The 71,887-nt window shown below is 41.1% G+C and overlaps 3 protein-coding genes across 3 annotated transcripts; 2 read left to right on the plus strand and 1 right to left on the minus strand.

Annotated features, from left to right (window-relative positions):
• Positions 1-976: 976 nt before the first annotated feature.
• arih1 (ariadne ubiquitin-conjugating enzyme E2 binding protein homolog 1 (Drosophila)) lies at positions 977-16,256 on the minus strand. Its single transcript, XM_042495903.2, has 14 exons — positions 15,796-16,256; positions 11,744-11,811; positions 11,481-11,628; positions 8,698-8,790; positions 8,542-8,597; positions 7,618-7,684; positions 7,336-7,442; positions 7,179-7,221; positions 6,986-7,057; positions 6,659-6,789; positions 6,261-6,318; positions 4,683-4,943; positions 2,976-3,088; positions 977-2,887 (listed from the first exon to the last, which is right to left on the minus strand). Exons 1-14 carry the CDS (start codon positions 16,081-16,083, stop codon positions 2,803-2,805), a joined length of 1,590 nt encoding a protein of 529 aa, XP_042351837.1. The 5' UTR covers positions 16,084-16,256; the 3' UTR covers positions 977-2,802.
• A 696-nt stretch (positions 16,257-16,952) lies between these two features.
• hexa (hexosaminidase A (alpha polypeptide)) lies at positions 16,953-23,547 on the plus strand. Its single transcript, XM_042496823.2, has 14 exons — positions 16,953-17,280; positions 17,847-17,951; positions 18,047-18,112; positions 18,326-18,372; positions 18,509-18,619; positions 18,712-18,813; positions 19,115-19,247; positions 20,041-20,221; positions 20,487-20,573; positions 20,653-20,725; positions 22,253-22,433; positions 22,649-22,739; positions 22,855-22,962; positions 23,078-23,547. Exons 1-14 carry the CDS (start codon positions 17,010-17,012, stop codon positions 23,139-23,141), a joined length of 1,620 nt encoding a protein of 539 aa, XP_042352757.1. The 5' UTR covers positions 16,953-17,009; the 3' UTR covers positions 23,142-23,547.
• Positions 23,548-63,192: 39,645 nt separating this feature from the next.
• LOC148189237 (general transcription factor II-I repeat domain-containing protein 2-like) lies at positions 63,193-65,094 on the plus strand. Its single transcript, XM_088079465.1, has 2 exons — positions 63,193-64,312; positions 64,478-65,094. Exons 1-2 carry the CDS (start codon positions 63,193-63,195, stop codon positions 65,092-65,094), a joined length of 1,737 nt encoding a protein of 578 aa, XP_087935591.1.
• The last annotated feature ends 6,793 nt before the right edge of the window (positions 65,095-71,887 follow it).

A 71,887-nucleotide genomic window follows, 5' to 3' on the forward strand; every position in this document is an offset into this window, starting at 1 on the left:
AAAACACAAGTGTACACCCTCAAACTGTCTTTGAAGAAATGAGGACCAGTCAAAATGTCCTCACTCTGCTGCAAAAATATTTTGGTCCTCACTATGTAGCATGTACAAGCGAACGCGCACACACACACACGCACACACACACGCACACACACGCACACACACGCACCTTGCCTTTATAGATAGATGGGTTTAGCTTGTACAAGTGATGACCACAATACACAGTGGCACTCTTGTTGAGGACACAGTTTAAAAAAAAAATTGATTGTGGCGAAAACTTTTTTTGGCCGCTGCCACAACAAAAACATTGTGTCCATTATCAAACAACCACCCGTGCCAGAACGATGTTTGCAACATTTTGCACTTTAATATTTTCTCCAAAACAGACAACTAATTTTCCCCACATTTTTACACTAAGAGGAAATAAAACACCTTTGATAGCATAAAGAAAAGATATGTAGAAAAGTATTAAAAGTTTTTTGGATGTCTCAATTTAATGTAAGTAGCTGCTTCTGTTACTTCAAACGTTATGTCGACATGTTCATGAACTACTAGCAGACACAATGAAAACAGAGTCCTGGAGAGCACATTAGCCTAATGATCACAGCTAGAACTGGTGTGTTACTGCAAGACAGCTTAGAGAAAGTAGCCCATCTTTTGTTACTATCCATTCAACTTGTTCCATCATTGATTTGTGACTTAGGAGACAAAATTAATTTAAAAGTGACATCATACAACCAACCACCACACATTCGCAAGTATAAGTGGTGCAAAAAAAGCTAACATGTTAGCCTAAAACAGAAATTCAAATAAAGTTACCAAATAAACTCCACGCAATTCTGGAAGACACAGCTCTGCCAAGGTCTGTCATACACTACATCGCAAAATACACAGCGCAGAAATGCATCATGGGTGTTTGGATAGTTCATATGATTGAGACCAAAACCTACTCTAATGACTCACACAGTACTCCCAAAAATGAGATTTCTCATGACATTTATTCAAATAAACAATACAGTTTATAATTTTGCTAGGATAAAATAATAAGTTTGAACACATAAGAAGCATTTGGGAGAGAATTCCCCAAAGATCTGAAACTGGGTTAAAGGATGTGTTTTAATGAAAGCTGACACTTTGGTGTCATCTTCTGACTTGCATCGGTGCCTGTTTATTCACGTCCCCTCCAGTCAATCTTGTGAAGACTGCCATATTGCAGAGACATGAACGAGCATTTACAAGCAGAGAGCCTGACAACCAGAGTAACCACCACATAGAACAATGCAAAACCTGGGGGGGCACTGACATTTCAATGTCGAATCCTCAACCCATGTGCGAAAAATACAGTCTTTAATGCAAAAGCATAACAGCGTTATAAAACAGTCCTACAACCTTTAGAAGTTTGCCCTATATTCCTCATCTGCCTAAGGATCACACAAGTCCATCTGGGTAGCTTGGTTTTAAGCTGCGTTTTGTCTCACTGCGAGGCAAGAGATATCTTCGAGGAAGCACGACCACTACCGGGCCCATACCACCCGAGTATTCCCTGCAAGAGTGATGCAAATGCCTGACCCTGTTTGACAGTGATCCAGCTCAATTAGCAGCACGCCAAAGCTGTGCTGTCAGTACATTCTATTACCCTCATTCAATCCCCAAGGTGCAAGCTGAGCTTTAAGAGGGCCATCTCAAGCCACGTCAGGAAAGAGAGAAAAAAAGAAAAAGAGTGAATGTCACTCAGTTTGGCTCTTGCAAATAATCAGTAATGTTCTTAAATGTTAAACACCTCTACAAACAACTAAGAGGGTACGGCAAAAGGTTAGAACAGGAGGACACAGGGCCGGTACGTTCTACCTTACCTTTGAACTGTAAAACCTTTTCTGCTCTTGGTTTTTCTAACTCAGCTGTGCACTTTCACTGAGTCCTTTATCTGATCACTTGGCAACTAAGAGAAATTCTTTCTATCAGTCCCCACTTAGAGTTACTGATAAGGTGCAACTTCTGCACTGATCTGAAGAGACTGAGGATGAAAGGACAAATGTCTTATTGCCAAAGACATCCAAGCTCCCACACACTATGGAGGGAGTAGACAGACTCAACCTACATGGCAAAAGTACACCTGTCTCAATATTGGTAAAGAATAAATATTTCAAAATTTCAAAATTATGCAAACACGTGCCACTCTTGCTCTTAAACTCCCATGCATATGGACTATTTACAAATTGAAAAATACAGACTTGCTATTTTGTTCATTTGATGATATTTTTTTCTTCTTTTCCCCCCTGAAATGTCTTTGCCCCTTTGCAATCAACCTATCAACATTCAGCCACTCAGACAAAGATCTCACCACATATTGCAGACATGGCCAGGACAATTAAAGCTGTGTTGAAAACATTTTCACACTAATGGGAAAACAAAAGTCAAAAATCAAAACAGAAAAGATTCACAAGCAAAAAAAAAAAACAAAAAAAAAAACAAAAACAGAAAAAAAACAAAGGAAAAAAAGATAGTTCAGGGGAGGTGTTACAATACAAGCCAAAAGGATGTATTTGTTTAAGATGGATTTTCTGCTTTCTCAAGACTCCACTCTGTTGCTAACAATACTGTAGTACACTTTCTTTTTATTACTCTACCTTTTATTTAAATAGAATTTACTTTGAAGATTTTGTTAAACAAATCCAGGAAAAAATGATGCAAAAGTGGTTGGTTTGCCAAAGGAGAGGCGGCAGAAGGCCCGTGCTGCCCTGTTAAATTGCATCAGCGCTCTAGTTTGTCAAGATACTCAAGAGTCCGTTGCATTGGGACGTGTCCTCAATCCTCAATGTACTCCCACAGGTCCTTCTCATAGCCTTCATGCACGTGCTGTAGCAGCACTCTTCGCCTGCTCTCACAGTATCTAAAGAGAAACAAAACATTATTTAGTGTCCCAAAACAAACTACTGAGGCTAGTTGTAAGCAGTGATTATGATTCTTCCTTCACTGACCTGTACTTATCTTGTACTTTCTGCTTGATGTCCTGCAAGGAATCCTGGGAGATATCCCGCTCTAGGTAGCCAGACAGCACCTCAGTGGCATTTTCCAGGTCTGCCTGGTTGTTCTGATTAATCAAAAAACTGATTAACAGAATTGTTCTGACAGAAATGTCAGTTATCCATGATTAAGTATCGAATGTACTCAAGGATACGCTTGTTCCAAGTGACACATATAAAATGACTACAGTGCATACATTAGCCACCGACGTTTGGCTTCTCTCGCTCTCCTCTATGGCTCCCCGCCTTTCATAGACACACACACAGAGCAGGGCTCTAACTTCATGAGTGGCAGCGGTGGTAGTGTGAGCAGGTGAGGCAGCGAGTTTGTGTCTGCAGAGCTCAGATCGAGTCTACTTAGTCACATTTTGCGATCACGGAGCACCAGTGTAACTTGCAAATACTAATAACGTATGAACTAGGAAGTTGTTTATTGCCTGTTCACAAAATCCTCACGGTTTAAGGTTCCGCGCTATCTGTAGAATTATCTGCTAATGCCAACATGCAACTGTTGACTAGAAGCTTCAAGTCCACAACGAAAACATCGACACTTCCAGTCTGAGACGAGCTAGGTCCTTTAAAATAAAGGCACCATGTTTCCTGCTTTGATTTATTTAATTATAACAATATTTTTTTAAAATCTAATAATAAAAGTACTTCATTATAACGATATATCTATATCTATATCTATATCTATATCGATATATCTATATATATTTATTTATTTTTTGTTTGTTTGTTTTTTAGTTTTGTTTTTGATTTCTTTCTTTTTTTTATAGGAAAGCTTGAGATAGACAGAAAAGATGGCAGCAAGAAGGGGGGATGACATACAGCAAAGGGCCACAGGCCAAACTCGAACTCCTGCTGCTGCAAAGCCTTCATCATACGTGTCGCACACTCTACCATGTGAGCTAGAGGCGGCCCCCTTACAACTGTATTTTGTTTAATGTCATTATAACAGTAGTGTATTCAACTTTATTATTTGACAGTAGCTACTTCATTTAACTTTACTGTAACTATGGTTCATTAATAATTTTGTATTTCAGTATTTAACATTAGTTTAAAAGACATTTAAAAATATTGATATATATACTGGGTATTGCAATATAGCCTTAAAATATCACAATACTATTTTAAAGCCATATCACCCAGCACTACTTTGAAGCATCCTGCCTAAGACCCAGCTCAGACTACAGGAAGTCTGAGCTGATTTCCTCCTATATCACTCCTCCCAAAAATCGCGTGACTAATTCAGTCTGGACGAGTTCTGCTGCCAGAGAGAGGAACGAAGAATGGAAATGTGGCCAGGATTTCATATCTGTTTGTCTGCAAGCCAGGTATAACAATCACTTGTAGGGACAAATTTCAACCACAGGATCAGGCATCGTCTTCAAGGATGGTGAGGATCTAGTTAATCTAGATGTAGTTAGTTCAGAATTGCAGTGCTGCCTTTATGAAGCACTAAAAACACTGTTAATGAACAATTCAATTGGAATTTTTTGATTGCTCTTTTCATGGTGGTGATTACTGACAAAATTATCAATCATCACAAACTGCTTTGCAAATGGTATTTGTAAATATAATATAAATACTGAAATGACCAAAGATATTTATGTCTTGTACCATCTACTCGGTTATGCCAACAATTACTTTTTAACATACCTCAAAAATAATGGACTGGTTGTTCTTCTTGAGGTAGAAGGCAAAGACGTAAGTGAACATGAGTGTGGAGCGGCACTGGCACAGCACATCCACAGCCTTCTTCAGAAACTGCACCTCAATCCAGGACATGTTGTGCTGCTGCATCTCCTCCATCTTCTGCTTGACCTGAGCATAGAGCTTGTGCTCAAAGCGCAGGCTCTGCATGTGGTTCATGTAGCGGTTGCAGTAGAACAGGTACCTCTGCAGGGCTGCCCTGGAGCGCTGCACACACATCATGGCACCGGCTTTAACTCAAGCATGCTCAACGTGATTTGGACTAGACTGTTGATCTTCAAACTCACTGGGTACTGGATAATTAGCAATATATAATGAAATGTCTTGATTGTATTCTGCAGTTGTTTCAGACAAGACACCATTTTCTGTTCATCTATCTGACAATTGCTGTAAAGCATACAATGAATTTCCAAAAAGACAAATAAATATCTATGTATCTATCTGTCTTTCCAAGACACCATTCTTCAATATGCAACAATCATAAATGATGTTCATCAGAGGTGTAATAGACATTTATATTTAACACAGAAGCATTCCCTCTTGATCTAGCCCACTGTTTTGGGATTAACGTCTTCAAACTGTACAGCAGGGTTACATGAGGGACTGTCACTTGTTTGATCAGCTGGAATGGATTACATTCTTTTATTTTTTCTTAAGTATTTTCAAGCGAGGTAATAAAATTGTTGCAAGATATATATATATCTTTTTTTTCAGAAATTTTTTTGTCTGAATTTTGTTTCATCCAATGCAGCGGGATGGAAATAATAATTGGGATGCTGCTGCCTCTGTGTAATTAGAAATCACAGTTATTCTGTGATGTAACAGTGCATGTATTTGTCCTCAGTAACTCAGTATGGCACATTCGGTTCAGTGTGGGACATCTTCGGTTTGGTACTCCCTGTGGCTCCAAAAAATTGCTGTCAAAATAGTCTACTTATGCCTGCTTCCTACATGTCTGAAACAGAAATACAAGAGTTCTATTTTTACCCGGGAAGTTTTGGCAGTGCACTAGTTGCTGTTAATCAGCTGTAGTGTGCTAGTCATCTTAGTGCGGTTAGCCATGTTAGTCAAGCTCACCTACACTGATTTGTGTCAGCGTATGTTGACATTGTTCAACTGTATTCGGGTGTATCTGTAGTTCCACTTCAAACATTTTATTAACAACGGCATCGCAAAAATGAGTCCATTAAGAGTACAAGACAAAATCAGATTAGAGGGCAAAACCTTCTCCGCACAGCGTTCAGACAGCCTCCCACTGCAGATTTAAACTGTGACTGCACCCATACATTCTGTAAGTTGTAAAGAATACCAAATTAAGGCATATGGTTAAAATAATTGAGGCCTCATTGAGGCACCGTTAGATCTTTACCAGTTAAACCTGTGGCAATATGGCTGAATGAAGCACACTGAAGAAGGGCATCTTGACCAAAAATTAGACAAAGACAAACATTGTGCCATTATGTGTCATATCTGCATATCTGCCAAAATAACACGGCATGCAAGGGTCTGAGTGTAATACAGTACCTCTTGAGCATCTCTGGCTGCCTTCGCATCATCTTCATTGTAGCGATTGCAGTTGTACCTAAAACACAATAGCTGGGTTAGACTCATCAATGCTTTCCAGAATACCAAACACATATCATTTCTATATGACAATACTTTATGTTGTCATGCTTTCTCTAATATCATTGCAGATGTCCGATGTGTATTCAAACATAAAATAGCATGACATGCCAATCTGCACCACATATTCGGCATGTGTAAAAGATACACGTTTTTAATTTTAACACACACACACACACACACACACACACACACACACACATATGTCAACACTCAAAACAGACCTATTTTAAATATATTCTATTACAGCACTAGAAGTAATACCATCGCCTTTTTTTAAATAAGCCATTAGCTCTTACCAGGCTGAGCCGTGGGGTTCCCATGGACCCAGGCAGACCCAGCAGAACTCAGCTTTGCAGTTCTGGTTCCGACAAACCATATGATTGCAGCCACCATCTTTCTCAATGGTCACGTGGCATTTTGGACACTCCTGTCATGAGTGAAATATGTTTTGTAAGTATGTACAGAAATCAAACTTTTAAGAGGAAGTCCTATAAGAAAAAGAAAAACATGCTTAAAGTCTATAGGTATTTAGATTTGAGAAACAAAGTTTTTTTGGCAGGTCTGTCATTAGTCTAGAGTTGTGTCCAAATCAATAATGAAGGCCTGATGGCTTAGGACCATACCTTAGTATTTGCCGCAATCCAGTTTGAAGTTTCACTGTCATCGTCACATTTCTTAATCCATTTTCTCAACCACTGCAAAAGAATTTGTGCAAGAATAAGAAATTGAATTCTAATCTAATAGATTTTCACTCAAGATGCTGGAGGAATAGGTTAACATTTCTGTAAAGTGGCTTAATATTTCCACTTGGCTTACCTTACACTTGACAGGATCATGCCAGTTCTCTCCACAGTTGAAGCTGCATCACAAGTCAAATTAACATGTTTTTTAAAAATGACCATTTAAAGCACCTAGTCTACACTTAAGTACTGTCACTGCCGGTTCAGGGTAATCTTGTACACTTTTGTCTTACCAGAACTGACGTCCACACTTGCACCTCACTGGCTTGGCATCTGGGTACTGGACTTTGACAACATGATGGCAGTCTGGTGCAGGGCACCACTTTAACAGTCGATTGCACTTGAAGGAGTAATGAAAGGTAGAATATCATCTCAAAGTTTCATGGACACTTAAGTACAGAGAAGGTTCCTGCTTTTCCAAATGGTAATACAGGATAACCTGACATAAATCAATCATAAATCAGGGCTTCCATTTTAACAAACTATTAAGATGAAAAAAAAATCTCAAAGCTTACCTCTACAAAACTATTCGTAATTAAATGCTGGTACTTCAACTTCACTTTTGAATCTGTTATGAGGCGCCTATAGGAGAGGTCAAATCATTTATTAGCCTTCTTTATATAAAATGGGTGACTTTGGTTGAAGCTTCCTTGCTTCATATTCAGTGCATAACTTCCAAGAGACAAATCAGGGAACAAAAAGATGTCACACAATTTGAAGTTCAATGAAGTACAACTGTAAACATTATAGAGAAAAGATTCATTTGTCTGCATTAACTGTGAACCTATAATTACTACAAATTGAATTGCTACAAAACTAAGAGTTTAAGTGCAGACTACTGATCTTTAAATCAGTAGTAGATAGTACATAATTCTTACATGAAATATTATACTGACCCTAAACTAGTCAGTGAAAACACTGTTAGGTCTCTTGCTAGCTGGTCAGATCTGAATGTAGGTTAAGTCAATTACTGTCAGCTTAAGAGCTGGTACAAGAGATTAGTGTCCATGCTTTCAATGCGGAGGTATATGTCATAGCACTACAGGCTGAACATCAACACTGTAAAGTAGTTAAGTAGAGGTGTAAATTAGAGAGCCCTGTACTAAGAACGTTCTTTTAAAAGGCATAATTTCAGGTAAAAATTCTTCCTGTTCTTTCTTCTCAAAAATGTTGTTCCTTTTCCTGTTAAATGCACGACAGACCTATACTATAAATAAAGAAAACATATCTGATTTCAACATTACAGATGTCACAGTGCTACTTCTCAAGAACTGCATCTGTCTCTGTTCACTGATAATGTCAAAATGAGACATATACAAAAACGAGAGAAGTCATTTTGGTATTCTGCTCTATTCATTACCAGAATGGGCCATTCATATCTACATATTCTGACCAATATGCAATGAAACATGAAGAGAAATATAAGCAAAGATACTCACATGACTGTGTTGTCATCAACCAAAATGTCACAACTATGAGCGGGACAAGAAATGGTCTGAAGAGACAACACAGAAGGAAAATCATTAGTAAGACAGCTGTTACAAGACTTACAGTGATCAGTGACTTGTAAGCATAGTTAAAATCTTAGTGAGTACCTGTCCCATTCCTTCCTCTATGATTTTGGTGGTCAGGTAATCTCCCCAGCACTGCATGCAGAACTTGTGTCCACACTCCAGGCCTGTAAAATACTGTAAGAGAGAAGTATCTCGTAAATCATGTGATTATGCACTTCTGGTAAGCAGGCAAGGCAAAGCCTTTGGAGACAGGCCTTTAAAAGGAATCTATTGGTGGAAAAAACAATATTGTTTTAAGAGGTGCATCATTTTCCTTAAAAATCAATCAATCAAACAATCAAACAAACAAACAGACAAACAGACAAACAAACAAACAAAAACAATGGATAGACTCATACAAACGTATCTGCAGGGACTCTGGCCTCTGCCTGTGCCTTTCTTTTATTTTTCTGTGTTTGGGATATTCCTGGGCGCAGAGTGCACATGAGGTCAAAAATTTAAGAAAAGGTACTGAGTGCCAGACCGTAAGCAGAACGCATCCAAGAGGTAGCGATGAAAATCTCTGATACGGCCAAAAAAACCAAACAAACAAAAACAAAAAACACGCAAATATAGCAAGGCGAAACTCCAAGCAGATAAAGCTAGAGTTGTCTGTAACATTTGCTGGTGATACTATAAACAGTATCAGACAATACCTGAAGAAGACACCTTTTACAGATGGATTAAGACAACCAATTGATTGGTGTACTATAACCTCCAACACACAAATACTGCACATTAAAATAATCTGAATTATGCAGCTTTTGTTCTGATTTTGGGAAAACATATTGATATCAAAGCTGAAACAGTAAACCATCTGACTGTGATGGTATTCATTATTCTTTGTTGAGAGAATATATTCCATTACAAGAACAGAGCTATAAACTGCAGTGTGCCTTTAATTTATATCAACCTGTGATCATGGAAATTTAAATTCTTTCTGTTGATAAAAAGTATGCCATGTCCTTCAATACATGATGGCCATGAATGAATCAGCCTTGTCTATCATGTTATGTTATGTTCTGGCTTCAAGGCATCTGCCTGATATTAATGGAAAAGAGCTTGCCAACAGAGTGGCCCTAAAACAATTACACTTCCTCTATCAGTCTGTACAGACAGCACAGAACTGTATGTAACCATGTATGATTGTGACACACCCACAAAGATCAAGCCCCTACCAAGTTTGAAGCAGTGAGTGGCACTTGATAGAGAAGAGCTGGGTCAATAAGGGATACAAATTACACCATCTTTGGGACACTCATTTCCCATTTCTAACTGAAAGGTTACAGCATTGCTACTAATTACAGCATTTGCTGTGTTTGACTTCAGATGTGTGAGGAGGACACAGGAGCATTATGCTTTTCATCAGAGTTATGTAACACTTTTAAAATAGTTTTCCCTTTGGTTCTTTGTAATAATAATCCTTTCTTAAAATTGGAACAGTTTTCAATATCCTAACCCCAACTGGCAAATCCACCAGCTGGTATAGGGGGTGTCTGCTTACAGGGTGCAAAGTCTCAACTAAAATTTTACTACAGTATGACTAGTAGGTGACTAAAACAATCTTTGGATTTTATCATTTATCCCTTTTACATGTAAAATAAAATTAGTCTGCTGTATTGATAAATAATTGAAACAACAGTAAATACTCTGAATAAACTGACTGAATGACACTACGCCACATTCATAGATTTACATCTGTGGCTATAGAAAGTATGTAAAAATATTAATCATAGTACTTTATCACAAATAATGGGATTGCATTAGCTGAAGACAAGTTATCCATCTTTCCTTTTGCTTTAGCTTGTCTGCAGTCACAGACGATGATGCGCAAACATCAGATGGGGGCAGGAAGTGAGGAACACCTGTTGAAAATCGTTGGTAACGGAAGAAAGAGAATACGCTAAAGCCTTGGGTGGACCTGCACGCAGCAGGTATCATCAGAAAATTTCTAGACGCATTGGGTATGATCCCTACACTTAATGAAAAAGTGATTTTCCCCACAGGTTGACTGATTTGCCTGGTGCGGAGGCGATAGATATCACAAATGACTTAGTCCTGACGACCACATACTACATAGAGAGCAAAATGAAGGCGCACAAGAGGTGAATATATTTGCTTGAGAATTGCTATCTATTTATATTGCTGTTTCAGCTCTAAAGTAACTTTACATGGATAGATGCAGCACAAGCATCAGGCTGCTGCTAGCTGGCCAACTGTAGTTCTTCTACATTGTTTATTGAGGTCAATTATTCTCAGAGGTGTTCAGAAACACAGCTGAAAACATGACATACAAAACATAACAGAGTGTTGTGTGACTGAACTTCTCCAAACTTTAGATTGAAGTTTTTAATCAATCTCTGCTGCCGTTTCTTTTTGAGTTTTAACCTTCTCGCCTTTATGTGTCACTAGTTTTGGGACCTGAAAGTAGCTTGCTTGCCCCCCCCCCCAATTTGAGCAGTTGGCACAGCACAAAACTTTGGCTTTTTTGTAAATGCTTCACCATGCAGAAATCACTTTCTGCCCCCATCTGCAGTTCTTTGGGGTGAAATGACATCATGTGCAAGCAACCTATTGTGTTTAACTGGGTCTGAAAAAAATTAGAAAGGGATTAAAATGTCACTCACTCTGAGATGATGCCTCAGTTAGAGGTCCTTTTGTGTAAGGCAAGTTACTATGTCCCTTAAATATCCATTGTGGTATAAAGCCAAAACACTGCTTTGTCTGAATAGCTTTCTACAAAATCTTCATCATAACACCACAGCTTTGACCTGACCACACATTCAGCTAGTGTAACACAATGCCAGTGTCATTATGGGACTCACAGAGTTGGGGAAGTTCAGGTAGCAGATCTGACACGGCATGTCCTGTGCCGATGATCTGGTGTTGATTGGAGGACGGATCCGAGGCTTCTTACTGGGGTTAATGACATGACACTCAGAGAAAAGCTTGTCCAGGTTACCATCAAAATACCTGGAAAAATTGAGACAAAAAAAGTGAAAGAAATCATGGTGTTAAAATGGCATTAAGAAATGTATGATGACAAGGTAAAGGTAACGTATAAAGAATAACCTTTAGAGATTCTTACCTTTCCATAAGCTTTTCCTTATCCCAGTTGAAGTGACTGAGAAGGATGCGTGTTATTGTTGCAGGATTCTGAAAGAATGAGAAATTGTTTGTCAGAAATAAACCTAAAGTGGACATTTAACTACTGCTAATTTTCAATTATCACTGTAACAACTTAAAATTGGGGTTAAGATTGACATGAATGCCACTTCCACAAATATACTTCTATTGCAAGTTAACTTTTCTTTTGTGGGATGACAGATAGCTTTAAGGTGGGGGGGACAAGCAGCAAAGGACAACAGGCCGGGATCGAACTAGAGCCACTGCAAAGGCCTCAGCATATGGAGTGCACACTACCAGGTGAGCTTAAGGTCGCCCCAAAAATTACAAATTTTAAATCTCTGGAAGTAGTTGTACATTTGATAGTTTTTACGCACATAAACATTTACTGTCCAGTGATGTATGTTAGTATACAAAAACATCTGAAACACTTCTAATTACATTATGATCCACAAAATACCACCACAGACTACAGCCATAAAAGTGACCACAAAGCCAAGTCAACTCCTCCCTAACACAAAGGTAGTATTAACTGCATTATTAACGGCTCTTTTCTACTGGATTGCAAGACACTGATGACGAGTTTAACTATTTTTTTTCACAATAGGCTAGTTGCTTAACAGAAGGCAACCATAGCCAGCAGCTCATTCTAAATGAAATAGGCCAGCAACAAGTTTTATTTTTGCTGTGTCTGTAGACTTTTCACTGGCACAATGACAACCTGCAAGAATATCTCCAGCGCACCTTTGCAGAAATTCTAGAAGACTACATGTCCATATAGTAACATGCAGTAATATCAGTCAGGTGTTGCTCTCACCAGTTTTGTGCTCAAGAACAAAATGAATACTGCATTCTATCTTAAATTCCTGACTTATTTGCACTGTGTGAGCGTGTGAGCATGTGAGCAGAGTGAGTAGTATGTGAGCAGAGTGGAACTGCTGCATTCAATGATGACTTTGATCTGCTCCACATTTTTTATTTGCTGCCTCCCATTTTGTTATCTGCTCATGCTAACAAAAAACCCTGCGCTAGTTCACAATTTGATGCTGCTCTGCAGTTAAGTTATACAATGCAAAGTGAAATTTAGAGGTGGAGTGAAAAGTTAAAATGTTTCATACATTGAAAAACATTTGCGGTTAACACAAATGGAATTACATGATTGCAGTTTCTTACTATACAGAGTTCAAACAGGAATGGGGGAAAAGGAGGAAAAAACACCTGGAATTTAAGTTACATTTTAGAACCAGTCTAAGTTAGCGCTGTAATACACACATATGTTTACAACCCCCCCACACATCTGTGTATTGTTGCAAAATCTGACTAGCCATCAGTCAGGGAAAACATCGATTGGTTGTTTGTTGACAATATAATCAAGGCTACACTCCATCAGTGCAATTCCTTTGAACAACATAAAAAAAAAAGTTTTGCATTGTTTTGAATGCAGTTTGCTTGTGGGAATTGTACAGCAGAATACAAGAGAACACTGCTGCTCTAACTTTTTGATCAAAAAAATCTACTCCCCTCTACATTCAACACTGCTAAAATAATTAATCCTAGAAATAAAAGCACCAAACATTCCTGTTGGTTTGTCATATAAATAATAATAATAATAATAATAATAATAATAATAATAATAATAATAATAATAAATGATACAAATAATTTTGACTAGTTACCAAAGTCACCACACTGATGTGTACCAAGTGTCACTATGGTTACAGGCATTAAGGGGTTTCCCACTGTTACTTGGGTATGGTAGTGATGCATGTAAACATCAGAGAAGTGAAGTATAAACACATTTTGTATATTTCAGGATAAAACTGCATGAAAAAAAGCTATTTACATCACGTTTTGAAATTGTGAAATCATGATGGTGCAACAGCAGAGTACAATACCTATGTCACAGTGCCGTGGTTCAACTGTTTAAAGCACAGCACGAGGGATTGATCTCAGCAATCGCAAGATAAGATAAGGGAGTTGTCCCAGTGTATATGTTTATACAATCATTTTTTTTTACGTTACTACACCATGATTAAATTAATGGTCAGATTCACAGAGTAATGTTTGACACAATACTATTACAATAGATGTATTTGATAATAATGTATCATGATGCAAGAGAATCAGTTATGTTATGATATTTGTATAATTGAATAGGAATATGTATCTGAAAATTCTAGTTGTTCACTGAAAACAGTTAGCAATCATATCATAATGTTTTGAATATATTTCAGTATGTTTTGAGGCCTGGGTTCAAGTCTAGCCAAAAGGCCCTTCACTGCAGTTCCTCCCTTTTCATATCTGTCTTCTTGCTATCATTAACACAAAAATGTGCAAAAATCTTAATTATTGTATGTTACTATATGCAACTGAAGAGGAAAATACCCCAAGAAAACCTATGACAATGATACCAATATGTTGATAACATAACAGAATTAAGTATGTAAATGGTATTTGGTTGCTAGTTTATTTGGTATGCCTAGCTAAAAGTTATTCAGTCTGACACAACAGCGCTGCAATTCCTCTACCTTCGTGATGGTTAAAATTATGCTGAGAGGCATTTATTCAATTTGAGTCTCATTTTAGAGTCTGTAGTCTGTCCTCTGCATGGTCTACCCTCACTGATGTAAATAATTTGGGAAATATCCGCTATAACTCACAGTATAGTCATGGACAACTGCCATACAAGTTTTGCCTTTTATTTCTATCTGAAGTGGGCAGTGGAATCTTTGACAGTGAATGAGGTCTCTGCAGATGAAATACATCCTTCAGCCACTTGTAACTTTACACCTATTGCTTCTTCAGAGGCCAGGCAAAACCAGTCACTCTTGACATGAGAAGGCAAAGTCACTTGAGACATTTACAAGAAAAGCAAATTCCAATAACGCTAGCTCTCCTACTGCCACACTCTCCACGTTGAATACTTTTATTTAGATACAAAATATGTAGCTATTCATCTTTAAAAAGGTTACTTGTTTGGGCTGCAGATTTTTTTAATCTTATTTTTTTTAAGTAGGTAGCTCTAAATACTATATTTAGAAGAATCACCATGTCAATTGTTTCTGCTGTTATCAACTGCCATGCGGTTGTACGTATCTACTGTACTGATATTTTACACATTTTAGGTTTTGGGTTTGCTTAGAGTAAAATAATAATACTCAAACAACATTTCATGTACAAAAACAACACAGTTTCTCAAAAAAACGTTATATTGACAGGTCTATCAAGACCACTTTCCATTTTATTCTGTACTCAAGTGTAGCTAGGTGAAAGGAAATGGAGGCCCAAGATAACGCTAAGCCGAAGGGCTCCTCTGAGTTCCCCCTTACGTTAAATTTAAAATATAGTTGTGGCCAAATTACAACGTCCATTCGTGTGATCCACCCAAACTTTTTGGACGTCACGATAAGACAGCTTGTTAACGTTTACGTTAATAACCTATAATATAACTTGCTAACCAACTCGATGACCAAGCCTTTCGTCAATCATAAAAATAACGCCAATGAATAGGTTATTTTACAAATTTTGTACAGATAACTTTAAAATGTTTGGTTAACGTACTCCATCCGCCGTCTTGTGCGAGCTGGCAGTTTGTTAACAGTAAAAACGTTATGCTTTTCCAGTTAGATGCTAGGTTAACGGTTACAGTTGGCTAGTTAGCAAGCTAGCTAACTTGCAAGCTAACGTTAGCTTAGCAAACGTTGCTGCCAACTTCTCAGTGGGATTAGACTACTTCCTGGTACAAAATTCATATGGAAATAGTTACTTCAGTGTACACATTTAATGTTGCCCATGTCTTCATTTTAAACGCTACCCATGCAAACGAGAGCCACATTGAGAGAAAAACTAATTTTGGTATTGAGTAAATCGTAGCACTGCTGTCAAACTGCCAACTTCCAGCAAGTAAACTACTCCTTACAAGGCTAACGGCTAAGCTAACGTCCATGGCCTGTTTATGCTTCACCCAAGCCTGGACCCCGGTCTTTCCTGACGCCGACATACCAGAATACCTACCTGGATGACCTCGTTGACCTCCCTGATACACTCCACCATATGCTGGAGGATCTGCTCGGCGGTCAAAACCTCGAAGCGGTAGTCCTCCTCTTCCTCCTCGCCGGGACCGTGGCCACCTCCACCAGTCTCGCCGCACTCATCTCGCTCCCCACCGGCCACCACGGGATCGACCAACTCCACCTCTCCGAGCTCCAGGGTGTCGTCCTCCGGCTCCTCTTCGGCGCTATCCTCGCTACATTCCTCCTCTTCGTCGTCGTATTCATAGTTATAACCCTCGTCTGAGTCCATTCCTAGGGTGGTTATCAACTTGTGACAAGCACACCTAAGTCTACAGTGTGTGAAATGTTGGTTGCGGAACAATACGAAAACCAAAATTATCCGAGCCTGTTTTTCAGCTGCAGCGAAAATAACAACAAAACGTCGCCGCTGCTAAGCCAACAAAGAGATACAGCGTCACCAACTGACGACGGCCTTACGTCAGATGGACTGTACAGGAAAATGTAAAAAGAATAATAATTGTATTTATATTGAGCACTTTTATTTTCGCAACATGTTTAAAACGCTTTTTAAATACACAGAATAATTAATATACGCCAGATTTATGTACGTGCAGCTAAACTTATTAGTAAGCTTACAAAACAACTTCCCCCCAATAAAATATAGACAAGGCCAACTGTTGGAAATTTAAAAAATAAACATTATTTAAAAAAAAAACAAAACAAAACAAAAAAAAAACAAATAGGCGAACTAGCCTATACAATTCTGACCTCGCCTTGTGCTTAGGATGTGTTTTTGAAATGGCAAAACTCATATTTTATCAGCCAAAACCAGACTTACGTTTGTAACCAACCTCATGGTAATCTGTGTTTTGTCTCCCACAATTTTAGTTTACATTTTCTTCAATCTTCACATTACTCCAGCTGCAGTAACGTTAATTTACACGCAGAATAAACAGAATTTCTGTAGTGAATTATGTGACCTAGAAGTATGAACGATTTTTTAAAGCATATAAAACAAAACAAAAAAAAACTGTATTAATCATTTCCATTTTCACCTTTTAATTCTAAACAAATAAAAAAATATATATATATATATAAAAAAAAAACCACCCACACCTTGTGGCCCCAGTCATGTGACTGCATACTCTTGAGCACCTGACTGCCGCAGCTTGACAGTGCAGTTTGCCTTTGAATGGAGTAGTATCACAGACTGTTATGGAAGTCCAGTGTGTGTTTGGTTTCGGACGATACGCTCGTCCAAATTTTAATATGCTAATACTAGTTATCCTCCAGCTCGGCCTACAAACAGTGGACGGAGTGTGGCCGTTACCGCAGACGTTCACCTCCTCTGCCGAGCGGTACCCTCTGAGCCCGCAGGCTTTCTACTTTGGGTATGGAAGTCAATCAGCCGCACAGCAGGGCTGTTCTGTTCTGGATGCTGCATTCAAGAGATACTTTCCTCTCATTTTTCCAGACTACACTTCTGGTAGGTGATAAAGTGAGGTGGAATTAAAAGTTTGGTAAAACGAAAGTAAGGTTTTACTACATGCTGGAGTTTAAAGGTCCAGTCATACTATCAACAATGGCACATAAAGTGTTTATTACAATATCCATAATACCACAATCTGCTGTGCTATTTGTATGTCATTTAGTATGCTAAAAATTCTATAAATATTGTCTTAATAAACTCTACTGTTGGCAGTCTGTTGATTCTCACGTGTAAGTTTATGAATGCACAAAAATGTGGAGCAAAGTGCTCACTGGTTTTGTTTTGAATGTTCTGTTTGTCATGTTGGCTTTTAAAGTAGATCAATGGGGCTTTGTAGAGGCAGCAGTTCATCGGTCAGCCTGCATTAGGCCCGTGTATCCAACAACCCACAATCACAATGGATCAGAGGAGCACAGCTTCATGTTTGTGCTTTCCAAAAGCATAGCTTATATGACAGTTGAATGTAACATTTTGAAAATCCAATCCAGGCAGCATATGCAGTCTCTACAGAACTTCAACCCAGCAACTCGTGACTGTAATAATCTAACTTTTATGACCAACAGGAAATGACATTCTGCAATACAGTGAGGGTAAACCATTTACTGTTGAGATCAGCGTCGACCATGATGATTGTGAAAGTTACCCAAGTGAGAACTCCTCTGAGAGATGTAAGTAATGGTGCATTTAGAAAAAGAGAACCACTGGTCTAAAGGTCACAGTTGGGTTTGATGCATTGTCTTATTCACTCTTATTTGCATTCCAGACAATCTGAGTGTCTCAGCAGGACATGCGTCTCTGAATGCACAAACCGTTTGGGGTGCCTTAAGAGGTGATTACAGCCAATGACAAAGACACAAGTAAAATACAAATGTGTGAACACAAACTCCAAAAAAATGAGACAAACATGTTGGAAACACTATGAAAGCCTTTAGAGAAAGATGCACTGGATCCCTCATGCTAGCCAATATTTAATAACTGATCTAAGTATCTTGAATCTCAGATTTGCATGATTGCTGAATGTATGTACTCTGATTAAGCATAGGTCTGGAAACCTTCAGTCAGCTGGTGTATCAAGATGATTTTGGCTCAGTAAGTCCGAATTTTTCAAATGCACAAACTCTAAAGTCATACATCTCGAATGCCCCACCTCACCTTGTTATAGAGCTTGATTAATGTATGGGGCAGATCAATTAAATCCCCCCTCCCTGTTTGTTTTCTCTTTTAGTATTTTGTGAACAAGACTGAGATAGACGACTTCCCCCGCTTTCAGTTCAGGGGGATTTTGTTGGATACGTCACGCCATTATCTACCAGTGCAGGCCATTTTAAAAACTCTGGTAATAATCAGATGACATGATTGGAATTTCAGCCTTCTGCTCAAATGATGACACCTATCATCAGTGGTAATAACATCCATTTTTCTTTCTAGGATGCAATGGCCTACAGTAAGTTCAATGTGTTTCACTGGCACATTGTTGATGATCCCTCCTTCCCTTACCAGAGCCGCAGTTTTCCAGACCTTTCCAGTAAGGTATGTGACTCTGCACATTCATTAGAGTTTGAAAATTAATTTGAAAATGTAGAATCCTGAATACAAAGAAGTTGGGAAGTAAAACGGTGTTAAAAGAAAAAGATGATGTAATTTAGTGGTAAACATGCCCCTGTCTCACCTCTTTTCTTTGGAATTGGGGATGTATTTGCGTTTAAGGAGATGAAACATGGTTATTTAATATTATGCTCGATTTCTAAGCACTGCATGTGGAGTCATGAGGTAGGAAAATACTGAAAAAGTTGCCTGAACCCTGAACAAAAGGCTTCTGGCTCTCATTCAGGGGGCTTTCCATCCGATGACTCACATCTACACGCAGTCAGATGTGAGAAGGGTGATCTCACATGCCAGGTTGTGGGGAATAAGGGTCCTTCCTGAGTTCGATTCACCCGGCCACACCTTATCTTGGGGAAAAGGTAAAATGTACTTTTAATACAACTGGTGTGCCTAAATTATTCCAGCTCATTGATCTTCAACATTAAAAGTTCCTGGCATTTTGCCTGGTTTGGGCCCAGGAATCCTGTCTGCCAAACCTGCAAACCAAGACTATAAATGGAAACAAGACATGTACTGAATCTTTAGTTTGAGTCCCTTCTTATCTGGAGGACTTTTATAACTACATCACTGCACTTACTAGAAAATGCAAGAAATTAGCCCTTTAAAAACTAAGCAAATTGGCTTGCTTTCTATCAAAAAACAGGAAGAAGAGATCAGCAACTTGTCAAGAGATGGCTCAAATATTTGATATTTGAGCCATCTCTTGATGTTATTTTGATATAAGAAATTGAATAAAGAAAGTTACAAGGAAATTATCTGAAAATAAGCCAAACAGGAATTGCAAGAAATTAGTTAAAAGTTACAAAAAATAAAATAAGAAACAAAAACAATATATAAATGTAGTTTTAAAATGTAAAAAAAAAAAAGTAGCTCAGGCATTTCTTTTGCTGTTTTTGGATAATATCAAATAATCGCCCCCAGTTTATTTTCTGGTATTTTTTTGTCACCTTTTCCTAATTTTTTGCCAAGTTTCTCATCATGTTTTTCCCCCCATGTTTTCAATAGAAATCCAACCAGTGTTCTCATCTTTCAGAGGGTTGAATGCTTGCAAAAGGCTTCTGAACGCAGCACAAGAAAACTGATGTCGATCCAGGTGTTAAAGGGTTAAAGACAATACAGAACGAATTCTGATGCTGACTATTTATTCCCCAGGGCAGTCTGACCTGCTGACTCCCTGCTACAGAGGGAGCACCCCCTCTGGTACCTTTGGTCCTGTTAATCCTGTGTTACCCTCCACTTACAAGTTCATGGGAAGACTATTTAAAGAAGTGTCATCGGTGTTTCCTGATTCCTACATCCACTTAGGAGGGGATGAGGTGGACTTTACGTGCTGGTAGGTTGAATTGTGACGGATCATTTCATAATTCTGGCTATTTTTGCCCTGCTGGTTTCACTCAACATTTGTTTGTTGACATTGTTACTGAATTTGTACACATTAGCTGTATATTTGTTTTCATCTGTTCAGGAAAAAATGTGAAAATAGGAGAAGAGGAAGAACAAGTTTATATCTTGTTCCAAGTAGCTGAAGTTGGTATATATCTCTCTTAAATAAAAAAAGTTTAAAAAAAAAACAAAAAAAACACTGCTTGTTTCCACAGGAAATCCAACCCTGATGTCCGAGCATTCATGAACAAGATGGGATTTGGGGTGGACTTCACCAAACTGGAAGCATTCTACATGGAGAAGTAGGTTGGGGAACAGGAGTGTAGAAATCTCTGGGAAATGAACTCACATGTTAACAGTACTTTAATGTCTCATTTCCAGTATTATGAATATCACCTCAGCTCTCAATAAGACATCGATTGTGTGGCAGGATGTGTTTGACTACCATGAACGAGTAAGTACAGCCACACAAATAACACCTTATGATATAAAAGAACCATACATTTGTGGTGTTTATATAGGCATACATGCTTTTCAGACATTGTTTTCTTAATATCTTTTCTGCAAGTGCAGGGGTTTATGATATGGAATGTCCTGATGTACATATTCACAAGTATCAATATTTTAATTTGATTTTTTTTCTCTTTGCATTGCAACACCACGTTAGTTCACACCAGTGAAGTATTACATTGTATCAGACATAATTGTCCTAATTTATTTTTTAAAATATTATTTCAGCTGTTTTATGTTGAGTTTAAGTATCTGCAAAAACTATTTAATATATAAAACATCCACATACTCTTTTTAACACTTGCTGCAACAGCTAATGTATCACACAACCAATTCATGCACATACGTCTAACAGTCTGTAGCATTGTGTTGCAGCACAGCCCTCTCTCCGTGGTGGAGGTGTGGAGAGATGGCTGTTACCTGTGTGAAATGCGCAGGGTGGTTAAAGCAGGGCTCAGGGTGATCCTGGCCTCTCCATGGTATCTGGACAAGCCAGGGCCAACACACAACTGGGCCCGCTACTACACCGTGTGGCCCCTCGCCTTCAAGGGTCAGAAAACAACCTGTGTGCTGTGATTAGTTCAGATCGTGTAGTCTGCTGTGGTTTTTGTCTCAAGTAATAATTTACAGGTAAAACCTGGTTTCCTATAAAATATAGAATATATATACACAGTCAAACCTTTCTTAGTGCAACACATAATGTTCTATGTTCAGCTTGACCACTAGGTGACAGCAAAGACCGTTAAAGACGTTATTCTGTGTCCCAATTCCACATGATTTACAAATTGTACACAGCAAATTTTAATAGCCTTAAAAATTGTATTTCTTAATCACCTTTCCACTGTGAACATATGACAAGCAGTAGAAAAAGGTTTTTAAAAATGCAGTATGGAGTTGGGACACAGTTACAGAGAGGTGTGATTGCTGTGATTTAAGATCACAGTGCTGTCTAATGCCCCATAGCTAACATGCACACTCTTCCCTTACACACCAGAGCATGAATTGTTGCCACTGGCAGTAACTTCACAAAGCTTCCTTCATCAAATTAAGAAAGCAAAGGCCCAGCACAGAAGAGAAATACACATCCAAAGCACTCCATATTGTTTAACATTCAAGTTGCTTATTAGATGAACTGCCAATAAACCATGCGCCATGTTGGTGCATTATTAAATATTCCAGCTGGAAACTGTAACTTGAAGCCTATTGGGCATTCCTGCTGGTTTACAAAAATGTAGACATCTATTGCTAAGTAATTTTAACACAAGTTGACATTTCCTGTCAAGCTGCTCAATGGCATTTCCCCTAAAGAAGTCAAACCAGTTTGCTTGAGGAGTTATTATTTGTCTATTTTCTGAAATATAAAACATCATATTTAAACAGAGTTATCAACGCAAAGATACAGCAGGCAGAGGGGTTAGCTTCAATATATCACAGAAGGGCGATACAGCCTGTTGTTTGTCACCCTGCTCAGATTCCTAAGGACACTGTGCTGCACATCTGGAAGGGCACCCCCGCTAGTTATAAGGCAGAGCAGAGCAAGATGACCAAAGCTGGCATGAGGGTCCTCCTAGCTGCCCCCTGGTACATCAACCACATTTCCTATGGCCAGGACTGGCGCAACTACTACACTGTGCAGCCACGGAACTTTTCGGGTGTGTGCATGGCCAAGTTATATCAAGTTATGTAACCTGGCTCAGTTTTGAGTTGGTTATGGGAGCACGTAGAAGCATATTTACATGCTGACTTGCTGAGTTTTGACTTGAAGTGGTGTGATAAATTTGAAGTAAAGGTTCTGATTTATAATGAACTATCTTTAATTAAAATCCATCATATGTTTAAAGCAAAGCTATTCACCATCCCCTCACAGGTACTGAGGAGCAGAAGAAGCTGGTGATAGGGGGGGAGGTCTGCATGTGGGGGGAGTATGTCGACGCCACCAATCTCACTCCACGTCTTTGGTACGAGATTAAAAAGACCCCTGAAATCATTAAAATGTTTAACTTAATATAGTAAGCGCAGTAAAAAATGCATTAAATTAATCCCAATAATCACTGGTTGCACCCAAACTCACAGGCCCAGGGCGAGTGCCGCTGCTGAGAGGCTGTGGAGTGATGAGAAGCAGACCCTCAGCGTGGACATGGCATTTCCTCGCTTACAGGAATTTCGCTGCAAGCTCGTTAGGTACTTTATATTTTATCCAGGATCCCTAAAGAGTTTAGCACCAACATAGCGACACATAGCTCTTTCTCATAATTACACTGATTTCTCATAATTTTTGTTTCCTTTTCTTTTCAAGGCGCGGCATACAAGCAGAACCTCTGTATGTTGGACATTGCAAACATGAGTACCAAGGTATTTGAAGATGTTGGATCGATTAACATTTAAAATTTTTTCTGAAGAATGTTCAAACTAATCCAGGTCACAGTTACCTTCTTTTTTAAGTGGTGTAAAATCTTTAACTATTTGTTTCTCCAGTCTTTAACAAAGTATACACACATCAAAACACTTTCTCAGGGAACATAATTATCTTTTTTTTTTCATTATTTGTGATCATCTGAGTTGGGTTTTTTCTTTTTTTGATTTTGCATTTTTTGCATTTATAATATTGACATGTTAACTAAAAGCCCTTGTTTGGAAGAACCCAAAGTGCAGCACTGTAATGCCATGTTAAATTGTACTTGACAAATTTTAAACAGATTTTAAAATGCCAGTGTGCTGTAGCTTGTAGTCTTGCACTGAATCGTAATAAAATAATGTTGGTGTGCAGCCATTGTCACAGGTTTTTTTCTTATGAACAGCAACACTTTGAACGATAGAAAATTCTCACTCAGGAAAAACGATCAGTTAACTTTGTCCCCACACATGCTTTGATTAGACAGGTTGCAAGTCTAATACCATCACAAACAAAAACAGAAAAGCAAACACATTGGCAACCTTTTTCACATATATTGGCAGTTCAGATTTTTCAGGTTCAACCTGTCTTTGTGGAGGCCACAAGCACGAAAATGAAGCCCCAAAGCAGACATGGCAAGAACATATACATTTTTAACAGAATATCAATTCAAATTTATTTAATTTAATTTATATAGCACAAAATGTGAGATTGTGAACATAATGAGGATGAGATGAGATGATATCCCTCCAGCGTGTTCTGGGTCTGCTGCGGGGCCTCCTGCCAATTGCACATGCCTGGATCATCTCTAACAGGAGGCACCCAGGAGGCATCCTGATCAAAAGCCTGAACCACCTCAACTGGTCAGTCTCTCAAGGCTGAGCCCAGACAGCCTGCGGAGGAAACTTATTTTGGCCACTTGTATTCAGATTTTATTCTTTTGGTCACTATCCAAAGCTCATGACTACAGGTTAGAGATGAAATGTAAATGGACAATAAAATCCAAAGCATTTTCTTCCTGCCTGAGATGGAAGTGATGCAAAGGAAAATCTGTGTGGTTTTTTGCTGTTTTTTTTTGTTTGTTTTTTTTTTTGTATTTTTAAACAGTCGAGGGTGCAAAGGAACTTCCAGATGCCACAAAAGCTGAAAGGACCTCGACCACAAAATCTCCATAGTATCCCAGAGACCTGGAAGGAAAATAGACTAAACATTCACAAATTAGGTCAAATTTAAAGATTCAACTCACACAAAAGCAGGACAGAGAAAACGTGTTACGATATGTACGTTTGATAAGCTGATAGCTTATCAAATGTACATATCGTAATTAATAGCTGATTTGATACAAGAGGAGATATAAACTGTACATTAAGAACATGACAGTATATCACAATATTCTGTCCAGTGGAAGAGGAACAACATTTAAAAACAGAATTGGTCAGAAAAAAAATCAATGTTCCTTGGGAAGATAAACACGAGAGAGACCTTCTTTCTAGGTTTGCAGGGGTCCGTTTCACAAAGCAGGTTCAACAAACTCTGAGTGTAACCCTGAACTCTGAGTTGATCTACTCTGAGATAGGAAACTCTGAGTTTCCGGTTCCAGAAGAGCTGATTTGAGTTGGTTTAATCAACTCGGAGTAGTTTCACCTGGAGTTAAGGGCGTGCACCACAACTATAAAAAGCCAGCATCAATGGAGCCCCGATTTGACGAGTCACCATGGCAACGGGGAAGCGGAGGGCTGCGTTCTTCACCCCACTCGAATTGGAAATTTTAATACGCTCATATGCAGAGTTTGAAAACATTTTTAGAAAGAAGTGCAACACCGCTGCAGCTGCAAAAGAGAGGGAGACGGCGTGGGAGAACATTGCTGCCCGGGTCAATGCGTAAGTTTAAATGTAGTCCTTTGCAATCACAATACTATTACAAGGGAAAACTGTTAGAGGCTAGAGTTACACTTCTTTCTCTGGTTTGAGTTACCTCCCTTTTTGAAACGGAAAACTCAGAGTTTCCCTCATTTCAGGGTTAACAGACTCAGAGTTTTTAATAAACCTGCTTTGTGAAACGGACCTCAGGTGTCTTTAGGATGAAAACAAAACTAAAGAAGTAAAAAAATAAATAAATAAACTGAACATCCTGAAGAGACATCATTGTTAAGTGGGCAAGGAAAAATAAAAAAATAATAATATAAAGAAATGTCAAAAAAAAAAACAACACTATTATGCTTTGGGAAGGTTAACACAAGAGAGACCTTCCTCCAAACTCTACAGGTGTCTTTAGAGTGAAAAAAGCATATAAGTAAAATAAATAATTAAATTAAAAGCATAACAAGACACTGCTCTCAAGTGGACAAGGAAAAACTATGAAAATAAAAATAATAATTTCTTGGGAAGATGAACACAAGAGAGATCTTGCTCCAAGGTTTACAGGTGTCTTTACAGTGAAAATAAGAAGCAAAGTTAAAAAAAAAATAAAATAAAAAATTAAAAGACCTAATGAGACACAGCTCTCAAGTGGACAAGGAACAATTATAAATAACATAAATAATTAAAAGAATAATTCCTTGGGAAGATTAAAACAAGAGAGACCTTCTTCCAGTGGTCACTGTTCCCAGTGAAAATAAATAGTCTAAATATAAGAAAAAAAACATCCCAGAGTGAAAGAAAATCATCATTACTTGGGAAGATGAACAAAAGAGACACCTTCCAAGATGTGCAGGTGTATTTACAGTGGGTTATTTTTTTAAATGTAAAGTTCAAAGAAACAGCATTGTCAAGTGGACAAGGATCAACATCCTAAATCAGTATGGGTGAACAAGAAACGATCATGAAAATGAATAAATACATAAAATAGATAGAACAATTTTCCCTTGGGAAGATTAACACAAGAGAGACATTGTTCCAAGGTTTGCAGGTGTGTTTACAATGAAAACAAAATTATAAAAGTAAAAAAATAAAACAAAATGAATTGAAAAACCACCTGAGACACCACCTTTCAGTGGACAAGGAACAACCTCCCAAAAAAATCCAAGAGCACGTCGATCCCTACCTTTTTGACGTTATGGTCAGGAGTCTCCAGCAAGGCCCTTTATCCACCGTCCAGCACATGTCCAACTCAAGCAGGCAAAGTAGTGAGCGGAGTTGCTGACATCCAGGAACAATTTGAAGTTTTCCCCCTTTGAAGACTTTTCTTGGTCCTGGTCCTCCTTATCTGTCGCGTTCTTCTCTTGCCAATAACAGTTGTCTTTGCTCAGGAAAATGCCTGAACGCTGATATCAAACAACCAGCCGCCCGCTTCAAGTGTTACCTGCTGCAGCCAATTAGCAAAGCTAGCTAACCAGTCAAAACAGCTAACCATGTCATGTTTTTTCTTGGCAACATTTTCTTCATCCGAACTTGGAGCCCAACTGGAGTTTTGGTAAGATTGTTTCTTTTTTTTGTTGTTTTTTTTCCATTTTCGTGCATATATATAATAGATATCATTTGTTGTTTGTTTAAGTTTGTTAGCCCGGTTGAGCGCTTTGTTTGAATTGGAGCACGTGTTAGTCGAGTTAGTTGGTTGGTTGGTTTGTTGCCCGTGGGGGGAGGCCAGCTGTTGATTACGCTCCAGTGCGATTGTGGGGATTCCCTCTGTTTGTGGTGACGTAGTTCGCCTTATATGGTGAGTTTGGTTGCGCTTTGGCAGGTGTGTTTTGGCTTCAGTTTGATAACTCTGTAATGTTTTTGTTTATTGTTTTTTGGTGTTTCAGGCTGGTGAGGCTATAATTGTCTTTTTTTGCTTTGATGTGGCCGTTAGTGGTGACAATGGAAGGTAAGTGTTGATCTGTGCGTGTGTGTTGTACCTGACAGAGTGATTCCCCGGGTAGGTTTTAGCGGTGTCTCTCCTTTGGGATCCACTGCAGGGTCCTTGTAGTGTTGGGGTATGGCGGCTAGGGCTTCCCTTTCCCTTTTTCCCTAAAATTGCTTGGGAGCACGGCTGTGGTTTTCGGGGTGGTTGCCAGTTTCTGGTCGCCTCTCTTGGACCAGTGGTCTTCAGTGTGTAAGTACCCACCGCTACGCCTCATGAAGACTAAGGGGGAGTTATTTAGTCAGATGTTTGGTTAGGCAGACAGATAGCCGGGAAGTTCCGTTTTGAATCTGCAGTTGCCTCTACACACGCTGGTTATTAACACTGTCCATTCTGTTGTTGCTGGGTGTGTTGTGCGCAATGGATGAAATTGTGCAGGCATTCATAACAGCGACCACCAAAGGTTTTTTGGATGGATGCTCACGAGATAAGCTCGTTAAAATCGCTGACTTTTATAAGTTCGAAGTGGGGGATAAGAGACTTAGGGACAGTGTTAGAGCTAACTTGAAGGCGCATTTGTTTAAAATAAAAGTTTTGTTGGCTGGTGAAGCTGGTCTGGTTGCTGCTGGCGCCGAGGGCTTGTCTCCGCCCTTGTTATCAAGCCCAGGTGCGGGTTTAACTTTCGAGCAGCAGAAAGAGTTGCTTTTATCTGTTGACGGTGATGTGCTTGAGCACGACGTACCTGGCTGCATACCCTTTGCGCTCTATCACCGCCAGGTCTGTGGTGTGGGCTTTGTTCCAGTTTATTTCAATCTTGGGTGATTCAGTCAGACCAGGGGTCCAACTTTTCATCTCGTTTTTTTGCACAGGTGTTGAAACAACTGCACATAGCTCACAATCAGGCGTCTGTGTACCACGCACTGAGCCAAGGTGCTCTGAAGCGTTGTCACCAAATGCTTAAATCTATGTCGTGTGCATACTGTACCCAAATGAACAAAGAGGGGGAGGAGGGGTTACCATGGTTGTTGTTGGTGGCCAGGGAGGTGGTGCAGGAGAGCACTGGGTTTAGTCTCAATGACCTTGTGCTCAGTCATACGGTGCAGGGTCCCCTAGCTCTTTTGCAGGACAACTGGGCAGAGGCCCAGCCACCCCAGAACCTGATTGATTATGTTAATGTTCCCGGTACAAGCTGTACTGAGCACAGGAGGTGGCCAAGGACAATTTAGTCTCTGCATAGGGAAAGATGAAGAAGTTGTATGATCGCCAGGCTGAGAAGTGGGTTTTTTTTCCTCTGAGATCAGGTACTCGCCCTGTTGCCCCTCGTTTCATCTCCATTCCAAGCGAAGTTTTCAGATCCATATTCTGTGGTGAAGAAGGTGTCTGATCAGAACTATGTGATAGCTACTCCCAATCGCAGGTCGCCTACTCAGCTTTGTCATGTTAATTTGTTCAAGCCATACTATCCTCGGGAACTGCAGGCAGTCAACCAGGAGAGCCAGGGGTCCAGCTTTCGTCCGGTTTGCTTGGTGGTGCCGGTGTCCCCTCATCATGCGGTGGCAGGGCATGGGGAGGAGGATGTGTCAGCTCCGGATGATGCTGTGCTTTACGGTCACCTTAAAAACTCAGAGACTCTGCAAAATCTGGATGGCTTGTTCAGCCATTTGGATGGGCCTTAACGACAGCAGTTGGTGGTGTCACGTCTGCTCCTCTGCAGCCTCTCCTCACACACCTCTCTCCTAATCAGCCTGATTTCTTCCACCTGCAGTGCTTCCCTCTCTCTCTCTCTCCCTCTGCCTGGCTGCACCCTCGTCAGCAGTAGCAACCTCCACCTGTTGCTCATTTCCTGTCCCCGCCTGTATAACCTGCCCTGTGTCTCACCCTCAGTGCCAGATTGTTCTTCCCGATGAGAGACTTTCCAGCATTCTGTTCCTGCCTGCCTGCCTGCTGCCGACTCTGTCCGTCCCCGACTAACCTGCTCTGTCTCTGCCCTGGTGATCCGACCTGCCTTCTGATTCTCGACATCGAGTTTGATCTGCGCCTTCCTCCTCCCTGCTTCCAGAGGAAAAGAGCTACTGAGCGAGTCTGCTCTCCGGAGAGTTTCGCCATCGCTGAAGTTAACTCTTCTGTGCAGCTCGACTCACCCGCTCTGCTTTCCCGGTGGGTCCCCAGCCCGAACCACGTCATCGGTTCGGCCCGTTCTGAGGATCGGCTCGGAGAATCTCCAAAGTGGACATTCTCCTGTTTGGACATTATTGAGACAGTGATTCTGCTTGCTTTTGTTAATAAAGCCTGTGAAAGACTCTGTCTGGTCTCTGTGTTGCTTTTGGGTCCAACCACGAGTCCTGACAGGTGGGGCTGATACAACGGTATCCGTGTCTGTTTGGCGATACACCTAGTCGTACGCATTTGGTGGCGCACGACATTGATGTTGGGGAGTGTAAGCCAATCAAGCAGAGGTTTAATAGGGTTCATCTAGAGAAGCCTAAGTTTCTTGACGATGAGGTTAAATATATGCTTGACCACGGTATAGCAAATCCCTCTGGTTTCAGCTGGGCTTCACTGTGTCTCCTGGTGCCGAAATCTGACAATACACCACAGTTTTGTTCAGATTTCCGTAAAGTGTATAGTGTGATGAAGCCAGATTGTTTTCCGCTTCCCCGCATGGAGGACTGTATTGACCAGGTTGGGTTGGCCAAGTTTGTGAGCAAATTTGACGTTTTGAAGGGGTACTGGCAGGTCCGGGCACGGGAGATTGCTGCGTTTGTCAGGTGTTGTGGCTTTAGCCCTTATTACCGTCACTTAACTGTGGGTACTTATGCTATAAAGAATAACACACACGGAGGCGAGACTGCGAGCAACTCCATCTTTAGTGGCGGAGACAACGTAACGTCCCTGATCCAAGCAATCAATCATAGAACACCCCCAAAGTGTGACAACCCAATATAGAGGAGCACCGAGTGCTCGATCAAATACACCACATCCCCCTTTTCTAAGAATGAGATGTGTTTGCAAATCCAGGCACACCACCTCTTTTCACCTTGAACTGTAACATGACGAATATTGAACAAACCACTTCAGTGACACGTATATTAGCAAAATGGTACTGCTGTAAATAATACTAAACAAGTATTATCAAACCTTCTAATGAAGCATTCTTTGTATATATGTCGAACACTTCCAACATTGCATTCACCAGTCTTATTCTGCCTCTTTTTTTTTTTTTTTTTTAATCAATACCTCTTACATTTCACACATAACCACTCGGACGATGATCTAAGAATTAGTTTCTGAACCTGACAGGGCACCTCATAGCTCTGCCACTCCTGGTGTGGTATGTAGGCGAGTCATCGGTCCTCACAGGTGAAGGATCATGTGGTGGTAAACCATTAAATTCTGGTGTCTGTGACAGCATTGCATCCGTATCGCCTTCGGGGTCAGTGTCCCTGAACAGACTGGGATGTACCTTCCTCAGATGTCGCCTGTTCCTCCTAAATGCCTTTCCTGCTGGTGTCAGCACATTGTAGGAGCGGGGCTCACGTCTATGGCTTGTCACTATGGCAGGCTCCCATCCGCACCGCGTGTGTATGTGTACGGTGGTGCCTGGGTTCAGGGACAGTAGAAGCTTAGCGTCCCGGTCGTGGTACAGACGCTGTTGTTACTGCAGGTCCTGTATCCTGCTGTGTACGTGCTGCGGGTTTGACTGCTTTAGCGCAGCACTGGAGCATGGAAGTGTGCTCCGCAGGACTCTTCCCATCAACATTTGTGCAGGTGACACATTCAGTCCTGTCACTGGTGTGTTCCTCAATGAGAGCAGCACCAGATGTGGATCTGTGCCAGTTTGCATGGCCTTTTTCAGTGCATGTTTCACAGTCTTTATGGTCCTCTCAGCGAGTCCGCCGGACTGTGGATATCCCCGGCTGGAGTGTGTGAGTTTGAACTCCCATGAAGCAGCAAATGACTTCATCTCATAACTGGCGAATGGAACATGATCGCTCACCAGCTCTTTAGGGATCCCATGCCTGGCAAAAACAGACTTCATTTTCTGAATTACTGTATGAGCTGTTAGATCAGGCAGGTTTAGCACCTCAGGATATTTTGTCAGACCACTAACAAAAGATATGACTGACCTCTCAGCTAGAAAATGTCAGCTCCAACTTTCATCCACAGGAGCTCTGGGACTTCATGTGTGATAAGCGGCTCTTTCTGTTGCTGGGGCTGAAACTGTTGGCACTGCACGCATTTCTCCACCATTGTCTCTATGCCATGTGTCATGCCCAGCCAGTAGAGGACTTTTCTTGCTTTGGCTTTTGTGCGCTGTACTCCCTGGTGAGCTAGATGGAGTTTCTCTAAGATTACTTTTCTGAAGCTGTGGGGTCTGATGATTTTGTGTGCTACCATCACAATATCATTCTGGATGCTGATGTTGTGCCGCATCAGCCAGTAGCAGTGTAGACTTTTGTCCAGGCAGTATCTTTTCAAAGGCCAGCCGTTCAGATGTCTCCCACACACAGCTTGCAATACACCGTCTGCTGCTGTAGCCTCTTTCAGCTGGTGGAGTGTTTCTTCACTCAGTGCATCTGTGGCCTTCATGGCGAACACAACTTTCTCATCACGGGGGTTCTCGTCGATGCTTTCTCCTTCTCCGCTGACTACGGCTCGTGACAGTGCATCTGCGATGTGCATGTGCTTGCCTGGTGTGTATGTGATGTTCAGATCATACCTCTGCAGCTGCAGCAACATACCTTGTAGCCCGGGTGCTTTACTCAGTGGTTTTCGCACTATGGCCTCCAAAGGTTTATGATCTGATTGCACCAAAACCGGCCTGCCAAAGACGTATTGGTGGAATCTCTTGGCAGCAAAGATTATGGCAAGCAGCTCCTTCTCTATTTGCGCATATCGCTTTTCAGTGTCAGTGAGCGCCTGTGAAGCAGAGCAGAGGGGTTGGCCTTCTTGTAGCAGGCATGCTCCTAGTCCATCTTTTGACGAGTCTGCTTGTAGCGTCAGTGGCTTTTTGTGGTCATAGTACCGCAGCACAGGGGCCTGTGTAAGGGCAGTCTTTAAAGTCTCTCGCGCTGCGCTGTGGTGTGGGCACCACTGCCACACCGCATCCTTCTTGAGCAGCTGTCTGAGGGGAGCTGTGAGTGAAGCCTCATTCGGTATGTACTGCGCTAGGAATTTTGTCATTCCCAGCAAGCGTTGGAGGCCATGTTTGTCTTCTGGGGGTGGCATGTTGACGATTGCCTTGATCTTTATGTCATCAGCTCTCTGTCCTGCTGATGTGATTATGTGTCCCATGTATTTCACCGTGTCTACTTTGTATTGGATTTTGTCCTTGTTAAACTTTACGTTCGCTGTCTTTGCTCTCTCCATGACTTTGTGCAGGATTTCATCGTGTTCTTGTTCTGATGAGGCAGCGATGATCATATCATCTGCAATGACGTACACACCTGGTATATCACCAAAGGTCTCACAGTTCTTCTGCTGGAACACTTCACTGGCTGACTTGATCCCGAAAGGAAGTCTGAGGAAGCGATATTTCTCTTCTCCAGGTCTTGTAAAGTGTCCTTTAAAGTATCCATGATAGAGAGGGGTATGTTTCTGCAGCCATGAATCACAGGGGGGACAGACGGGTCGATGTGTATGTGATGAACTCCAGGAAACTCAGCCAGTCCTGTGAAGACCACAGCATACTTTTCAATCAGTTCCTTTTTGGTGGATGGAGGCTTTGGTGGCTGTGTGGATGTGATTGTGTGAACCCTCTGCACCAGCCCCAACTCTGTACACGCTTCTCCACCCAGAATCGCCTTCTCGGTCAGGCAGGTTACATGGAACTCCACGATGGCGGTGCATTTGGCGGTTTTGCACTGTAGAGATGCAATGCCACTCGACGGCAGGCGAGCTCCACCAAAAGCTTTTAACACAGTCTTTGTAGTCCGCAACTGAATGGGACCTGGCAGCTGCTTGAAAATGGACATGGGTAGCACACTTGCATCAGCGCCTGTGTCAAGCTTGAATTTTATTGGTACGCCTCTGATGGTGGCTGTCTCATACCATCTGTTGTCCTTTGTGTGGCATGCTGTTTCTTCTCCTTCTCTGCCAACTGAGCCTATGTATAAAGAGTCCACTTCACTCTCTATATTGTGCACAGTCTTTGCCCGGTCGTTGCCGCTTTTGATGTTGAGTGTACGACATACCTTGGAGAAGTGATTATTTTTTCCACATTTGTGACACACTACTCCATAAGCTGGACATTGACGAGGCTCGTGCTTTCTACCACATTTTTGACAATTCATTGCGGGTTGCAGCTTGGTGCTTTTATTTCCACCGCCTGCTCGTTTTTGTCCTCTTGCTTTCTCAATAGCGTCCACTCGAGTGTCGTGTGTGGCGGGTGAAGTCTGCATCGCCTGTATTTGAGTCTTGGCTAGCTCTGTTGACCTGCATATTTCTATGGCTCTGCGAAGTGTAAGGTCATTTTCACGTAGTAGTCTCTCTTTCAGACGAGAGTCATTTATGCAGAACACTAATTTGTATCCTAAGCATATCATCTTCACATCGGCCAAACTCACAGTCTTTACTTTTCTGGCGCAGCTCTGTGATGAATTTGTCCACAGAAATCCCTGGTACCATCACATGTGACCAGAACTGATGTCTCTCAAACACAACATTTTTCTGTGGGCTGCAGTAGTCTTTGAAAGTTTTAAGAACGTCTTCCATCGTTATATCGTCGTCATCAGCTGTGGTGACTGTGAGTGTGTTATACACTTCTAATGCTTCTTGGCCTATGGTGTGAAGCAGAAGATCACAATCCTTTGACATTTCTTAACTCGTTGCAGTGTCCTAACCAGAGGCTGGTTCGCTGGGCTTTGTTTCTGCAGTCCTACAGTTTGGACGTTTGTGACATCAAGGGGCGGGATAATGTGGTAGCGGACACGTTGTCCCGTGCACCTTGTTAGCGATATGTCCTTTGTTTTGTTATAGGGTGTGATTTTCCTCTTGGCTCTGTCTAGTGTCCTGAGCCTCCCTCTGGCCTCTTGAAGGTGCTTCTAGGATCCAGTTGCTGGGGACGGACAGGGAGCCATGGTACCAAGGTGGACCTAAGCGGTGGGGTGTTCTTTTTCTTGTTAAGTGCTTTTTCTCTTATTTTGTTATTCTTTGTTTGTTATGTTAGGTTGTTTGGTCTCGGTTTTGTTAGTTGGGTTTAGCTGGCGGGTCGATTGCCAGGGTTCCCTTTAGGACCCTGACTTTATGCTGAGGGGGGCGACGATCCCGGAGCTGTAGAGGGTGTGGTCCTCTGGGCATGTATACTGTGTGTGTTTTGTGTCTCTAGGTCCTGGGCCTCCATGTGGAGCTGACTGCCTAATCAGGGGCACCTGGCCAGCGCTCCTGATTATTTAAGCCGTGCTGCTGTAGGTCCCATTGCTGTTCCTGCTTCGCTGTTCGCCAGCCAAGCCGCCCTACGTTATTTTTCCTTTTGTTTCTGTTGCACTCTACAACACGCACCTCACATGATCATTGCATTCATACACCCGCACTCATCACTGATATTCATGTCCCTATCCCACCACCTTTTGCCTCATTTATATTAATAAATATTGGTTTTCTGCTTTGCACCTGCACGCAGCCGGCCGTAACAAATAGAAACAGTAATTCCCATCCTATTCATATCTTATATATATATATATATATATATATATATATATATATATATTGTATGAATTTGTTTAAGCAAGGTCTCAATGTAGCCTACAAAATATTTTGTACACAAAATATTTCTATTTTACAAAATATTTATTTTTGTGATATTTGTGAATAAATCGAGCCTACTGAGTTTTACCCCCCAAAATAAACTTATAATATAGTTCATATCAGAGAAAAACATGAAACTCTTAATACTTTTATCAGTTTAACAGACTTGTAGATTTGCTACTTTTCAGGGTATACCTGTCATTAAAATATTATTTAATCAATATGTAAATAGCTACTGCTGCTGTGATTTGGTCACTTGTTTTTATCTGTTTTCAGTTATGCATAATTTCATGTAAAAAAAAAAAAAATAGCTCTTCTTACTGCTCAAAAGTCCAACCTCATCCAACCGCAGCAACAACAGGAGACAATTTACCTGCACCACCTACCCTGGGAGAAGGTAAATCCTCAACACTGGCCATCTCTGCAGGTGCCAAGTCTTTATGGGACAGACAACATTTTGTCCTCCAACAAATGGCTCTCTAATGTAACCAAAAATTCATCTTTATTAAACTTCTTAGGAAGCCAAACACCATAATGATGAACCAGTTTCAACAGCTGCTCTTTTTTGTAAGAGTTCAACACATTTCCATTTGGAGACTGAACAAAATGCTCAGTTGAAGCCATTTTACAAAATGTTCACCTCTACCCAACAGGGTGAGAGGCTGCCTCAAAGATGGAACCCCATCCCTCTAGCTATCTGCCGAACCAATACTAACTGACTCACTCAACCCTAGTCTTCATGCAGGTTAGCGGCGGGATAGATTAAGCACAAAGCCCAGTGACCCGGTTAACTTTCAGCATGCTGAAAGTCACCTAGACAGCCATGGAGTGCCCCCGAGCAACTGCTCTAACCACATACTGCACAAAAACAACAAACTAAAACAAAAAAGGGATCAGTGGAGACAGCTAGTGCCCCTCATTGCTTATGCCTATCAGGAATAAGGGTCCCAATGATTTCACAGCCCTCACCCCGACTGGCAGCGCAGAAAGTAGAGCAGGCCAAACTTGATCAAAATAGACAACTGCCAGAGCAAGCAAACCTGTGTGAAAACACTCCCCTCAAAAATCCACATTTGCCAGATACACAGCACTAAAGAGCCTTAAACTGCAAAGCAAATCCCAGACGAGTCCCCATTTGTTACCACCTGGCTCAAATGCCGGCAACAAAAAGGGAGGCCACACACAGTTATCAAAGCAATAAGGGTGGTTCATAAATGGACAAGGAGGATTTTTGAAAATAAAAATGAATAATCATTATTCCTTGGGAAGATTAACATAGGAGAGACTGTCTTCCAAAGTTCACAGTTGATTATATGTAAATAAATAAATAATAAAATTAAAAAGCCTCATGAGACACAAGTCTCAGGTGGACAAGGAATGATTAAGAAAATATAAAACAAATAAATCAATTATTACTTCAGACCATTAACACAAATGAAACTTCACTTTACAATTAAAATTACAAAAAAACTAAAAAGCATAAAAGTGAAAAAAAAAAAAATACAGAAATTGAAAAGCCCAATGAGACACCACTCTCAAGTGAGGAAGGAAAAAAAAATAAAAATGACTAAAATAATTATTCATTGGGAAGATTAACACAAGAGAGACCTTACAGGTGTCTTTACAGTGAAAATAAAAGCATAAAAGTAAATAATTAAATTAAAAAGCCTATTGAAACACCCCTCTCCAGTGGACAAGAAACAATTGTAAAAAAAATGTAAAAAAAAAAAAAAAACATTCCTGGGGAAAATTAACATAAGAGTGACATTAATCCAAGGTTTACAGTTGTCTTTACAATAACAATAGAAATCATAAAAGCAAGGGAAAAAATGGAAAAGTCTAAAAGACTAAAAGTAAATTAATTAATAATTAAATTAAAAAGCCTATTCAGACACCGCTCTCCAGTGGACAAGGAACAAATATAATTTTTAAAATAAATGAATAGAATAATTAATCCTTGGGGAAGATGAGCAAAAGACACCTTCTTCCAAGGTCTGCAGGTGTCATTACAGTGAATATTACCGAAATTAAACAAGTGAAAATTCAGTTGAAAAAGCATAATGAGACACCTCTCTCAAGTGGACATTCAAAAAGACATTCAAGTGGAACATTAAAAAAAAAAAATATACACGAAGAAAAAAAATAATAATTATTTGGGAAGAAAAATGTAAGAAAGACCTTCATCCAAGGGTTGCAGGTGTCTTTACAATGAAAATAAAAAGCATAAAAGTAAATAAATTCATAATTAAATTATAAAGCCTAGTGAGACAACACTCTCAAAGGGAAGAAGGACAATCAAAGAAATATACACATGAATAAAATAATTATTCCTTGGGAAGATGAACACAAGAGAGACCTTCTTCCAAGATTTACAGGTGTCTTTACAGTGAAAATAAAAAGCTTAAAAATATATAAATATAAACTGAAAGGTTCTTCCAAGGTTAACAAGTGCATCTTTACAGAAAATATTATCGAAATTATTTCAATTCAATTCAGTTGAAAAAGCACAAGAGACACCGCTCTCAAGTGGACAAGGAACAACATTCAAAAAACAATTGTAAAAAAAGAAAAAATAAATAAATATTCCTTGGGAAAAAAAGTGAACATAAGAAGCATAAAATTAAAAAAAAAAAAAAATCAATTAAAAAGCCTTATGAGACACCGCTCTCAAATAAAAATATTATTCCTTGGGAAGATTAACACAAGAGAGACCTTCGTCCAGAGTTTACATGTGTCTTTACAGGGAATATTATCCAAATTATACAAGTGAAAATTCAGTTGAAAAAGTCTAATGAGACACCACTCTCAAGTGGACAAGGAACAATTAAAAAAATTAAAGACAATAATTATTTTTTCCTTCCTCCAAGCTTTGCAGGTGTCCTTACAGAGAAAGCCTAATGAAACACCACTTTCAAGCTAACAGGGAACAATTATGAAAATAAACAAATAATTAAAAATAACTATTCCTTGGGAAGATGAACAAAAGAGACACTGTTGTTTAAACTTTGCAGGTGTTTTTACAGAGAATATAACCGAAATTATACAGGCGAAAGGTCAGTTGAAGAAGCCTAATGAGACACCGCTCTCAAGTGGACAAGGAACAACATTCAAAAAACAATTGTAAAAAAATATTAAATAAATAAATATTCCTTGGGAAAAAACAGTGAACATAAGAAGCATAAAAGTAAAAAAAAAAAAAAAATCAATTAAAAAGCCTTATGAGACACCACTCTCAAATAAAAATATTATTCCTTGGGAAGATGAACACAAGAGAGACCTTCGTCCAAGGTTAACAGGTGTCTTTACAGTGAAAATAAAAAGCTTAAAAATATATAAATATAAACTGAAAGGTTTAACGAGATAAAGCTATCAAATGGACAAGGAACAATTATGACAATAAATAAATCAATACAAAAAAATGTTTCCTTGGTAAAATAAACACAAGAGAGACCTTCTTCTAAGGTTTACGGGTGTCTTTACAGTTAAAATAAAATCATAAAATCAAAAAGAAAAAACAGTTGAAAAGGCGGAGACACAGCTCTCAAGTGGACAAGGAACAATTATGACAATAAATAAATTAATACAAAAAATAATTCCTTGGGAAGATTAACAGAAGGGAGACATTCTTCCAAGGTTTACAGCTGTTTTTACAGTGAAAACAGAAAGTATAAAAGTAAAAACCTAAATGATTAAACTAAAAAGCCTAGTGAGACACCACTGTCCTGTGGTCAACGAACAATAAATTAATACATTTTTTTTAAAAAGCATAAAAATACATGAATATAAATTGAAAGGTTTAACGAGATATCGCTATCAAATGGACAAGGAAACATTACGAAAACAAATAAATAAATAAAATAATTGTTCCTTGGGAAGATTAACACAGGAGAGGCCTTCTTCCAAGGTTTGCAGGTGTCTTTACAATGAAAATAAAAAGCATAAAAGTAAATGAATTCATAATTAAATTATAAAGCCTAGTGAGACAACACTCTCAAAGGGAAGAAGGACAATCAAAGAAATATACACATGAATAAAATAATTATTCCTTGGGAAGATGAACACAAGAGAGACCTTCTTCCAAGATTTACAGGTGTCTTTACAGTGAAAATTATTAAAAAGCAAAAAATTAAATGCTTAAAAATTGAAAAAGTTTATGAGACACTGCTCTGAAATGGATAAGGAACAATTGTGAAAATAAAAATTAATAATCGTTATTCCGTGGGAAGGTTGACACAAGAGAGACCTTCCTCCAAAGTTTACATGTGACTTTACAGGGAATATTATCCAAATTATACAAGTGAAAATTCAGTTGAAAAAGTCTAATGAGACACCGCTCTCAAGTGGACAAGGACCAATTGTGAAATAAATAAATTAACAACATGATTATTCCTTGGGAAGATGAACACAGGAGAGACCTTCTTCCAGGGTTTACAAGTGCATCTTTACAGAAAATATTATCCAAATTATACAAGACAATTCAGTTGAAAAAGCACAATGAGACACCGCTCTCAAGTGGACAAGGAACAATTAAAAAAATTAAAGATAATAATCATTTTTTCCTTCCTCCAAGCTTTGCAGGTGTCCTTACAGAGAAAGCCTAATGAAACACCACTTTCAAGCTAACAGGGAACAATTATGAAAATAAACAAATAATTAAAAATAACTATTCCTTGGGAAGATGAACAAAAGAGACACTGTTGTTTAAACTTTGCAGGTGTTTTTACAGAGAATATAACCGAAATTATACAGGCGAAAGGTCAGTTGAAGAAGCCTGATGAGACACCGCTCTCAAGTGGACAAGGAACAACATTCAAAAAACAATTGTAAAAAAATAAAAAATAAATAAATATTCCTTGAGAAAAAACAGTGAACATAAGAATCATAAAAGTTAAAAAAAAAAAAAAAAAATTAAAAAGCCTTATGAGACACCACTCTCAAATAAAAATATTATTCCTTGGGAAGATTAACACAAGAGAGACCTTCGTCCAAGGTTAACAGGTGCCTTTACAGTGAAAAAAGCATAGTAATAAAAAATCAAACACTTAAAGTTAAAGCTGAGTGAGAAATGACTGTCGCGCGGTCACGGAACAATTATGACAATAAATAAATCAATAACATAACTATTGCTGTGAAGGTGAACACAAGAGAAACCTTGAAACCTTGACTGCCGAAATTATACAAGTGAAATTTCAGTTGAAAGAGCACAGTGAGACACCGCTCTCAAGTGGACAAGGAGCAATTATTCAAAATAATTATAAATAAATACAATAATTATTGAACACAAGAGAGACCTTCCTCCATGGTTTATAGGTGTCTTTACAATCAAAATAAAAAGCATAAAAGGTAAATAAATAAATAATTAAATTACTTAATACAAACTATAAAAGTAAAAAAAATAAAGGCACGACTCGAAAAATTCAGTTTAAAAAGCTTAACAAGACACCACTCTCAAGAAACAATAAAAAAAAGAGATAATCATTAGTTAATTAATTAATAATAATCATTACTTCGACTTTCCTCTGCAGGTGTATTTAAATTTATTATTATTAATTATTCCTTGAGAAGATGAACACAAGAGACACCTTCTTCTAAGTTTTACAGGGGTCTTCACAGTGAATATTATCAAAATTACATTAAAAATAGAATTAAAAAATAATAATAATAATCATCATTGTTGCTTCGGAAGATTAAAACAAGAGAGACCTTCTTCCATTGTTTACAGATTTCTTCAAAGTGAAAATAAATAGTCTCAATATTAAAAAATACATACACTGAAGACACCAGTCTCCAGCGGACAAGGAGCAACATCCAAAAACAATATAAATGACCGAAAAAAAATTCATCATTACTTGGGAAGATGAACAAAAGAGACACCTTCTTCCAAGATGTGCAGGTGTATTTACAGTGGGTTATTTTTCTTAAATGTAAAATTTAAAGAGACACCATTGTCAAGTGGACAAGGATCAACATCCTAAATCAGTATGGGTGAACAAGGAACGATCATGAAAATGAATAAATACATAAAATAGATAGAACAATTTTTCCTTGGGAAAATTAACACAAGAGAGACATTGTTCCAAGGTTTGCAGGTGTGTTTACAATGAAAACAAAATTATAAAAGTAAAAAAATAAAACAAAATGAATTGAAAAACCACCTGAGACACCACCTTTCAGTGGACAAGGAACAACCAAGAGCACAAAAAAATCCAAGAGCACGTCGATCCCTACCTTTTTGACGTTATGGTCAGGAGTCTCCAGCAAGGCCCTTTATCCACCGTCCAGCACATGTCCAACTCAAGCAGGCAAAAAAGTGAGCGGAGTTGCTGACATCCAGGAACAATTTGAAGTTTTCCCCCTTTGAAGACTTTTCTTGGTCCTGGTCCTCCTTATCTGTCGTGTTCTTCTCTTTCCCATAACAGTTGTCTTTGCTCAGGAAAATGCCTGAACGCTGATATCAAACAACCAGCCGACCGCTTCAAGTGTTACCTGCTGCAGCCAATTAGCAAAGCTAGCTAACCAGTCAAAAAAACTAACCATGTCATGTTTTTTCTTGGCAACATTTTCTTCATCCGAACTTGGAGCCCAACTGGAGTTTTGGTAAGATTGTTTCTTTTTTTTGTTGTTTTTTTTCCATTTTCGTGCATATATATAATAGATATCATTTGTTGTTTGTTTAAGTTTGTTAGCCCGGTTGAGCGCTTTGTTTGAATTGGAGCACGTGTTAGTCGAGTTAGTTGGTTGGTTGGTTTGTTGGTTGGTTGGTTGCCCGTGGGGGGAGGCCAGCTGTTGATTACGCTCCAGTGCGATTGTGGGGATTCCCTCTGTTTGTGGTGACGTAGTTCGCCTTATATGGTGAGTTTGGTTGCGCTTTGGCAGGTGTGTTTTGGCTTCAGTTTGATAACTCTGTAATGTTTTTGTTTATTGTTTTTTGGTGTTTCGGGCTGGTGAGGCTATAATTGTCTTGTCTTTTTTGCATTTGTTTAGAATAAAAGTTTTGTTGGCTGGTGAAGCTGGTCTGGTTGCTGCTGGCGCCGAGGGCTTGTCTCCGCCCTTGTTATCAAGCCCAGGTGCGGGTTTAACTTTCGAGCAGTAGAAAGACTTGCTTTTATCTGTTGACGGTGATGTGCTTGAGCACGACGTACCCGGCTGCATACCCTTTGCGCTCTATCACCGCCAGGTCTGTGGTGTGGGCTTTGTCCCAGTTTATTTCAATCTTTGGCGTGCCTAGGGTGATTCAGTCAGACCAGGGGTCCAACTTTTCATCTGGTTTTTTTGCACAGGTGTTGAAACAACTGCACATAGCTCACAATCAGGCGTCTGTGTACCACGCACTGAGCCAAGGTGCTCTGAAGCGTTTTCACCAAACGCTTAAATCTATGTTGCGTGCATACTGTACCCAAATGAACAAAGAGGGGGAGGAGGGGTTACCGTGGTTGTTGTTGGCGGCCAGGAGGTGGTGCAGGAGAGCACTGGGTTTAGTCTCAATGACCTTGTGTTTGGTCATATGGTGCAGGGTCCCCTAGATCTTTTGCAGGACAACTGGGCAGAGGCCCAGCCACCCCAGAACCTCCTTGATTATGTTAATGGTTCCCGATACAAGCTGTACTGAGCACAGGAGGAGGCCAAGGACAATTTAGTCTCTGCATAGGGAAAGATGAAGAAGTTGTATGATCGCCAGGCTGAGAAGTGGGTTTTTTCCTCTGAGATCAGGTACTCGCCCTGTTGCCCCTCGTTTCATCTCCATTCCAAGCGAAGTTTTCAGATCCATATTCTGTGGTGAAGAAGGTGTCTGATCAGAACTATGTGATAGCTACTCCCAATCGCAGGTCGCCTACTCAGCTTTGTCATGTTAATTTGTTCAAGCCATACTACCCTCGGGAACTGCGGGCAGTCAGCCAGGAGAGCCAGGGGTCCAGCTTTCGTCCGGTTTGCTTGGTGGTGCCGGTGTCCCCTCATCATGTGGTGGCAGGGCATGGGGAGGAGGATGTGTCAGCTCCGGATGATGCTGTGCTTTACGGTCACCTTAAAAACTCAGAGACTCTGCAAAATCTGGATGGCTTGTTCAGCCATTTGGATGGGCCTTAACGACAGCAGTTGGTGGTGTCACGTCTGCTCCTCTGCAGCCTCTCCTCACACACCTCTCTCCTAATCAGCCTGATTTCTTTCACCTGCAGTGCTTCCCTCTCTCTCTCTCTCTCTCCCTCTGCCTGGCTGCACCCCCGTCAGCAGTAACCACCTCCACCTGTTGCTCATTTCCTGTCCCTGCCTGTATAACCTGCCCTGTGTCTCACCCTCAGTGCCAGATTGTTCTTCCCGATGAGAGACTTTCCAGCATTCTGTTCCTGCCTGCCTGCCTGCTGCCGACTCTGTCCGTCCCCGACTAACCTGCTCTGTCTCTGCCCTGGTGATCCGACCTGCCTTCTGATTCTCGACATCGAGTTTGATCTGCGCCTTCCTCCTCCCTGCTTCCAGAGGAAAAGAGCTACTGAGCGAGTCTGCTCTCCGGAGAGTTTTGCCATTGCTGAAGTTAACTCTTCTGTGCGGCTCGACTCACCCGCTCTGCTTTCCCGGTGGGTCCCCAGCCCGAACCACGTCATCGGTTCGGCCCGTTCTGAGGATCGGCTCGGAGAATCTCCGAAGTGGACATTCTCCTGTTTGGACATTATTGAGACAGTGATTCTGCTTGCTTTTGTTAATAAAGCCTGTAAAAGACTCCGGTCCGGTCCCTGTGTTGCTTTTGGGTCCAACCACTAGTCCTGACAGGTGGGGCTGATACAACGGTATCCGTGTCTGTTTGGCGATACACCTAGTCGTACGCATTTGGTGGAGCACGACATTGATGTTGGGGAGTGTAAGCCAATCAAGCAGAGGTTTTATAGGGTTCATCTAGAGAAGCCTAAGTTTCTTGATGATGAGGTTAAATATATGCTTGACCACGGTATAGCAAAGCCCTCTGGTTCCAGCTGGGCTTCACTGCGTCTCCTGGTGCCGAAATCTGACAATACACCACGGTTTTGTTCAGATTTCCGTAAAGTTTATAGTGTGACGAAGCCAGATTGTTTTCCGCTTCCCCGCATGGAGGACTGTATTGACCAGGTTGGGTCGGCCAAGTTGTTGAGTAAATTTGACCTTTTGAAGGGGTACTGGAAGGTCCGGGCATGGGAGATTGCTGCGTTTGTCAGGTGTTGTGGCTTTTGCCCTTATTACTGTCACTTAACTGTGGGTACTTATGCTATAAAGAATAACACACACGGAGGCGAGACTGCGAGCAACTCCATCTTTAGTGGCGGAGACAACGTAACGTCCCTGATCCAAGCAATCAATCATAGAACACCCCCAAAGTGTGACAGCCCAATATAGAGGAGCACCGAGTGCTCGATCAAATACACCACATCCCCCTTTTCTAAGAATGAGATGAGTTTGCAAATCCAGGCACACCACCTCTTTTCACCTTGAACTGTAACATGACGAATATTGAACAAACCACTTCAGTGACACGTATATTAGCAAAATGGTACTGCTGTAAATAATACTAAACAAGTATTATCAAACCTTCTAATGAAGCATTCTTTGTATATATGTCGATGAACACTTCCAACATTGCATTCACTAGTCTTATTCTGCCTCTTTTTTTTTATTTTTTTTTTTTAAATCAATGCCTCTTAAGTTTCACACATAACCACTCGGACGATGATCTAAGAATTAGTTTCTGAACCTGACAGGGCGCCTCATAGCTCTGCCGCTCCTGGTGTGGTATGTAGGCGAGTCATCGGTCCTCACAGGTGAAGGATCATGTGGTGGTAAACCATTAAATTCTGGTGTCTGTGACAGCATTGCATCCAGATTGCCGTCTGGGTCAGTGTCCCTGAACAGACTGGGATGTACCTTCCTCAGATGTCGCCTGTTCCTCCTAAATGCCTTTCCTGCTGGTGTCAGCACATTGTAGGAGCGGGGCTCACGTCTCTGGCTTGTCACTATGGCAGGCTCCCATCCGCACCGCGTGTGCATGTGTACGGTGGTGCCTGGGTTCAGGGCCAGTAGAAGCTTAGCATCCCGGTCGTGGTACAGACGCTGTTGTTACTGCAGGTCCTGTATCCTGCTGTGTACGTGCTGCGGGTTTGACTGCTTTAGCGCAGCACTGGAGCATGGAAGCAGTGCTCGCAGGACTCTTCCCATCAACATTCGTGCAGGTGACACATTCAGTCCTGTCACTGGTGTGTTCCTCAATGAGAGCAGCACCAGATGTGGATCTGTGCCAGTTTGCATGGCCTTTTTCAGTGCATGTTTCACAGTCTTTATGGTCCTCTCAGCGAGTCCGTCGGACTGTGGATATCCCCGGCTGGAGTGTGTGAGTTTGAACTCCCATGAAGCAGCAAATGACTTCATCTCATAACTGGCGAATGGAACATGATCGCTCACCAGCTCTTTAGGGATCCCATGCCTGGCAAAAACAGACTTCATTTTCTGAATTACTGTATGAGCTGTTAGATCAGGCAGGTTTAGCACATCAGGATATTTTGTCAGATAGTCCACTAACAAATGATATGACTGACCTCTCAGCTAGAAAATGTCAGCTCCAACTTTCATCCACGGGAGCTCTGGGACTTCATGTGTGATAAGCGGTTCTTTCTGTTGCTGGGGCTGAAACTGTTGGCACTGCACGCATTTCTCCACCATTGTCTCTATGCCATGTGTCATGCCCAGCCAGTAGAGGACTTTTCTTGCTTTGGCTTTTGTGCGCTGTACTCCCTGGTGAGCTAGATGGAGTTTCTCTAAGATTACTTTTCTGAAGCTGTGGGGTCTGATGATTTTGTGTGCTACCATCACAATATCATTCTGGATGCTGATGTTGTGCCGCATCAGCCAGTAGCAGTGTAGACTTTTGTCCAGGCAGTATCTTTTCAAAGGCCAGCCGTTCAGATGTCTCCCACACACAGCTTGCAATACACCGTCTGCTGCTGTAGCCTCTTTCAGCTGGTGGAGTGTTTCTTCACCCAGTGCATCTGTGGCCTCCATGGCGTACACAACTTTCTCATCACAGGGGTTCTCGTCGATGCTTTCTCCTTCTCCGCTGACTACGGCTCGTGACAGTGCATCTGCGATGTGCATGTGCTTGCCTGGTGTGTATGTGATGTTCAGATCATACCTCTGCAGCTGCAGCAACATATCTTGTAGCCCGGGTGCTTTACTCAGTGGTTTTCGCACTATGGCCTCCAAAGGTTTATGATCTGATTGCACCAAAACCGGCCTGCCAAAGACGTATTGGTGGAATCTCTTGGCAGCAAAGACTATGGCAAGCAGCTCCTTCTCTATTTGCGCATATCGCTTTTCAGTGTCAGTGAGCGCCTGTGAAGCATAGCAGAGGGGTTGGCCTTCTTGTAACAGGCTTTTGACGAGTCTGCTTGTAGCGTCAGTGGCTTTTTGTGGTCATAGTACCGCAGCACAGGGGCCTGTGTAAGGGCAGTCTTTAAAGTCTCTAGCACTGCGCTGTGGTGTGGGCACCACTGCCACACCGCATCCTTCTTGAGCAGCTGTCTGAGGGGAGCTGTGAGTGAAGCCTCATTCGGTATGTACTGCGCTAGGAATTTTGTCATTCCCAGCAAGCGTTGGAGGCCATGTTTGTCTTCTGGGGGCGGCATGTCGACGATTGCCTTGATCTTTATGTCATCAGCTCTCTGTCCTGCTGATGTGATTATGTGTCCCATGTATTTCACCGTGTCTACTTTGTATTGGATTTTGTCCTTGTTAAATTTTACGTTTGCTGTCTTTGCTCGCTCCAGGACTTTGTGCAGGATTTCATCGTGTTCTTGTTCTGATGAGGCAGCGATGATCATATCATCTGCAATGACGTACACACCTGGTATATCACCAAAGGTCTCACAGTTCTTCTGCTGGAACACTTCACTTGATCCCGAAAGGAAGTCTGAGGAAGCGATATTTCTCTTCTCCAGGTCTTGTAAAGTGTCCTTTAAAGTATCCTTGATAGAGAGGGGTATGTTTCTGCAGCCATGAATCACAGGGGGGACAGACGGGTCGATGTGTATGTGATGAACTCCAGGAAACTCACCCAGTCCTGTGAAGACCACAGCATACTTTTCAATCAGTTCCTTTTTGGTGGATGGAGGCTTTGGCAGCTGTGTGGATGTGATTGTGTGAACCCTCTGCACCAGCCCCAACTCTGTACACGCTTCTCCACCCAGAATCGCCTTCTCGGTCAGGCAGGTTACATGGAACTCCACGATGGCGGTGCATTTGGCGGTTTTGCACTGTAGAGATGCAATGCCACTCGACGGCAGGCGAGCTCCACCAAAAGCTTTTAACACAGTCTTTGTAGGCCGCAACTGAATGGGACCTGGCAGCTGCTTGAAAATGGACATGGGTAGCACACTTGCATCAGCGCCTGTGTCAAGCTTGAATTTTATTGGTACGCCTCTGATGGTGGCTGTCTCATACCATCTGTTGTCCTTTGTGTGGCATGCTGTTTCTTCTCCTTCTCTGCCAACTGAGCCTATGTATAAAGAGTCCACTTCACTCTCAATATTGTGCACAGTCTTTGCCCGGTCGTTGCCGCTTTTGATGTTGAGTGTACGACATACCTTGGAGAAGTGATTATTTTTTCCACATTTGTGACACACTACTCCATAAGCTGGACATTGACGAGGCTCGTGCTTTCTACCACATTTTTGACAATTCATTGCGGGTTGCGCCTTGGTGCTTTTATTTCCACCGCCTGCTCGTTTTTGTCCTCTTGCTTTCTCAATAGCGTCCACTCGAGTGTCGTGTGTGGCGGGTGAAGTCTGCATCGCCTGTATTTGAGTCTTGGCTAGCTCTGTTGACCTGCATATTTCTATGGCTCTGCGAAATGTAAGGCCATTTTCACGTAGTAGTCTCTCTTTCAGACGAGAGTCATTTATGCAGAACACTAATTTGTATCCTAAGCATATCATCTTCACATCGGCCAAACTCACAGTCTTTACTTTTCTGGCGCAGCTCTGTGATGAATTTGTCCACAGAAATCCCTGGTACCATCACATGTGACCAGAACTGATGTCTCTCAAACACAACATTTTTCTGTGGGCTGCAGTAGTCTTTGAAAGTTTTAAGAACGTCTTCCATCGTTATATCGTCGTCATCAGCTGTGGTGACTGTGAGTGTGTTATACACTTCTAATGCTTCTTGGCCTATGGTGTGAAGCAGAAGATCACAATCCTTTGACATTTCTTAACTCGTTGCAGTGTCCTAACCAGAGGCTGGTTCGCTGGGCTCTGTTTCTGCAGTCCTACAGTTTGGACGTTTGTCACATCAAGGGGCGGGACAATGTGGTAGCGGACGCGTTGTCCCGTGCACCTTGTTAGCGATATGTCCTTTGTTTTGTTATAGGGTGTGATTTTCCTCTTGGCTCTGTCTAGTGTCCTGAGCCACCCTCTGGCCTCTTGAAGGTGCTTCTAGGATCCAGTTGCTGGGGACGGACGGGGAGCCATGGTACCAAGGTGGACCTAAGCGGTGGGGTGTTCTTTTTCTTGTTAAGTGCTTTTTCCTCTTATTTTGTTATTCTTTGTTTGTTATGTTGGCTTGTTTGGTCTCGGTTTTGTTAGTTGGGTTTAGCTGGCAGGTCGATTGCCAGGGTTCCCTTTCGGACCCTGACTTTATGCTGAGGGGGGCGACGACCCCGGAGTTGTAGAGGGTGTGGTCCTCTGGGCATGTATACTGTGTGTGTTTTGTGTCTCTAGGTCCTGGGCCTCCACGTGGAGCTGACTGCCTAATCAGGGGCACCTGGCCAGCGCTCCTGATTATTTAAGCCGTGCTGCTGTAGGTCCCATTGCCGTTCCTGCTTCGCTGTTCGCCAGCCAAGCCGCCCTACGTTATTTTTCCTTTTGTTTCTGTTGCACTCTACAACACGCACCTCACATGATCATTGCATTCATACACCCGCACTCATCACTGATATTCATGTCCCTATCCCACCACCTTTTGCCTCATTTATATTAATAAATATTGGTTTTCTGCTTTGCACCTGCACGCAGCCGGCCGTAACAAATAGAAACAGTAATTCCCATCCCATTCATATCTTATATAAATACATTAATTTGTTTAAGCAAGGTCTCAATGTAGCCTACAAAATATTTTGTATACAAAATATTTCTATTTTACAAAATATTTATTTTTTGTGATATTTGTGAATAAATCGAGCCTACTGAGTTTTACCCCCCAAAATAAACTTATAATATATTTCATATCAGAGAAAAACATGAAACTCTTAATACTTTTATCAGTTTAACAGACTTGTAGATTTGCTACTTTTCAGGGTATACCTGTCATTAAAATATTATTTAATCAATATGTAAATAGCTACTACTGCTGTGATTTGGTCACTTGTTTTTATCTGTTTTCAGTTATGCATAATTTCATATGTAAAAAAAAAAAAAAGTAGCTCTTCTTACTGCTCAAAAGTCCAACCTCATCCAACCGCAGCAACAACAGGAGACAATTTACCTGCACCACCTACCCTGGGAGGAGGTAAATCCTCAACACTGGCCATCTCTGCAGGTGCCAAGACTTTATGGGGCAGACAACATTTTGTCCTCCAACAAATGGCTCTCTAATGTAACCAAAAATTCATCTTTATTAAACTTCTTAGGAAGCCAAACACCATAATGATGAACCAGTTTCAACAGCTGCTCTTTTTTGTAAGAGTTCAACACATTTCCATTTGGAGACTGAACAAAATGCTCAGTTGAAGCCATTTTACAAAATGTTCACCTCTACCCAACAGGGTGAGAGGCTGCCTCAAAGATGGAACCCCATCCCTCTAGCTATCTGCCGAACCAATACTAACTGACTCACTCAACCCTAGTCTTCATGCAGGTTAGCGGCGGGATAGATTAAGCACAAAGCCCAGTGACCCGGTTAACTTTCAGCATGCTGAAAGTCACCTAGACAGCCATGGAGTGCCCCCGAGCAACTGCTCTAACCACATACTGCACAAAAACAACAAACTAAAACAAAAAAGGGATCAGTGGAGACAGCTAGTGCCCCTCATTGCTTATGCCTATCAGGAATAAGGGTCCCAATGATTTCACAGCCCTCACCCCGACTGGCAGCGCAGAAAGTAGAGCAGGCCAAACTTGATCAAAATAGACAACTGCCAGAGCAAGCAAACCTGTGTGAAAACACTCCCCTCAAAAATCCACAATTGCCAGATACACAGCACTAAAGAGCCTTAAACTGCAAAGCAAATCCCAGACGAGACCCCATTTGTTACCACCTGGCTCAAGGCCGGCAACAAAAAGGAGGCCACACACAGTTATCAAAGCAATAAGGGTGGTTCATAAATGGACAAGGAGGATTTTTGAAAATAAAATGAATAATCATTATTCCTTGGGAAGATTAACATAGGAGAGACTGTCTTCCAAAGTTCACAGTTGATTATATGTAAATAAATAAATAATAAAATTAAAAAGCCTCATGAGACACAACTCTCAGATGGACAAGGAATGATTAAGAAAATAAAAAAATAAATAAATCAATTATTACTTCAGACCATTAACACAAATGAAACTTCACTTTACAAATAAAATGGCAAAAAACTAAAAAGCATAAAAGTTAAAAAAAAAAAAAATACAGAAATTGAAAAGCCAAATGAGACACCACTCTCAAGTGTGGAAAGAAAAACAAATAAATATGACTAAAATAATTATTCATTGGGAAGATTAACACAAGAGACACCTTACAGGTGTCTTTACAGTGAAAATAAAAGCATAAAAGTAAATAATTAAATTAAAAAGCCTATTGAAACACCCCTCTCCAGTGGACAAGAAACAATTGTAAAAAAAAATGTAAAAAAAAAAAAAAAACATTCCTGGGGAAAATTAACATAAGAGTGACATTAATCCAAGGTTTACAGTTGTCTTTACAATAACAATAGAAATCATAAAAGCAAGGGAAAAAATGGAAAAGTCTAAAAGACTAACAGCAAATTAATTAATAATTAAATTAAAAAGCCTATTCAGACTCCGCTCTCCAGTGGACAAGGAACAAATATAATTTTTAAAATAAATGAATAGAATAATTCATCCTTGGAAAGATGAGCAAAAGAGACCTTCTTCCAAGGTCTGCAGGTGTCATTACAGTGAATATTACCGAAATTAAACAAGTGAAAATTCAGTTGAAAAAGCATAATGAGACACCGCTCTCAAGTGGACATTCAAAAAGACATTCAAGTGGAACATTCAAAAAAAAAATATACACGAAGAAAAAAATAATAATTATTTGGGAAGAAAAAAAAAGACCTTCATCCAAGGGTTGCAGGTGTCTTTACAATGAAAATAAAAAGCATAAAAGTAAATAAATTCATAATTAAATTATAAAGCCTAGTGAGACAACACTCTCAAAGGGAAGAGGGACAATCAAAGAAATATACACATGAATAAAAATATTATTCCTTAGGAAGATGAACACAGGAGAGACCTTCTTCCAAGATTTACAGGTGTCTTTACAGTGAAAATAAAAAGCTTAAAAATATATAAATATAAACTGAAAGGTTCTTCCAAGGTTAACAAGTGCATCTTTACAATAAATATTATCGAAATTATACAAGACAATTCAGTTGAAAAAGCACAATGAGACACCGCTCTCAAGTGGACGAGGAACAACATTCAAAAAACAATTGTAAAAAAAGAAAAAATAAATAAATATTCCTTGGGAAGATGAACATAAGAAGCATAAAAGTAAAAAAATAAAATCAATTAACAAGCCTCATGAGACACCACTCTCAAATAAAAATATTATTCCTTGGGAAGATGAACACAAGAGAGACCTTTCGTCCAAGGTTAACAGGTGTCTTTACAGTGAAAATAAAAAGCTTAAAAATATATAAATATAAACTGAAAGGTTTAACGAGATAAAGCTATCAAATGGACAAGGAACAATTATGACAATAAATAAATCAATACAAAAAAATGTTTCCTTGGTAAAATAAACACAAGAGAGACCTTGAAACCTTGACTGCCGAAATTATACAAGTGAAATTTCAGTTGAAAGAGCACAGTGAGACACCGCTCTCAAGTGGACAAGGAGCAATTATTCAAAATAATTATAAATAAATACAATAATTATTGAACACAAGAGAGACCTTCCTCCATGGTTTATAGGTGTCTTTACAATCAAAATAAAAAGCATAAAAGGTAAATAAATAAATAATTAAATTACTTAATATAAACTATAAAAGTAAAAAAAATAAATCCACGACTCGAAAAATTCAGTTTAAAAAGCTTAACAAGACACCACTCTCAAGGAACAATAAAAAAAAGAGATAATCATTAGTTAATTAATTAATAATAATCATTACTTCGACTTTCCTCTGAAGGTGTATTTAAATTTATTATTATTAATTATTCCTTGAGAAGATGAACACAAGAGACACCTTCTTCTAAGTTTTACAGGGGTCTTTACAGTGAATATTATCAAAATTACATTAAAAATAGAATTAAAAAATAATAATAATAATAATCATTGTTGCTTCGGAAGATTAAAACAAGAGAGACCTTCTTCCATTGTTTACAGATTTCTTCAAAGTGAAAATAAATAGTCTCAATATTGAAAAATACATACACTGAAGACACCAGTCTCCAGCGGACAAGGAGCAACATCCAAAAACAATATAAATGACCGAAAAAAAATTCATCATTACTTGGGAAGATGAACAAAAGAGACACCTTCTTCCAAGATGTGCAGGTGTATTTACAGTGGGTTATTTTTCTTAAATGTAAAATTTAAAGAGACACCATTCTCAAGTGGACAAGGATCAACATCCTAAATCAGTATGGGTGAACAAGGAACGATCATGAAAATGAATAAATACATAAAATAGATAGAACAATTTTTCCTGGGGAAAATTAACACAAGAGAGACATTGTTCCAAGGTTTGCAGGTGTGTTTACAATGAAAACAAAATAATAAAAGAAAAAAATAAAACAAAATGAATTGAAAACCACCTGAGACACCACCTTTCAGTGGACAAGGAACAACCTCCCAAAAAAATCCAAGAGCACGTCGATCCCTACCTTTTTGACGTTATGGTCAGGAGTCTCCAGCAAGGCCCTTTATCCACCGTCCAGCACATGTCCAACTCAAGCAGGCAAAGTAGTGAGCGGAGTTGCTGACATCCAGGAACAATTTGAAGTTTTCCCCCTTTGAAGACTTTTCTTGGTCCTGGTCCTCCTTATCTGTCGTGTTCTTCTCTTGCCAATAACAGTTGTCTTTGCTCAGGAAAATGCCTGAACAGCTGATATCAAACAACCAGCCAACCGCTTCAAGTGTTACCTGCTGCAGCCAATTAGCAAAGCTAGCTAACCAGTCAAAACAGCTAACCATGTCATGTTTTTTCTTGGCAACATTTTCTTTGCTCCGAAAAAGTGACAGTTGATGTAAAAAAAACGTGTGTATTGTTACCTGCTACCAAAATGTTGCAAAAGCTAGCTGAGCCAGTTAACAAAAGCTAACCCTGTCAGACATTTCAATTTTCTTTGCTCAAATAAAACAGTTTAAGTCAAAATGACCCTCGCTGTAACCGTCTGCAGCAACAAATCAGCAAAACCTGCCAAAACCAGCCAACAAAAGCTCACCATGTCAGGATTTTGCTCCAGCAAATTACGGTTGATGTCCGAAAACTACCTTGTCAAATTTTAGCTGCAGCCAAATTTGCAAAACTTAGCTTAATCATTTATAAACTCGTGTCACATGTCAGGTTTGTCTTGACAGTCTTCTTCTTCAGTCCTCTAGTCTATATCGGTCATTAAAGCCAAAACGTGGGAAGAAAAGCGTCTCCTTTCACCACCACTAACGACGAATACTCCCCCATCTGTCTCAAAGACCCATAGGTATCAGAAAGTTAGACAAAAACTTCAATAAGGAGGAAAAACTCTCTAATCCAAGCCAATAAACCTTGTGGGCCAAGTGTGGCACTCCAGAATGACTGGACTGTAGAATGTGATGTCATAAAGGCCAAGAAGGTGGACTCATGGAATGCAGAACGCAGGCCTGGCACCATGCAGCCTATGCCTGGCACATGCGCACATGCGCACATGCACACATGCACGTGGGCGCTTAATTTTCAGTCACTGTAATAGAAACAGTACTTCCCATCACATTCATATCTTGCATAAATATACGTAAAGTCTCAACGAAGCAGACAAAACATTTTGTACACAAAATATTTCTATTTTATGATATTTGTGAATAAATCGAGCCTACTGAGTTTTACCCCCTAAAATAAACTTATATTTCATATCAGAGAAAACATGAAACTCTTAATACTTTTATCAGTTTATCAGACTTGTAGATTTGCTACTTTTACTTTGACTTAATCAATATGTAAATAGCTACTGCTGCTGTGATTTGGTCACTTATTTTTCTCTGTTTTCAGTTATGCATAATTTCATATGTAAAAAAAAAAAAGTAGCTCTTCTTACTGCTCAAAAGTCCAACCTCATCCAACCGCAGCAACAACAGGAGACAATTTACCTGCACCACCTACCCTGGGAGGAGGTAAATCCTCAACACTGGCCATCTCTGCAGGTGCCAAGACTTTATGGGACGCACAACATTTTGTCCTCCAACAAATGGCTCTCTAATGTAACCAAAAATTCATCTTTATTAAACTTCTTAGGAAGCCAAACACTATAATGATGAACCAGTTTCAACAGCTGCTCTTTTTTGTAAGAGTTCAACACATTTCCATTTGGAGACTGAACAAAATGCTCAGTTGAAGCTATTTTACAAAATGTTCACCTCTACCCAACAGGGTGAGAGGCTGCCTCAAAGATGGAACCCCATCCCTCTAGCTATCTGCCGAACCAATACTAACTGACTCACTCAACCCTAGTCTTCATGCAGGTTAGCGGCGGGATAGATTAAGCACAAAGCCCAGTGACCCGGTTAACTTTCAGCATGCTGAAAGTCACCTAGACAGCCATGGAGTGCCCCCGAGCAACTGCTCTAACCACATACTGCACAAAAACAACAAACTAAAACAAAAAAGGGATCAGTGGAGACAGCTAGTGCCCCTCATTGCTTATGCCTATCAGGAATAAGGGTCCCAATGATTTCACAGCCCTCACCCCGACTGGCAGCGCAGAAAGTAGAGCAGGCCAAACTTGATCAAAATAGACAACTGCCAGAGCAAGCAAACCTGTGTGAAAACACTCCCCTCAAAAATCCACAATTGCCAGATACACAGCACTAAAGAGCCTTAAACTGCAAAGCAAATCCCAGACGAGTCCCCATTTGTTACCACCTGGCTCAAGGCCGGCAACAAAAAGGGAGGCCACACACAGTTATCAAAGCAATAAGTAATTTATTCTACATAAATGATCAACGAAATTAAAGTAACATATGACATGTGTGAGTACGACAGTAATCAGTCATGTCAGAGGTGTGCGGGTGTGTGAAAATTGGGTGTCAAGTGTGTTGGCTGGTGCAAACACACCAAAGAAAGAAAGATGGCTGAGGTGGATGCAGGAGGCCCAGCTGAGAGAGAGAGTGAACCTCCCAGAAAGGCAGTCTTTTATGGCTTCCTACAAAGCAAACCCAGATAGGCAGGACTGAAATAAAGACGGCCCTCCCAGCTCCACCTCAAACAGCTCCTCGACCCGCAACGAGGCAGCAGAGTGGGAACAGACAGGCAGAGCGGGAAGGTTCATCATACCCCCTCCTTTGAAGAATGAGGTTCCAACCAGAATTTCATTCCAACATTCAACCACGGCCGGGGCGAAGCCTCGTGTACATATTGCCCCCTGGTAAGACAAAGGCTGACCTCAGCCGCACACACTGAGACAGTCTATACTTAACATGCTCCTACATGGCTAAGCAGGCAAGTTGACCAAACCAAACAGGGTAATAAACAGCAAAGCATCGGAGTAGCTGACATACATGGCAGTACATTACCTAATGAAAGTCCCGATTAAGCAGAAAAATAAAACATATTCAGGCATCTTAGACAAACAGAATGAAATATCCCATTTTATGCATTTACCTAGAAATACTACAGTGAAACAGCTCTTAAACTTACTGCGTATCAGGAAACTTTGCTTAATACAAAACAACACTCACTGCTGCTCTATCAGGCTGCATAAAGAACGTAAACCACTTATGCAATAACCTCAGTTTTGATATTAACACACGAGAAATGACCAAAAACAAAAAAAAAATCCATTCTACTTCAGGTCAAGTCGGTCAGTGTGGTAAGAGCTAGTCCATCTGGAGTCTGACCATCCAGAGGTTACTCTGGGGACTCGTCTTGGTCTCAGGTTGTAACGGTCTGTAGGGGCAGGGACCAAGTCAGTCAGTGGCAAGTCATGGCTTTCAGTTTCACAAGTCATTTCAACAGTCTTTCACATGAAAAGTTCTGGACAAAGGGATTTCCGTCAGGGTCAGTGTCGTTGCAGCTTGAACCGCTTTGTTCAGGACAATCCAGGTTAGAGGGCAAGTGGGCGCAGGGAAATCAGGGTTCTTTCCATCAGCAGTCACATGCCCTGCACGTTTGCTGGGAGAAGCCGTGTCCCATGCGTGGAATGGTTGCAGGTTCACGACATGAAAGACTCCAGCATCCCCACCTGTGTCAACTTTACTGAGTCTGTAATTCACATCAGACATCTTTTGAGAGACGCGATACGGGCCAGTGTACAGTGGGGCCAACTTTACTGTAAAGTTTGTGATTGCATCTGATCGGGGGTGAGACTTCACTCTCACAAGGTCACCTATTTTGTAGAGGCATGGCGACGCCTTAAGTCATAATAGCGTTTTTGACGATCGTGGCTCACAGCTAGCACTGCCCGAGCATGATCATGTGCTTCTTGAAGTGAGGCAGGCAGTCAGGATAGGGGACACCAGGTTCATCGACGCCATCCTCAGAGGGTTGCGTGACCAGGTCTAGGGGAGTCTCCAGCTCTCGCCCATACAACATCGAGGGACTAAGACCCGTGCTCTTGTGAGGCACGGTGCGCAGTGCAAAACAGATCTGGGGAATGTACTTGTCCCATGCTGTGTGTTTGTCTCCCACGTATGCATGGCTGTTTTGAGAGTGCGGTTGACACGTTCAGTTGCATTAGTTTGTGGGTGATATGCTCTAAGGCCCAAATGACAGCCAAACACTCTTTCTCTGGAGTGGAGTATGGTTTCTCAGACTTATGTAGAGCACGACTAGCATATGCCACAGCAACATCTCTGCCTTCATCGTTTCTCTGCATCAGTGCAGCTCCGAGGCCAGAGTCACATGCATCTGCATGAATGAAGAAGAGTCAGGGAACCTTAAGACAGGTGCTGAGGTTATGCAGTTTTTCAAGAGATCCATGGCTGCTTGGCATTTGCTGTCCCAGGTGAATGGTGCATCTTTTTTTGTGAGGGCGAAGAGCGGTTCTGCATGACGAGCATAATCCTTGACGGAGCGACGGTAATAATCTGACAAGCCAAGGAACTGTCGCACATGTTTTGCAGATGTTGGCACTTTAAATTCCATCACAGCTTTTACTTTGTCAGGGTCTGGGTGTATGCCAGACGGGGTGACACGATAACCAAGGAAGGTCAGCTCACTGAGGCAGAACTGACACTTGCTCAGTTTCAGGGACAAGCCAGCCAATCTCAATCTGGCCAGGACTTCCTCCAGATCTGCCAGATGTTGCTCAAAAGTAGGTGAAGCCACGACAATGTCATCCAGATAAACCGCACAGGATCTGTAAATGAGGCCAGCCAGGACAGTGTTCATCAGCCTCTGAAATGTCGCTGGTGCGTTGCTGAGGCCAAAGGGGAGGACTCTGAACTGGAACAGGCCGCAGTGTGTAATGAAAGCAGTTTTTGGCCTTGATTCTTCAGCAACGGCCACCTGCCAATAACCTCGAGCAAGGTCTAGGGTGGAAAGTAACTTCCCTCTGGACAGGAAGTCAAGGGATTTATCCACACGTGGCAGTGGATAAGAGTCTTTTATTGTCAGCTGATTGAGACCTCGAAAGTCTACACAAAATCTTGGCTCACGTGGGGGTCTGTTCACAATGACCACAGGGGCAGCCCATGGCCCCGATGCGGGCTCAATGATGCCCTCCTGTAGCATCTTTTGCACTTGGTCCTCGATGATTTGTTTTTTCACGGGAGAGGTGCGGTAAGGGGGGAGGTTTACAGGTTTAGCATCACCCGTGACAATGACATGTTCAGCCAGTGAGGTGCGACCAAGGTGACCATCAAACAGGTCGTTGTAGCTCTCCAGTAGCCTCAGCAGCTCCGTTTTCTGTCCAGTTAACAACATGAGTATTGAGCACACTGAACCATTTTCTTGCCTCTCCAGCCAGAGAGCGTGGTAGTTCTCATAGGATCTGAGCATCTGACAAGTCAAGGGAAGACCTATATGTATTAACAGAGTGCAGCCAATCGTCCGGAAGAATCCAACCATCACCAGCAAATACAGGCGGCTCCAGTTTAGCATGGTGCAACGCGGCTGCAAGGACTCTGGTTGTATTGCTCAGTTCAAGGGAACTTGACTGGAGGTGTGAGGCAGTTTCAGCGGCTCGGGCATGAGCAGGCGTTGCAACCTGGGAATATCCAGGTCTCCTGATGGAGGTGGCTGGCACATAGGGTGTTGAGGTAGCTACTGGGGTGGAATTGGTGGGGTTAGCAGGGGGGCTTGAGGTGGTGAACTTGCCATCTCGGTCCCAACGTTCCAAAATTTTTCCCTGTAGATCGAGAGAGTCCCGTAGACACCGCTGGAGCATGTCAACTTCAGCTTGCAAGCTCTTTACTTTTTGTTTGAGGTCTGCACTGGTCTGCCTGGGTGAACCTGGGCTGGGGAGAGCCGCAAAGTCAGTGTCGTCCTCGGGTTCTGTCAAGTCAGGGTGAGTCGCCATAGTGTCTAATCTTAGGTCTTTTTTTTTTTTAGTGAGTTTGTTCAGTTAAATTTTATGGTCGGTAGCTACTCACAGTCACAGTTTTCTCCTCTCTTCCTCTCATGTCTTAACTAAGTTGTTCGGCTCAACAGACAGTCCATACAGCAGGCATTAAATCAGGGATCAGGTCAGTTATTCTTCCTTTACGGAAATCCTTACAAATCCTCACAGTGACAAGTCAATCCAAAAACCGGCAGAAACCGTACGGGCATGCATGGCAGAAATCCACACGGGCAGAGAGCAGGGTTCCACACAGGTAGAAAGGAGCCGACAGGAAGAGAGGACAGACATGCACGGATGTGCGGCGGAGATAAAAGTTCAAACTCAAAGCTCAAGTATCCGTCCTCTACCTCGTTGCAAAATAATCAAAACGGTCTACCGATGTTGGAAAACTCCAGCCGGGAAGTCGCATTGTACGGCTACTATTTAATCATACATGAATAAAATAGTGTCCACACGAACCCTAACGTTACTGATGAGTCGAGAGGCGAAAAATAACACTGGAGTTCAGTCGCTGGTATCCGTTCTTGGTGAGAGCGCGGCTCAAAACTAACTCAAGGAAAAACAAGGCGCCACCTAATGGCGTCATTCCTCTAGCAACGTAGCAATACATCTTAAAGGTACGTTCCACGATTTCAACTGTTACAATCGACATAATGGATTAGGTAAATACTATTTTGAAACATTTACAGGACGGGGTTGTCAGCTGTGCAGGAGCTCGCGCAACTTCATAAATGACTGGAGTGATATGCCTTAAGGCCCGGTTAAGGCTGGACTATTTTGATGCAGAAAGAATGTACTAGTTATAATTATTTCTGTTAGAGAAAAGTTAGAGTGTCATTCAAATTGCACTAATTTTACTGTAAGATGTTTTGTTGGACTGCTAGATTTGAGGTTTGTTACTGTAACAAACAGCAACTGTATTGTTACTCCTCCTAAAAGTGACTTGTGTTTTACATTGTTTGATTTATTCTGCTGTTGGACTGCTAAATGTAGATTGCACTACATTCCTTTTACTTGAATGGAACAAGCTCTTGCATTCATTTTATTTTGGAGAGACTTTATATCAGACTGTAAAACACAGATTACCAGTTAAGACTGGTCTATTTTTTGTTGGGGAATAATGCCCTGCAGTCTATTCTCTGTCATGATTGAAGATGATTGAATAAAATATTGAAATATAAATGACAAATTTTAAAATGGTATTAAGGTAAAATTCGTTGTCATATTAATCGAGTAATAAAAAATAATAGTCAGATCAATAAAAAAATCTCGATAGATTCATGGGAAAAATCGATAGATTAATTGATTAAAAAGATATGGTTAGGTGCAGCCCTACATTCAAACCAGCTGTCAAGTCCCTCATCATCACTCAAAACAACACTCAAACAAGGTATGTATTCAAAGACGCTCTGGTACATAAATGTTAACGTGTAAAATGTCTAACACCCGCAGGCAGGCTCAAACTGACCATTAAGGCCATCCCCTCAGCAACTTAAGGTACCTAAGAAGCATTTAGGAGAAGATTACCAGAAGGGGCAGAAAGAGAGACACTGCAGGGAGAAAACACAAGTTAATTTATACAGTCATGGCTCCAGACGTGGCATCAGCCGCTAGCTTTTCTGCTGCTTTAACATGCCGTATGTCTAAATGATATGGCTGGAGGAGAAGTCACCAGCGCATAAGCCGTTGGTTTGGGTTTTGGAGTGAGTGGAGAAATGTCAAGGGATTGTGATCGGTGTCCACCACTGAAGGTCTAACTCGACCCCCAACATAAACCTCAAAGTGTTTTAGTGTCCAGATCAGAGCCAGAGCCTCCTTTCCAATGATACAGTAATTCAACTGGTGTAAGTTGAACTCTTTTGAAAAGAAACTCACCGGACAGTCCACACCATTTTCATTGGTCAGCATGAGCACAGCACCAGCTCCCACCTTACTAGCATCAGCGTACAGTGAGAGAGGCTGGTCCATCTGTGGGGCTGCTAAGACAGGGGCAGAACACAACAAAGACTTCACAGACTCAGAAACTTCCTGACATGAGGGAGACCATTCAAACTGAACTGGTGGCCTGAGAGGAGCAGTGAGTGGAGCGACCACGGTGAAGAAGTCTTTACAAAACCCACGATAATAGCCGACCATGCCCAAGAAACGAGAAAGTTCTTTGCTGGTAGCTGGAACAGGAAACTGGTCAACTTTCAAAACATTTGCTCTCACTGGACGCACCTTTCCCAGCCCAACAACTTTTCCCAAATATTTGACTGTTGCAAATTCAGTGTGGGACTGTCTCTTTTCTAAGGGATCTGAACTTCTGTTGATAGCCTTCAGGTACCAATTCATATACCTTAGGAACTGCTGTTTTCACCACCTGATAGCTACCACTATCAGAGACAATCAAGGCTGAAAAAGCCTCCTGAGCCTTACCAGTGAGCACACACTGAAGCAGACAGACAACATTTTTTCTTCCAACAAATGGCTCTCTAATGTAACCGACAATTCACCATTATTAGCCTTCTCAGGAAGCTCAATACCATAATGATCAGCCAGTTTCAACAGCTGCTCTTTTTGTAAGAGTTCAACACATTTCCATTTGGCCACTGAAAAAAATGCTCAGTTGAAGCCATTTTACAAAATGTTCACCACTACCCAACAGGGTGAGAGGCTGCCTCAAAGATGGAACCCCATCCCTCTAGCTATCTGCCGAACCAATACTAACTGACTCACTCAACCCTAGTCTTCATGCAGGTTAGCGGCGGGATAGATTAAGCACAAAGCCCAGTGACCCGGTTAACTTTCAGCATGCTGAAAGTCACCTAGACAGCCATGGAGTGCCCCCGAGCAACTGCTCTAACCACATACTGCACAAAAACAACAAACTAAAACAAAAAAGGGATCAATGGAGACAGCTAGTGCCCCTCATTGCTTATGCCTATCAGGAATAAGGGTCCCAATGATTTCACAGCCCTCACCCCGACTGGCAGCGCAGAAAGTAGAGCAGGCCAAACTTGATCAAAATAGACAACTGCCAGAGCAAGCAAACCTGTGTGAAAACACTCCCCTCAAAAATCCACAATTGCCAGATACACAGCACTAAAGAGCCTTAAACTGCAAAGCAAATCCCAGACGAGTCCCCATTTGTTACCACCTGGCTCAAGGCCGGCAACAAAAAGGGAGGCCACACACAGTTATCAAAGCAATAAGGGTGGTTCATAAATGGACAAGGAGGATTTTTGAAAATAAAATGAATAATCATTATTCCTTGGGAAGATTAACATAGGAAAGACTGTCTTCCAAAGTTCACAGTTGATTATATGTAAATAAATAAATAATAAAATTAAAAAGCCTCATGAGACACAACTCTCAGATGGAAAAGGAATGATTGAAAAAATAAAAAATAAATTAATTAATTATTACTTCAGATCATTAACACATATGAAACTTCACTTTACAATTAAAATTACAAAAAAAAACTAAAAAGCATAAAAGTTAAAAAAAAAAAAAAAAAGACAGAAATTGAAAAGCTCAATGAGACACCACTCTCAAGTGTGGAAGGAAAAAAATAAATAAATAAAAATGACTAAAATAATTATTCCTTTAGGAGATGGACACAAGAGAGACCTTTGTCCAAGGTTCACAGTTGTCTTTACAGTGAACATAAAAAGTATAAAAGTAAATTAATTAATAATTAAATTAAAAAGCCTATTCAGACACCGCTCTCCAGTGGACAAGGAACAAATATAATTTTTAAAATAAATGAATAGAATAATTAATCCTTGGGAAGATGAGCAAAAGACACCTTCTTCCAAGGTCTGCAGGTGTCATTACAGTGAATATTACCGAAATTAAACAAGTGAAAATTCAGTTGAAAAAGCATAATGAGACACCGCTCTCAAGTGGACATTCAAAAAGACATTCAAGTGGAACATTCAAAAAACAACATACATAAAGAAAAAAATAATTATTATTTGGGAAGAAAAACATAAGAAAGACCTTCTTCCAAGGTTTGCAGGTGTCTTTACAATGAAAATAAAAAGCATAAAAATAAATAAATTCATAATTAAATTGTAAAGCCTAGTGAGACAACACTCTCAAAGGGAAGAGGGACAATCAAAGAAATATACACATGAATAAAAGTATTATTCCTTGGGAAGATTAACACAAGAGAGACCTTCGTCCAAGGTTAACAGGTGTCTTTACAGTAAAAAAAGCATAGTAATAAAAAATCAAACACTTAAAGTTAAAGCTACAGTGAAAATAAAAACCTTAAAAATATATAAATATAAACTGAAAGGTTTAACGAGATAAAGCTATCAAATGGACAAGGAACAATTATGACAATAAATAAAATAATACAAAAAAATGTTTCCTTGGTAAAATAAACACAAGAGAGACCTTCTTCTAAGGCAGACATGTCCAAAGTCCGGCCCCCGGGCCAATTGCGGCCCGTGGTCAAATTTTTACCGGCCCGCGGCCTCTATCATAAAATCAATAATATGCGGCCCGCCAGCACTGTTGACCACAGTATAAAATACATATGTACAAAAAGCTATTTTACTTTTCACCAGAAGATGGCAGTAGCCCTGTGGCCGCACCCTGGCTGCCGTGACCCTTGGCCTTGCGTGATCATTTCAGCCACGCCCATTTCTAACATGGCGACTCTAAACAAAAAACGGAAAGTTGACTGCGAGGGCCGCCGCTTCCAGGACAGGTGGAAATTGGATTATTTTTTCACTGAAATACGAAACAACTGTGTCTGCCTAATTTGCCAAGAGACTGTGGCTGTTTTCAAGGAATTCAACATCAATAGGCACTACCAGACGAAACATGCTAGCTACGACAAGCTAACTGGGAACGAACGCGGTGAAAAAGTGAAGCAACTGGAAGCTGTTTTAACGGCACAGCAGCGCTTTTTCACAAGAGCCCGTGACTCAAATGAAAATGCCACAAAGGCAAGCTACGAGGTGGCAACGCTGATTGCAAAGCACTGCAAACCTTTCACTGAGGGTGAATTTATTAAAGACTGTGTGATGAAAATTGTTGAGAAAATTTGTCCCGCCAAGAAGCAAGAGTTTGCCAATATTTGCCTGGCTCGTAACACTGTGGTACGGAGAATTGAAGACGTTTCATTAGATATTAAGAGACAGTTAGAGGCAAAAGGAACTGAGTTTGACTTTTTCTCGTTAGCTCATGGCGAAAGCACGGATGCATCCGACACCGCTCAGTTACTGATCTTTTTGAGAGGAGTGGACAATGACATGAACGTGAGTGAAGAGCTTCTGGACCTCCAGAGTCTGAAGGGCCAAACAAGAGGAACAGATTTATTTGTTTCTCTTTGTTCCGCCGTAGATGACATGAAACTACAGTGGAATAAAGTCACCGGGATTATTACGGACGGCGCACCTGCCATGGCTGGCGAACGGAGTGGATTATCAACCCTTGTGTGTAACAAAGTCAGCGAAGAAGGAGGCAGCGCTATTAAACTCCACTGTATTATTCATCAAGAAGTTCTCTGTGCCAAATATATGAAGTATGATAATGTTATGAAACCCGTGATAAAGGCTATTAATTATATTCGCTCCAAAGCGCTGTGCCACCGTCAGTTTCAACAGTTTCTTCTCGACATCCAGGCTGAATACGGAGATGTTTTGTATCACAACGACGTAAGATGGCTCAGTCGGGGGTCTGCACTGCAGCGCTTCTTCTCTCTCAGGGAGGAAATTGGACAATTCTTGACAAAAAAGGGACAACCCATGCCACAATTAAATGATCCTGTGTGGCTGGCTGATTTGGGATTTTTAGTTGACATAACGCGACATCTGAATGCGCTGAACACAAGCCTTCAAGGGCAAAATGCAGTGGTAAGCCAACTGTATTCACACATCAAAGCCTTTCGGACCAAGCTGCTACTTTTCCAAAGGCACCTGTCACAGGCGCAGCCCAATACCGCACATTTCTCATCGCTGCAGGAAATTATGACCAGTTTCCCACAGAACAATATCAGTGCGCAAATGACAAAGTATGCAGCAGACATCTCATCTCTGGTTGAGGAATTTCAGCAGCGCTTTCGGGACTTTGCAGCTATTGAAAAGGAGATCACGCTTTTTTCCTCTCCTTTCTCCGTGGACCCTGATGACGCTCCAGACCACCTGCAGCTGGAGCTCATTGAGCTGCAGTGTGACGCTGAGCATCGCAGTCGGCACCAACAGCTCCCTCTTGTCAACTTCTACCGCCAGTTGGATGAAGGTAGGTTCCAAGCAATTCGGACATTTGCTAAGAAAATGCTGAGCTTGTTTGGCTCCACATACATGTGTGAGAAGACATTCTCCGTTATGAACATTAACAAGAGCCGCATGAGGACGAGACTGAGTGACTCTCACCTGCGTGACATCTTACGCATCAAAACCACTGCTCTTGAGCCAGACCTGGACTACATACTGCAGTCAAGATCCCAGTATCACCCTTCACATTAGTGCAGGCAAGATATTTGTTAAGTCCTCTGAGTTTAATAAATTCTTAAATCTCAGTTAATTAATTTTTTGTGATGGTCAAAATCACAGTTTAAATATGCTGTGATCACTGTTTTGAATTTTGTTTACAGTGAGCATATAATAGTGAATAATATGTAATGTTCCACATGAACTTAGATATCCTTGATAGTTTTCTTCATTTTTGTGGTTTGTGATTTTGGTAAAAACTTAATGGAAAAAAATGTAAAAAGTAAAAGTATGCCATTTGCAATTAAAAAAATCCAAAAAAGTTCATTTGTATTTAATGTTAATGGTACAAAGAATGTCAGGCTGAATAGTCGGCCCCACACATTTTCACCTTACCAAATCTGGCCCTCTTTGCAAAAGTTTGGACACCCCTGTTCTAAGGTTTACGGGTGTCTTTACAGTTAAAATAAAATCATAAAATCAAAAAGAAAAAACAGTTGAAAAGTCTGAGACACAGCTCTCAAGAAAGGGAAGATTAGTACAAGTGAGACCTTCCTCAAAGTTTACAGGTGTCCTTACAGAGAAGATAAAAAGCATAAAATAAATAATAGTTAATAAAATTCAAAAGCCTAATGGGATACCGCTCTAAAAGGGACAAGGAACAATCAAAAATATATATATATATATGAATAAAATAATTATTCCTTGGGAAGATGAACCTTCGCCAAGGGTTGACAGGTGTCTTTACAGTGAACATTACTGAAATTATATGAATGATAATTCAGTTGAAAAAGCCAAATGAGACACCGCTCTCAAGTGGACAAGGAACAACATTCAACAGCTAATATAAAAAAAATGAAAAACAAATTATTCAATGGGAAGATTAACACAAGAGACACCTTCCTCAAATGTTTACAGGTGTCTTTACAATGACAATATAAACTATAAAGGTAAAAAAAAATAAATGCACGACTTGAAAAGCCTTGAAAATTCAGTTTAAAAAGCCTAATGAGACACCACTCTCAGGTGGACAAGGAACAATTAAAAAAAAGGATAATCATTAATTAATTAATTAATAATAATTATTATTCCTTGGGAAGATTAAAACAGAAAGGACTTTCCTCCTAGGGTGTATTTAAATTTATTATAATTAATTATTCCTTGGGAAGATGAACACAAGAGACACCTTCTTCTAAGTTTTGCAGGGGTCGTTACAGTGAATATTACCGAAATTATACAAGTGAAAATTCAGTTGAAAAAGCATAATGAGACACTGCTCTCAAGTAGACAAGGAAAAATTAAATAAAAATTCAATTAAATAAATTGATAAAATAATTATTCCATGGGAAGATAAATACAAGAAAGACCTCCTTTTTAAAGGCTTACAGATGTCTTAGCAGTGAAAATGAAAAGCATAAAAATATATAAATAAAAATTAAGAGGTTTAACGAGACATCGCTCTCAAATGAACAAGGAACAATCATGAAAAAACTGAATAAAAAAGTAAAAGTACTCCTTTGGAAGATTAACACAAGAGAGACCTTTGTTCAAGTTTTACAGGAGTCTTCACAGTGAATTTTATCAAAATTATACATGTGAAAATTCAGTTGAAAAAGCATAATAAGAGACAGTTCTCAAGTGGACAAGGAACAATTTAAAAAAATGAAAAATAATAATCATTATTCATTGGGAAGATGAACATAAGAGAGACCTCCCTCATATGTATACAGGTGTTTTTACAATGAAAATAAAAACTATAAAAGTAAAAAAATAAATAAATGACTTGAAAAGCCTAATGAGACACCACTCTCAAGTGGACAAAGAAGAGTTAAAAAATAATAATAATAATCATCATTATTGCTTCGGAAGATTAAAACAAGAGAGACCTTCTTCCATTGTTTACAGATTTCTTCAAAGTGAAAATAAATAGTCTCAATATTAAAAAATACATACACTGAAGACACCAGTCTCCAGCGGACAAGGAGCAACATCCAAAAACAATATAAATGACCGAAAAAAAATTCATCATTACTTGGGAAGATGAACAAAAGAGACACCTTCTTCCAAGATGTGCAGGTGTATTTACAGTGGGTTATTTTTCTTAAATGTAAAATTTAAAGAGACACCATTGTCAAGTGGACAAGGATCAACATCCTAAATCAGTATGGGTGAACAAGGAACGATCATGAAAATGAATAAATACATAAAATAGATAGAACAATTTTTCCTGGGGAAAATTAACACAAGAGAGACATTGTTCCAAGGTTTGCAGGTGTGTTTACAATGAAAACAAAATTATAAAAGTAAAAAAATAAAACAAAATGAATTGAAAAACCACCTGAGACACCACCTTTCAGTGGACAAGGAACAACCTCCCAAAAAAATCCAAGAGCACGTCGATCCCTACCTTTTTGACGTTATGGTCAGGAGTCTCCAGCAAGGCCCTTTATCCACCGTCCAGCACATGTCCAACTCAAGCAGGCAAAGTAGTGAGCGGAGTTGCTGACATCCAGGAACAATTTGAAGTTTTCCCCCTTTGAAGACTTTTCTTGGTCCTGGTCCTCCTTATCTGTCGTGTTCTTCTCTTGCCAATAACAGTTGTCTTTGCTCAGGAAAATGCCTGAACGCTGATATCAAACAACCAGCCGACCGCTTCAAGTGTTACCTGCTGCAGCCAATTAGCAAAGCTAGCTAACCAGTCAAAACAGCTAACCATGTCATGTTTTTTCTTGGCAACATTTTCTTCATCTGAACTTGGAGCCCAACTGGAGTTTTGGTAAGATCGTTTCTTGTTTTTGTTGTTTTTTTTCCATTTTCATGCATATATATAATAGATATCATTTGTTGTTTGTTTAAGTTTGATAGCCCGGTTGAGCGCTTTGTTTGAATTGGAGCACGTGTTAGTCGAGTTGGTTGGTTGGTTTGTTGGTTGGTTGGTTGCCCGTGGGGGGAGGCCAGCTGTTGATTACGCTCCAGTGCGATTGTGGGGATTCCCTCTGTTTGTGGTGACGTAGTTCGCCTTATATGGTGAGTTTGGTTGCGCTTTGGCAGGTGTGTTTTGGCTTCAGTTTGATAACTCTGTAATGTTTTTGTTTATTGTTTTTTGGTGTTTCGGGCTGGTGAGGCTATAATTGTCTTGTCTTTTTTTTGCATTTGTTTAAAATAAAAGTTTTGTTGGCTGGTGAAGCTGGTCTGGTTGCTGCTGGCGCCGAGGGCTTGTCTCCGCCCTTGTTATCAAGCCCAGGTGCGGGTTTAACTTTCGAGCTGCAGAAAGACTTGCTTTTATCTGTTGACGGTGATGTGCTTGAGCACGACGTACCTGGCTGCATACCCTTTACGCCTATCACCGCCAGGTCTGTGGTGTGGGCTTTGTCCCAGTTTATTTCAATCTTTGGCGTGCCTAGGGTGATTCAGTCAGACCAGGGGTCCAACTTTTCATCTGGTTTTTTTGCACAGGTGTTGAAACAACTGCACTGCACAACTGCTCACAATCAGAAGTCTGTGTACCACACACTGAGCCAAGGTGCTCTGAAGCGTTTTCACCAAACGCTTAAATCTATGTTGCGTGCATACTGTACCCAAATGAACAAAGAGGGGGAGGAGGGGTTACCGTGGTTGTTGTTGGCGGCCAGGGAGGTGGTGCAGGAGAGCACTGGGTTTAGTCTCAATGACCTTGTGTTTGGTCATACGGTGCAGGGTCCCCTAGCTCTTTTGCAGGACAACTGGGCAAAGGTCCAGCCACCCCAGAACCTCCTTGATTATGTTAATGGTTCCCGGTACAAGCTGTACTGAGCACAGGAGGTGGCTAAGGACAATTTAGTCTCTGCATAGGGAAAGATGAAGAAGTTGTATGATCGCCAGGCTGAGAAGTGGGTTTTTTTTCCTCGGAGATCAGGTACACGCCCTGTTGCCCCTCGTTTCATCTCCATTCCAAGCGAAGTTTTCAGATCCATATTCTGTGGTGAAGAAGGTGTCTGATCAGAACTATGTGATAGCTACTCCCAATCGCAGGTCGCCTACTCAGCTTTGTCATGTTAATTTGTTCAAGCCATACTACCCTCGGGAACTGCGGGCAGTCAGCCAGGAGAGCCAGGGGTCCAGCTTTCGTCCGGTTTGCTTGGTGGTGCCGGTGTCCCCTCATCATGTGGTGGCAGGGCATGGGGAGGAGGATGTGTCAGCTCCGGATGATGCTGTGCTTTACAGTCACCTTAAAAACTCAGAGACTCTGCAAAATCTGGATGGCTTGTTCAGCCATTTGGATGGGCCTTAACGACAGCAGTTGGTGGTGTCACGTCTGCTCCTCTGCAGCCTCTCCTCACACACCTCTCTCCTAATCAGCCTGATTTCTTCCACCTGCAGTGCTTCCCTCTCTCTCTCTCTCTCTCCCTCTGCCTGGCTGCACCCTCGTCAGCAGTAACCACCTCCACCTGTTGCTCATTTCCTGTCCCTGCCTGTATAACCTGCCCTGTGTCTCACCCTCAGTGCCAGATTGTTCTTCCCGATGAGAGACTTTCCAGCATTCTGTTCCTGCCTGCCTGCCTGCTGCCGACTCTGTCCGTCCCCGACTAACCTGCTCTGTCTCTGCCCTGGTGATCCGACCTGCCTTCTGATTCTCGACACCGAGTTTGATCTGCGCCTTCCTCCTCCCTGCTTCCAGAGGAAAAGAGCTACTGAGCGAGTCTGCTCTCCGGAGAGTTTCGCCATTGCTGAAGTTAACTCTTCTGTGCGGCTCGACTCACCCGCTCTGCTTTCCCGGTGGGTCCCCAGCCCGAACCACGTCATCGGTTCGGCCCGTTCTGAGGATCGGCTCGGAGAATCTCCGAAGTGGACATTCTCCTGTTTGGACATTATTGAGACAGTGATTCTGCTTGCTTTTGTTAATAAAGCCTGTAAAAGACTCCGGTCCGGTCCCTGTGTTGCTTTTGGGTCCAACCACTAGTCCTGACAGGTGGGGCTGATACAACGGTATCCGTATCTGTTTGGCGATACACCTAGTCGTACGCATTTGGTGGAGCACGACATTGATGTTGGGGAGTGTAAGCCAATCAAGCAGAGGTTTTATAGGGTTCATCTAGAGAAGCCTAAGTTTCTTGACGATGAGGTTAAATATATGCTTGACCATGGTATAGCAAATCCCTCTGGTTCCAGCTGGGCTTCACTGTGTCTCCTGGTGCCGAAATCTGACAATACACCACGGTTTTGTTCAGATTTCCGTAAAGTTTATAGTGTGACGAAGCCAGATTGTTTTCCGCTTCCCCGCATGGAGGACTGTATTGACCAGGTTGGGTCGGCCAAGTTGGTGAGTAAATTTGACCTTTTGAAGGGGTACTGGAAGGTCCGGGCATGGGAGATTGCTGCGTTTGTCAGGTGTTGTGGCTTTCGCCCTTATTACTGTCACTTAACTGTGGGTACTTATGCTATAAAGAATAACACACACGGAGGCGAGACTGCGAACAACTCCATCTTTAGTGGCGGAGACAACGTAACGTCCCTGATCCAAGCAATCAATCATAGAACACCCCCAAAGTGTGACAGCCCAATATAGAGGAGCACCGAGTGCTCGATCAAATACACCACATCCCCCTTTTCTAAGAATGAGATGTGTTTGCAAATCCAGGCACACCACCTCTTTTCACCTTGAACTGTAACATGACGAATATTGAACAAACCACTTCAGTGACACGTATATTAGCAAAATGGTACTGCTGTAAATAATACTAAACAAGTATTATCAAACCTTCTAATGAAGCATTCTTTGTATATATGTCGATGAACACTCCAACATTGCATTCACCAGTCTTATTCTGCCTCTTTTTTTTTTTTTTTTTTTAATCAATACCTCTTAAGTTTCACACATAACCACTCGGACGATGATCTAAGAATTAGTTTCTGAACCTGACAGGGCGCCTCACAGCTCTGCCGCTCCTGGTGTAGTATGTAGGCGAGTCATCGGTCCTCACAGGTGAAGGATCATGTGGTGGTATACCATTAGATTCGGGTGTCTGTGACAGCATTGCATCCGTATCGCCGTCGGGGTCAGTGTCCCTGAACAGACTGGGATGTACCTTCCTCAGATGTCGCCTGTTCCTCCTAAATGCCTTTCCTGCTGGTGTCAGCACATTGTAGGAGCCAGGGCTCACGTCTCTGGCTTGTCACTATGGCAGGCTCCCATCCGCACCGCGTGTGCATGTGTACGGTGGTGCCTGGGTTCAGGGCCAGTAGAAGCTTAGCATCCCGGTCGTGGTACAGACGCTGTTGTTACTGCAGGTCCTGTATCCTGCTGTGTACGTGCTGCGGGTTTGACTGCTTTAGCGCAGCACTGGAGCATGGAAGTGTGCTCCGCAGGACTCTTCCCATCAACATTTGTGCAGGTGACACATTCAGTCCTGTCACTGGTGTGTTCCTCAATGAGAGCAGCACCAGATGTGGATCTGTGCCAGTTTGCATGGCCTTTTTCAGTGCATGTTTCACAGTCTTTATGGTCCTCTCAGCGAGTCCGTTGGACTGTGGATATCCCCGGCTGGAGTGTGTGAGTTTGAACTCCCATGAAGCAGCAAATGACTTCATCTCATAACTGGCGAATGGAACATGATCGCTCACCAGCTCTTTAGGGATCCCATGCCTGGCAAAAACAGACTTCATTTTCTGAATTACTGTATGAGCTGTTAGATCAGGCAGGTTTAGCACATCAGGATATTTTGTCAGATAGTCCACTAACAAATGATATGACTGACCTCTCAGCTAGAAAATGTCAGCTCCAACTTTCATCCACGGGAGCTCTGGGACTTCATGTGTGATAAGCGGCTCTTTCTGTTGCTGGGGCTGAAAC

Source organism: Plectropomus leopardus, chromosome 7 (genome assembly GCF_026936395.1).
Source record: "Plectropomus leopardus strain MGB_pleo_1.0 chromosome 7, ASM2693639v1, whole genome shotgun sequence".
NCBI lineage: Eukaryota > Metazoa > Chordata > Actinopteri > Perciformes > Serranidae > Plectropomus > Plectropomus leopardus.

What these genes read in the sequence shown, in the direction of transcription:
- LOC148189237 (XM_088079465.1), top strand. Translation starts at nt 63,193, where the DNA reads ATGGCAGTAGCCCTGTGGCCGCACCCTGGCTGCCGTGACCCTTGGCCT. An exon ending in GCTCAGTCGGGGGTCTGCAC is followed by an intron (nt 64,313 to 64,477) that starts TGCAGCGCTTCT and finishes AAGGGCAAAATG; the next exon opens with CAGTGGTAAGCCAACTGTAT.
- arih1 (XM_042495903.2), bottom strand. Translation starts at nt 16,083, where the DNA reads ATGGACTCAGACGAGGGTTATAACTATGAATACGACGACGAAGAGGAG. An exon ending in ACCTGAACTTCCCCAACTCT is followed by an intron (nt 8,791 to 11,480) that starts GTGAGTCCCATA and finishes TCTCTCTTACAG; the next exon opens with TATTTTACAGGCCTGGAGTG. An exon ending in AAGTGTGGACGTCAGTTCTG is followed by an intron (nt 7,222 to 7,335) that starts GTAAGACAAAAG and finishes CTTGTGATGCAG; the next exon opens with CTTCAACTGTGGAGAGAACT.
- hexa (XM_042496823.2), top strand. Translation starts at nt 17,010, where the DNA reads ATGGAAGTCCAGTGTGTGTTTGGTTTCGGACGATACGCTCGTCCAAAT. An exon ending in TTCCAGACCTTTCCAGTAAG is followed by an intron (nt 18,814 to 19,114) that starts GTATGTGACTCT and finishes GCTCTCATTCAG; the next exon opens with GGGGCTTTCCATCCGATGAC. An exon ending in GAGGTGGACTTTACGTGCTG is followed by an intron (nt 20,222 to 20,486) that starts GTAGGTTGAATT and finishes TTGTTTCCACAG; the next exon opens with GAAATCCAACCCTGATGTCC.